Source organism: Scyliorhinus torazame, chromosome 8 (genome assembly GCF_047496885.1).
Source record: "Scyliorhinus torazame isolate Kashiwa2021f chromosome 8, sScyTor2.1, whole genome shotgun sequence".
In the NCBI taxonomy this organism is placed as follows: domain Eukaryota; kingdom Metazoa; phylum Chordata; class Chondrichthyes; order Carcharhiniformes; family Scyliorhinidae; genus Scyliorhinus; species Scyliorhinus torazame.
Genome location: NC_092714.1, coordinates 176,672,759 through 176,744,847, shown reverse-complemented (window position 1 = coordinate 176,744,847; position 72,089 = coordinate 176,672,759).

Below are 72,089 nucleotides of genomic sequence, written 5' to 3'. Positions count from 1 at the left end.
CAGCATTTTTGAGCTTGGCTTCATGCAACATCAGAAGTGACCTCATTCCTTTCTGTAGATGGTACCTTTTGAGTAGTTTTTTCGGTATCTGTCACTATAGATATTGAAAAATTCTCAGAAACTGAATCTGAATTCTTCACTGTCACTCGGCTCTGTTCCAAAGTATAGCTCTTCAGATCTTCTAAAAGTAGAACTTCTTGAGAAGATTCTGCAAACTCACTTCGCGCAGCAAGTAATTGATCAGCATGATGTTGTCAAACACTTTCATCATCCGTCTATATGGTGTATGATATTGGAGCAGTCTTCGCGAGGATCATAGCTGGTACCCATTTCTCATTAGTGGTGTCGCTCTGAGCTAACACCCTCTCCCAGGTTGAACACTTGTCTTTTAGACATTTTCTGCCTGCTAGCAATTTGTGTTTGTTGCTGTCGTTTGACAAAGTCTGAGGTATCAGATGGAGTTAACTGTGTTTGTAGTTTCTTCTTGAACAACAGCATTGTTGGTGAACTTTGCGTGGTAGCAGCTACAGTATTCTGATAAGATTTTAGAAACTTCTTGATAATTTTCCCTGGTCATTTGATGCTTTGATAGAATGCTTTAATGATTGAACAAAATGTTTGGCCAAGGGCAGCACAGTAGCATAGTGGTTAGCACAGCTGCTTCACAGCTCCAGGATCCCAGGTTTGATTCCCAGCTTGGGTCACTTTCTGTGCGGAGTCTGCACATTCTCCCCGTGTGTGCGTGGGTTTCTTCCAGGTGCTCTGGTTTCCTCCCACAGTCCAAAGATGTGCAGGTTAGGTGGATTGGCCATGCTAAGTTGCCCTTAGTGTTCGAAAAGGTTGGGTGGGGTTACTGGGTTACGGGGATAGGGTGGAATTTTGGGCTTGGATAGGGTGCTCTTTCCAAGAGCCAGTGCAGACTCGATGGGCTGAATGGCCTCCTTCTGCACCGTAAATTCTATGATAGATTCTATGAACCTATTTGCTGTGTTCGGATTATTACTATTTATTATGAAAAACTTTGCAAAACTTTAATTTAAACATTTTTTTTTTTGAAAAGATGGTTTATGCAAAGAACCCACTCTGTACTGTACCTGAGCATAATTCATTACTGCATTATTAAGAGTGCTTGAAGCAAATGTTCTCTGTCATTCCTCTCCTGAAGACCCAACGTGTGAGACGACAGCACAAGCTAATTACAACTTCATTTGTGGATTACAGTGAACCAACAACTCTTCTGTAAAACTTCTTTTACTTCCTTGTCTGCATTTTCCATTCTTCTGACCAGTTCCATGCCTGTTTGACACATAGCAACATGTGTAAAGGCTTTAATCGTGTTGCTGAATTCAGCACAAATTTACCATAATAATTGATCAATCCTAAAAACGACCTGAATTTTGTCACATTTTGAGGTGCTTCCAGGATTGCTGACATTTTCTTTGGTTCTTTGCATAAACCATCTTTTTTATTTAAAAATAGTTTTTTATTAAAGTTTTGCAAAGTTTTTCATAATAAATAGTAATAATCCTAACACAGCAAAATAGAGTGAACATTAACATAGAACATAGAACGATACAGCGCAGTACAGGCCCTTCGGCCCACAATATTGCACCGAAACAAAAGCCATCTAACCTACACTATGCCATTATCATCCATATGTTTATCCAGTAAACGTTTAAATGCCCTCAATGTTGGCGAGTTCACTACTGTAGCAGGTAGGGCATTCCACGGCCTCACTACTCTTTGCGTAAAGAACCTACCTCTGACCTCTGTCCTATATCTATTACCCCTCAGTTTAAAGCTATGTCCCCTCGTGCCAGCCATTTCCATCCGCGGGAGAAGGCTCTCACTGTCCACACTATCTAACCCCCTGATCATTTTGTATGCCTCTATTAAGTCTCCTCTTAACCTTCTTCTCGCCAACGAAAACAACCTCAAGTACATCAGCCTTTCCTCATAAGATTTTCCCTCCATACCAGGCAACATCCTGGTAAATCTCCTCTGCACCCGCTCCAAAGCCTCCACGCCCTTCCTATAATGCGGTGACCAGAACTGTACGTAATACTCCAAATGCGGCCGTACCAGAGTTCTGTACAGCTGCAACATGACCTCCTGACTCCGGAACTCAATCCCTCTACCAATAAAGGCCAACACTCCATAGGCCTTCTTCACAACCCTATCAACCTGGGTGGCAACTTTCAGGGATCTATGTACATGGACACCTAGATCCCTCTGCTCATCCACACTTCCAAGAACTTTACCATTAGCCAAATATTCCGCATTCCTGTTATTCCTTCCAAAGTGAATCACCTCACACTTCTCTACATTAAACTCCATTTGCCACCTCTCAGCCCAGCTCTGCAGCTTATCTATATCCCTCTGTAACCTGCTACATCCTTCCACACTATCGACAACACCACCGACTTTAGTATCGTCTGCAAATTTACTCACCCACCCTCCTGCGCCTTCCTCCAGGTCATTGATAAAAATGACAAACAGCAACGGCCCCAGAACAGATCCTTGTGGTACTCCACTTGTAACTGAACTCCATTCTGAACATTTCCCATCAACCACCACCCTCTGTCTTCTTTCAGCTAGCCAATTTCTGATCCACATCTCTAAATCACCCTCAATCCCCAGCCTCCGTATTTTCTGCAATAGCCTACCGTGGGGAACCTTATCAAACGCTTTGCTGAAATCCATATACACCACATCAACTGCTCTACCCTCGTCTACCTGTTCAGTCACCTTCTCAAAGAAGTGCAAAAAGAGAATATACAAAAAGAGAATATACAATAGCAATTGACTAGACGTGACCCCAAGCGCCTGTCTTCCCACACACTCCCAACGGAGCACTCACCCCCACACCCCTATGGCTCACTGCTGCTGCTGACGTTTTAATTTTCCCTGAGAAGCCATCGGACGGTATTATGCCCCCGCTCAACAGCAGCAGCTCTGTACACTTGGCAAAATTATTTACACACATAAGTAGGCATCTGTTCGTGGTGTTGTCGTCCCTTGCTTCTTCCAGACGGAGTTCGCTGCCGTTGTCGTCTCGTTCCACTTCTGCGCGCTTCTGCAGCCCTCCCGTCTTCCCGTTTTCTCTATTCCTGTGGACGTTAAGTTTGTTAACGTTTCCCTGCCTCCCCCTCCCCCTCCCTGGCTCTCCTCTATTGTTCCGTCTCTTCTCTCTACCCCCCCTCTCCCCGCTCCTGCCCCCCCCCCCTTGCCTTTCCTTCCTCTTAGATTTAGCTGCCCCCCTCTCCCGGTCTATCCCTCCCTCTCACGCTTTGGCTACTCTCCCCTGTTTCTTGGCTACCTGGCTATTCTTCTGCTTGTTTGTTGGCCACAAACAGGTCCCGGAACAATTGGGTGAATGGCTCCCACGTTCTGTGGAAGCCGTCGTCTGACCCTCGGATGGCGAATTTGATTTTCTCCATTTGGAGAGATTCCGAGAGGTCGGACAGCCAGTCTGCAGCTTTGGGTGGTGCTGCTGACCACCAGCTGAACAGGATTCTACGCCGGGCGATCAGGGAAGCAAAGGCAAGGGTGTCCGCCCTCCTTCACAGGAATAGATCTGGCTGGTGTGATACCCCGAAGACCGCTGCTTTTGGGCATGGCTCCACCCTCACCCCCACCACCTTGGACATTGCCTCGAAGAAGGCTGTCCAGTACTCCACAAGTCTGGGGCAGGACCAGAACATGTGGGCGTGGTTGGCTGGGCCTCCTTGGCACCGCTCACATCTGTCCTCCACCTCCGGGAAGAACCTACTCATACGGGTTCTTGTTAAGTGGGCTCTATGTACCACTTTTAGTTGCGTCAGGCTGAGCCTTGCGCACGTGGAGGTGGAGTTGACCCAATGCAGTGCTTCGCTCCAGAGTTCCCACCCTATTTCGATCCCCAGGTCCTCCTCCCACTTCATTCTTGTTGCGTCCAGTACGGTGTCGGCCCCTTCTACCAGTCGGTCATACTTGTCACTACAGTTTCCTTTATCTAGTATGCTTGCGTCCAGTAACTCTTCCAGTAGTGTCTGTTGTGGTGGTGGTGGGTATGTCCCGGTCTCCTTTCGTAGGAAGGTTTTGAGTTGCAGGTACCTTAGCTCGTTCCCCCTGGCTAGCTGGAATTTCTCTGTCAGTTCGCCCAGTGTTGCGATCCTGCCGTTCGTATATAGGTCCCTGACTGTCAGTGTCCCTCTGTCCTGTTCCCACCTTTTGAAGGTGGCGTCAGTCAGCGCTGGCGTAAACCTATGGTTGTTGCAGATGGGAGCTTTACCCGACATACTGATCAGGCCAAATTGTTGCCGTAGTTGGATCCAGAACTGGAGGGTGGCTATTACCTCCGGGCTGCTGGAGTGTTTTTTGGGTGGGGATGGGAGTGCCGCCGTGGCGAGGGCCCGGAGGGAGGTCCCCATGCAGGAGGCCTCTTCCGCGCGCACCCACTCGGCTTCTGGCTCCTTGATCCATCCGCTTATTCGCTCGGCCGTCGCCGCCCAGTGGTAAAGTTGTAGGTTTGGGAGGGCAAGCCCCCCCCTGGATTTTGTTTTTTGTAAAACCTTCTTTGGGATCCTAGCATTCCTCCCCCCCCCCCCCCCCCCATACGATCGCCATTATTAGTTTGTCTAGTGCTTTGAAAAAGGCCTTGGGGATGTAGATCGGGGTGGATCTGAATAGGAAGAGGTACCTGGGCAGCACGTTCATTTTGATCGTCTGGACTCTCCCCATGAGGGAGAGTGGGAGTGTGTTCCATCTTTGCAGGTCCTTTTTTACTTCCTCTGTCAGACTGGTGAAGTTCCATTTGTGGATCCCTTTCCATTAATGGGCTATTTGAATCCCCAGGTAGCGGAATTTGTGTTGGGCTTGTTTAAGCGGCAGTCCCATTAGGGCTGCCCCACCTACTTGTGGGTGTACCGGGAAGATCTCGCTTTTGCCCATGTTGAGTTTGTAGCCTGAGAAGGTGCCAAACTCTTTCAGGAGCGCGATGATTCCGTCCATGTTGCTCTGTGGATCCGAAATGTAGAGGAGACGGTCATCTGCATAGAGTGAGACTCTGTGCTCTCTGCCTCCCCTTCGGATCCCCCTCCAGCTTTATGCTGCTCTGAGCGCGATTGCTAGTGGTTCGATCGCTAGAGCGAACAGCAGCGGGGACCGTGGGCATCCTTGTCTGGTGCCCCTGTGCAACTGGGCGTACCGGAAGTTGGTATTGTTGGTCCATACGCTCGCCATGGGAGTGTTGTACAGGAGCTTTACCCAGGAGGTGAACCCTGTTCCAAACCTGAACCGCTGCAGTACCTCTATGGGGTATTTCCATTCGACTCTGTCGAAGGCCTTTTCTGCGACTAGGGAGATGATCACCTCTGGTGTTCTCTCCCCAGATGGGGTCATTATCACGTTCAGCAGCCGCCTGATGTTCGAGGTAAGTTGCCTACCTTTGACAAAGCCCGTCTGGTCCTCTGCGACCACCTCAGGTACACAGTCTTCTAACCTTTTGGCTAGGGGTTTGGCCAGTATTTTGGCGTCTGCATTCAGCAGTGAGATGGGTCTGTATGACCCACATTCCGTTGGGTTTTTGTCTTTCTTAGGTATCAGCGAGATTGAGGCCTGTGCTAGCGTGGGCGGCACTGTGCCCCTCGCGAACATCTCCCGCAGGTGCGGGGCCAGTGCTGTCGCAAATTTTTGTAGAAGTCCGCCGGGAACCCCTCAGGTCCCGGCTCCTTCCCCGCCTGCATGGAGCTAATGCTGTCCATGATCTCTCCCAGTGCTAGTGGTGCTTCCAAGCCCTTTTTTTTGCTCTCCCCCACAACTGGAATGTCCAGTCCATCAAGGAACCGTTTCATCCCAAACTTCCCCATTGGGGGCTCTGAGGTGTACAGCCCTTGGTAGAAGCCCTTGAAGGTTTTGTTGATCTTTTCTGGTTCTGTTTCTAGTGTGCCTCTGGTATCCCTGATTTGTGCAATTTCTCTGGTGGCTGCCTGCTTTCTCAGCTGGTGTGCCAACAGGCGGCTGGCTTTGTCTCCGTGTTCGTATAGGGTCCCACGTGCCTGGCGGAGTTGGTGCACTGCTTTCCTGGTGGAGAGCAGGTCAGAGTTCCTTTGTAGCTCTCTCCTCTCCTCCAGGAGCTCTACGGTCAGGGCCTCGGAGTATTTAAGGTCTACCTCCAGTATGGAGTCGACCAGCTGCTGCCTAGCCACCCTTTCCTCCCTATCTCTTCGCACTTTGAAAGCGATGATTTCCCCTCTTAGTATGGCCTTTAGTGCTTCCCAGAACGTGGAGGGTGAGACCTCCCCGTTCTGGTTGTTCTCTGTGTACTCTGCAATGGCCCGTGATAACCTTTCGTTGAAGGCCTTGTCCGCTAGTAGGGTGACGTCCAACCTCCATGTGGGGCGTTGGGCCCTGCCCGTCTCCAGCCTCAAGTCCATGTAGTGTGGAGCGTGGTCTGATATCACAATTGCGGAGTATTCCACCTTGTCTATCCCCGGAAGCACCGTTTTCCCAACCACAAAGAAGTCAATTCTGGTGTATACGTTGTGTACTGGGGAGAAGAAGGAGAATTCCTTCTCCCCTGGGTGGGCGAACCTCCAGGGGTCCACCGCTCCCATCTGCTCCATAAAGTGACTGAGTTCCCTTGCCATGCTTGAGGTTTTCCCCGTTTTGGGGTTTGGTCTGTCTGTCTTTGGGTCCTGTACACAGTTGAAGACCCCCCCATGATGAGTCGATGCGTCGCTATGTCAGGGATTTCTGCCATGGTCTTCTTGATGAAGCTCGTGTCGTCCCAGTTGGGTGCGTACACGTTAACTAGTACTACCGGTGCCCCATCCAGGGCCCCGCTGACCATGACATACCGTCCCCCTGGGTCCGTAACCGTCTTTGTCGCCGTAAACATCGTCCTCTTGCCGATCAATATCGCCAACGCTCTTGTTCCATAACAGGAATGGTAGGTTTGTCCCACCCGGCCCTTTCTTACCCGCAGTCGGTCCTGGTCTCTCAGGTGTGTCTCTTGGAGGAAGACTATGTCGGCTTTCATATTTCTTAGGTGGCTGAGGACTCTGGATCTCTTCACTGGGCCGTTGAGTCCCCTTACGTTCCAGGTGACTATCCAGGTGGGGGGCTTCTGCCCCCTCACTCCTGTGGGATTAACCATACTTACCTGGTGGACGCGCCCCTGCCCTCCGGGGTTTCCCTTTGTTAGGGGGCCATCCAAGATGGCCACTGTCACTGCTCTCTCCTGCGCTCCAGGGTTTCCCTTTGTCCGGGGGGCACCCGACATGGCCGCCCCACTGTGCGTCCGCCATGCGGGTAGTCCCCTGCACTCTGGGGTCTCCCTTCGCCCAGAGACCGTACTGGGTGGGTGCTTGGAACGATTCCTTATTTTGAGCCTGTGGTTGTGGCACTTTGTAGCCTTATTCCTTTTCTAGCCCTGTTTGTCCTTCCTTCCCTGTGTCCCCCCCTCCCTGGTCTCTCCCTCCCTGTGTCCCCCCCCCCCCCCCCCACCCTCCCAGTCTCTCCCCTTTCCCGCCTCTCCCTTGTACTCCTCCTTTGTCCCTCTTTCCCATGTTCCTGTCCCAGTTTGCTCTCCCGTCTCTGTTGAGTGGTCCCCCTCACCTCCAGCCTGGCGCCTTCCTCCCTGTTGGGGGCGCGTTGCATAAACCATCTTTGTCGATAATGTGAGCAAGATAATTTATGGATGGCTTGAAAGAGTCACACGTTTCCTTTTTAACTCTCAGGTCATGGCTCTGTAACCGCTTCAGGATAACTATCAAATTCTCCAAGTGTTCCTGTTCACTTGAACCGGGAATGTGTATGTCATCTAAATAACATTGCATTTCATTCAACCCACTTAGAATTTGATCCCTGGGTCTTCAAAGAAGAGCAAGTGCAGATGTTATTCCAAAAGGAAGTCTTCTGTTACGAAACAGATCTTTGTGCATGAGGGCAACCACACAAGTGGGAAGCAATCCAGCGCCGATAAGTACGGGCGAGGGGGTGGGCTGTGGCACAGCTCTCGACAGGGAGGGAATGCCTGGCAGAAGGGAGAGGGGAAAGCTAGACAATGTGGGGAAGGTGGAGGGAGGGAGGGTGGGAGGGTGGGCCCACAGGGGCATGGGGGGTGGGGGGTGGGGGGGGGGAAACAAAAGAGATAGACAGACCCAAGAGGGGGAATCGGGGGGCAAGAGGGACGGGAGTGGGTAGACTGCTGGCTACGACAGGTCGCACAAGGAAGCAGCGAGAACAACAATGCCAGGAACGACCACCTTGGCAGAGCGCTCATACAAAGGGAAACCCCAGAGTGCAGGGGCAAATCCACATGGAGTAAATGGTAATGGTGGCCATCTTGGATTCTCCCTGGACAAAAGGAAACCCCAGAACACAGGGACACAACCAAATGGGGAGCACAGTCACCACGACCATCTTGGATGCCTCCAAACAAAGGGAAACTCCAGAGTACCAAATTCATTTTTGTTCCAATTAAGCGGCAATTTAACGTGACCAATCCACCTACTCTGCACACATTTGGGTTGTGGGGGCGAAACCCACGCAAACACGGGGAGAATATGCAAACTCCACACGGACAGTGACCCAGAGGAGGGATCAAGCTTGGGACCTTGGTGCTGTGAGACTGCAGTGTTGACCACTGCACCACCGTGCTGCCTGATGTTCCCATTCTTAACAACAAGACAGCAGGATTCCTCTATCGTATTACCATTATAATCTTGAGCCTACAAGTGGATTGCTTTATTAGTGGTTCCTTATAAACTTGCCTTAAAGATCGTGCCATGATAATATTTGTGTGTGCTCCTGTGTCAATTTTAAATGGTATTAGTTTTCCATTTATTTCTATAGAGACAATCCACTCCAATTATCTTCGAGAGTTCTTGTACTGGTTTTCTCATTTCGATCCAGTAAATTAATCCTAGTGACTGCTTCAATCATGAAAGTATCCAAAAGTGAATATGGTGAGCAATCCTCACTATCCGCTACACTGTTGGATTTTTTTCTTCACTCTTAACACTTTGGATCCGTCTGAAATCATTATTGGACTTTTTAAATTTGGTTACTGGAACAGTTGCTTATAAACAACAATTTGCTGGAAAGTATTTAACATGCAACAATTGGAACATTATTTGCCTATTGCCGGACGATTTTTTTTACTGTGGGCGTGTCCACAGTGTGTGCTCGTCATCACGCTCATGACATCACTCTCAAAATGGCCACTGGCTATTGTACAGTTTTCTTTGCGTGACACAGCATTAATGGCGTCAGCCACGTTTCCCGATTTTGCATTCTTTTCTTTTGCCACAAACTCTGCATATTCACTCGATGCCTGTTCACTGGCCTTGTACCTATTAACCGTATCTTCAAGCGGTAAAATCAGTCGTCTTAACATTTCCTTGTGCAAACGTTCAACATTTATCCGGACACAATTTGATCACACAGCATAGAATCGGAGGCGGAGGAAAAATTACAGGACTGCGCTCGCAACTTTAAAGCTGTTATCAAAGAATCTGCTGACTCCCCTCTTAACTGCAGCCGTTTTCTGAACATGTAGTGCTCATAGGTCTCTTTCACCTGCTTCTTACAGTGTGTATCGAACTTTTGTAGCACCATGTTGTATTTATTTTTATCCTCATCAGCACTGAATTCAAATGAATTAAGCAGTTCTAATACTTGCGGTCCAGCCAAATTTAATAGGAGTGCTACTTTCCTTTGGTCTGAGGCACTTTCAAGCGCAAGGGTAGAAAGGAAAACTTCAAACTGCTGTTTAAAGAAAGCCCAGTTCTGGCATAGTTTACCGTGTGTCCTGAAGTAGTCAAGCTACATGAGACCTTCCATCTTCTGATTAGTCTTCGTTGTAGATTTTCTGAGTTCTGTAGCTTCTGGATTGCTTCTTCAATCTCCTAATGCTATTCTTTCCTAATCTAACCATTGTTTCTTAATAGAAATAGACTCCTGGTACCATGTGGTGTTCTTTGTGTTGCTTATTTCAGGATGGTTGGCGTCGTGTTCACAAAGACTACAAAATAGCTTGAACTTAAACAAAGCTATAAATTTATTTACAGTGCTAACTTGGATTCGACACCTACTCCTAAAGAATACACAGTTGATTAATCACATCTAAACTACACTCATCGTCAGCTAATCTCACTAACTATGATCTGTACTCACTTACACTATCTGTACTTCTGACTCTCTCCAGCTAACTCCTGCACACCCTCTCCCACCAGACTTAGCATCACTGCCTTATATAGTTGTAACTGTAGATCCCGCTAGTGTCTACTCTCAACACTTCACTAACCCTTGCAGTACTGATAGTTATGATAATACTACAGGTAGGGGCATGCTCGATCCACACCTGCACCCGCCTAGCTAAATATAGCAGGAGATAGATAGGTCCTTGATTAATAAGGGGATCAGGGGTTATGGGGAGAAGGCAGGAGAATGGGGATGAGAAAATATCAGCCATGATTGAATGGCGGAGCAGACTCAATGGGCTGAGTGGTCTAATTCTGCTCCTAGGTCTTATGGTCTTATAGTCTTATGGAGTGCACAATGACATCAGGAGGTACACCAGCCCTGCTGGTCAACCTAAATTTCTACTCCAAGCCTGTTTATTAAGCCAATGGTAGCACATTATTTCAAACAAGCTTATCAACTTGTCCTGCACATTATGAAGAGCAAGTAAGTAAATTCCAGTCTGTCTAGACTGTCTCACTCTCAAGCGTGACCTTCTATACCAGTTCTCAGGATGAAATCCTCCCCAGTTGGTAGGATTCTCTGAAAAGGCTCTGACTGAGCTGCACAGTACAAGTGTCAGTGAGTCCTTACCTCTTACCAGATCTGTAAAACATACTCCACAGTGCCAGATGGAATGAATCGTTGCTTGCAATGTCTGCTCTATGGGAGGTGCCGCTGATAGATTTGCAAGGCATCTTATACCACAACAGAACAAATGTTAGATATTACCCAAGGGTTACAGTAGTCAGCACTGGAACATCCACAAACTTTATTAAGTGGAAATGATTTAGATTTTACGCAGTTTGAACTTTGTACATACAAACATTGGTGAGCCCCGCCATACCAGATGGGATTGAGTCTGAAATATTTCCTTTCCACGTAACATACTCAGGACCCCAAGATTACAAGTGTTTTGGCTGCAGATTTTATTCCTCCCTCTAGGTTTGATCCTGTCTTCACACACACTTGCTGTATTTCTCACACCGATGCTGTGAGGTGCTGCTGGATTTGTGCCCTCACCATAATCTCCCTAATTTTATGGCCAGGTTTCTTCAGGAAGCAGTGGCGGGTGAGTGGGGTAATGCGGGGCTATGAGGCGGTGGAGAAGGGGGGGGGGGGGGGTTGGAGAGGAGGAGGCAGCGCTGGAGATCAGCCAAAAATGAAAGGAAGAGTTTCACGCATGTTGGCTTTTTTTTTTTGAAAATTATTTTACGGAAAAATATTTTTATTCAACATTTTCCACATTTTAAACCTTTTCAACATTTTTACATAAACAAAACAAGCTCCCCACCGCCCCCCCCCCCCCCCCACTACACCCCAACCCCTTGGCAGCAACCAGCTCTCCAAAGTGCAAAATGAACAACCCCTATTTCTGGTGGAACCTCTCATCTGCCCCCTCTGGAAAATGAACTTTACCTTTTCCAAAGCAAAAAACTCCAGCAGGTCCCCCAGCCACACCGAGGCACGGGGGCGAGAAACTGACCTCCACCCCAACAGAACCCATCTGTGAGCGATCAAAGAGGAGAAGGCCAAGACATCTGCCCCCGTTCCCATCTGCAACTCCGGCAGGTCCGACACCCCGAATATGGCCTCTAGGGGACCCGTCTCCAATTCCACATGCAGGACCTTGGACGTGGTGCTGAACACTGAGCTCCCAATACCTCCCCAACATCGAGCAGGACCAGAATGTATGGATAAAAGCAAATTACTGCGGATGCTGTAATCTGAAACGAAAGAGAAAATGCTGGAAAATCACAGTAGATCTGGCAACATCTGTAGGGAGAGAAACGTTAGCTCTTTTCTCACCTGAACGTATGGAAATGGTTGGCTGGGCACCTCTCACACTGCTCACACCTACCCTCCACCCCCTCAAATAGCCGGCTCATGCTCGCCCTTGTTAAGTGAGCTCTATACACCACCTTTGCCTGAATCAACCCCAGCCTCGCACATGAGGTCGAGGCATTGACCCTTCACAGCTCCTCGCAACATCACCCTTCCTCCAGCCCCATCCCCAACTCTTCCTCCCACTTAGCCTTAATCCCTTCCGTGGCCTCCTTGTCCTCCTCCATAATCCTACCATAAATCGCTGAGACAACCCCACTCTCCAACTCTTCTCCCCGCACCCCCCCCCCACCCCGCCACTCCCCCCCCCCCCCCCTCCCACCAGCACCTCCTCCAGCAACGAGGAGGGCGGCGCCACCGGGAAACTCAGAAAAGTCTTTCTTGCGATATCCCGCTCTTGTCGAAACCGAAAGCCTTCCTCACGCTGCAGCCCAACTCCTCTCGACTTGCAAATCTCTCCTCCAGAAACAGATCCTTCATCTCTTTCACCCATTTCTCCTCCCATCCCCAGAACTGCACGTCCATCCTGCCCAGCTCAAACTCATGATTTCCTCTTAATGGCATCACCCTCGACCCCGTCCTCAACATGAAGTGCTGTCTGAATTACCCCCAGATCCTCAGCATGGATAGCACAACCAGATTCCCAGAATACTTCCCTGGGGCTAGTGGCAGCAACGCTGTCACCAGTGCCTGCAACCCTGACCCTTTACAGGGCCCCACCTCCCCCTTACAGGGCACCCACAAAGCCTTCGACTCCTTCCTCCAGCTCCGCACTTTTTTCGCAAAAGATAGTAATAACAAAGAACAAAGAAATGTACAGCACAGGAACAGGCCCTTCGGCCCTCCAAGCCCGTGCCGACCATACTGCCCGACTAAACTACAATCTTCTACACTTCCTGGGTCCGTATCCTTCTATTCCCATCCTATTCATATATTTGTCAAGATGCCCCTTAAATGTCCCTATCGTCCCTGCCTCCACTACCTCCTCCGGTAGTGAGTTCCAGGCACCCACTACCCTCTGCGTAAAAAACTTGCCTCGTACATCTACTCTAAACTTTGCCCCTCTCACCTTAAACCTATGCCCCCTAGTAATTGACCCCTCTACCCTGGGGAAAAGCCTCTGACTATCCACTCTGTCTATGCCCCTCATAATTTTGTATACCTCTATCAGGTCGCCCCTCAACCTCCTTCGTTCCAGTGAGAACAAACCGAGTTTATTCAATCGCTCCTCATAGCTTATGCCCTCCATACCAGGCAACATTCTGGTAAATCTCTTCTGCACCCTCTCTAAAGCCTCCACATCCTTCTGGTAGTGTGGCGACCAGAATTGAACACTATACTCCAAGTGTGGCCTAACTAAGGTTCTATACAGCTGCAACATGACTTGCCAATTCTTATACTCAATGCCCCGGCCAATGAAGGCAAGCATGCCGTATGCCTTCTTGACTACCTTCTCCACCTGTGTAGCCCCTTTCAGTGATCTGTGGACCTGTACTCCTAGATCTCTTTGACTTTCAATACTCTTGAGGGTTCTACCATTCACTGTATATTCCCTACCTGCATTAGCCCTTCCAAAATGCATTACCTCACATTTGTCCAGGTTAAACTCCATCTGCCATCTCTCCGCCCAAGTCTCCAGACAATCTAAATCCTGCTGTATCCTCAGACAGTCCTCATCGCTATCCGCAATTCCACCAACCTTTGTGTCGTCTGCAAACTTACTAATCAGACCAGTTACATTTTCCTCCAAATCATTTATATATACTACAAAGAGCAAAGGTCCCAGCACTGATCCCTGTGGAACACCACTGGTCACAGCCCTCCAATTAGAAAAGCATCCCTCCATTGCTACCCTCTGCCTTCTATGGCCTAGCCAGTTCTGTATCCACCTTGCCAGTTCACCCCTGATCCCGTGTGACTTCACCTTTTGTACTAGTCTACCATGAGGGACCTTGTCAAAGGCCTTACTGAAGTCCATATAGACAACATCTACTGCCCTACCTGCATCAATCATCTTAGTGACCTCCTCGAAAAACTCTATCAAGTTAGTGAGACACGACCTCCCCTTCACAAAACCGTGCTGCCTCTCACTAATACGTCCATTTGCTTCCAAATGGGAGTAGATCCTGTCTCGAAGAATTCTCTCCAGTAATTTCCCTACCACTGAAGTAAGGCTCACCGGCCTGTAGTTCCCGGGATTATCCCTGCCACCCTTTTTAAACAGAGGAACAACATTGGCTATTCTCCAGTCCTCCGGGACATCCCCTGAAGACAGCGAGGATCCAAAGATTTCTGTCAAGGCCTCAGCAATTTCCTCTCCAGCCTCCTTCAGTATTCTGGGGTAGATCCCATCCGGCCCTGGGGACTTATCTACCTTAATATTTTTTAAGACACCCAACACCTCGTCTTTTTGGATCATAATGTGACCCAGGCTATCTACACCCCCTTCTCCAGACTCAACATCTACCAATTCCTTCTCTTTGGTGAATACTGATGCAAAGTATTCATTTAGTACCTCGCCCATTTCCTCTGGCTCCACACATAGATTCCCTTGCCTATCCTTCAGTGGGCCAACCTTTCCCTGGCTACCCTCTTGCTTTTTATGTAAGTGTAAAAAGCCTTGGGATTTTCCTTAACCCTATTTGCCAATGACTTTTCATGACCCCTTCTAGCCCTCCTGACTCCCTGCTTAAGTTCCTTCCTACTTTCCTTATATGCCACACAGGCTTCGTCTGTTCCCAGCCTTTTAGCCCTGACAAATGCCTCCTTTTTCTTTTTGACGAGGCCTACAATATCATTCGTCATCCAAGGTTCCCGAAAATTGCCGTATTTATCTTTCTTCCTCACAGGAACATGCCTGTCCTGTATTCCTATCAACTGACACTTGAAAGCCTCCCACATGTCAGATGTTGATTTGCCCTCAAACATCCGCCCCCAATCTATGTTCTTCAGTTCCCGCCTAATATTGTTATAATTAGCCTTCCCCCAATTTAGCACATTCATCCTCGGACCACTCTTATCCTTGTCCACCAGTACTTTAAAACTTACTGAATTGTGGTCACTGTTACCGAAATGCTCCCCTACTGAAACATCTACCACCTGGCCGGGCTCATTCCCCAATACCAGGTCCAGTACCGCCTCTTCCCTAGTTGGACTGTTTACATATTGTTTTAAGAAGCCCTCCTGGATGCTCCTTACAAACTCTGCCCCGTCTAATCCCCTGGCACTAAGTGAGTCCCAGTCAATATTGGGGAAGTTGAAGTCTCCCATCACCACAACCCTGTTGTTTTTACTCTTTTCCAAAATCTGTCTACCTATCTGCTCCTCTATCTCCCGCTGGCTGTTGGGAGGCCTGTGGTATACCCCCAACATTGTGACTGCACCCTTCTTATTCCTGATCTCTACCCATATAGCCTCACTGCCCTCTGAGGTGTCCTCTCGCTGTATAGCTGTGATACTCTCCTGAACAAGTAGCGCAACTCCGCCTCCCCTTTTACATCCCCCTCTATCCCGCCTGAAACATCTAAATCCTGGAACGTTTAGCTGCCAATCCTGCCCTTCCCTCAACCAGGTCTCTGTAATGGCAACAACATCATAGTTCCAAGTAGTAATCCAAGCTCTAAGTTCATCTGCCTTACCCGTAATGCTCCTTGCATTAAAACATATGCACTTCAGGCCACCAGACCCGCTGTGTTCAGCAACTTCTCCCCGTCTGCTCTGCCTCAGAGCCACACTGTCCCTATTCCCTAGTTCTCCCTCAACGCTCTCACCTTCTGACCTATTGCTCCCGTGCCCACCCCCCTGCCATACTAGTTTAAACCCTCCCGTGTGACACTAGCAAATCTCGCGGCCAGGATATTTATGCCTCTCCGGTTTAGATGCAACCCGTCCATCTTATACAGGTCACACCTGCCCCGGAAGAGCTCCCAGTGGTCCAGATAACAGAAACCCTCCCTCCTACACCAGCTGTTTAGCCACGTGTTTGTCTGCTCTATCTTCCTATTTCTAGCCTCACTGGCACGTGGCACAGGGAGTAATCCCGAGATTACAACCCTCGAGGTCCTGTCTTTTAACTTTCTGCCTAGCTCCCTGAACTCCTGCTGCAGGACCTCATGCCCCTTCCTGCCTATGTCGTTAGTACCAATATGTACAACGACCTCTACCTGTTTGCCCTCCCCCTTCAGGATTCCCTCTACCCGTTCGGAGACATCCTGGACCCTGGCACCAGGGAGGCAACATACCATCCTGGAGTCTCTTTCACGTCCACAGAAGCGCCTATCTGTTCCCCTGACTATAGAGTCCCCTATAACTATTACTCTTCTGCGCTTTGACCCTCCCTTCTGAACATCAGAGCCAGCCGTGGTGCCACTGCTCTGGCTGCTGCTGTTTTCCCCTGATAGGCTATCCCCCCCGACAGTATCCAAAGGGGTATATCTGTTCGAGAGGGGGACAACCACAGGGGATTCCTGCACTGACTGCCTGCCCTTTCTGGTGGTCACCCATTTCTCTGCCTGCACCTTGGGTGTGACCACACTTACATAACTGCGATCTATGACGCTTTCCGCCACCTGCATGCTCCTAAGTGCATCCAATTGCTGCTCCAACCGAACCATGCGGTCTGTGAGGAGCTGCAGTTGGGTGCACTTTCTGCAGATGAAGCCATCCGGGACGCTGGAAGCCTCCCGGACCTGCCACATCTCACAGTCAGAGCACAGCACCCCTCTAACTGACATTGCGTCAATTAATTAAAATTAAAATTTGTCTTTTGTTTTTAATAAATACTTTTTTTTTTTAAATTACAAAGTTACTGTCAACTATCTGTTTCCTAGCACTAGATTTCTAATAGAAATGCGATAGCTAACTATAATATCCTCCGATCTCTGGCTTAGATATCCTCTAAATTATAATTAAGTTATTATGTTTAATTAGTTCCCAAATACTCAAAAAAATTTAGGTTAGAATCCCAACCAGCCACTCAGGTCACAGCTTTTCTGTGATGTCACTTCAGTTTCCCCCCGACACACACAATTTGATAAAAAGGTATAAAAGTAAAAATCACTTGCTTACCTTCTGAGATGTTCTCAGGTTCTCTCGCTGACAGAGACTGCTCCTCCACCTCCAATCCTTGGCCTGCACAATGCTAATAATATAATAATATAATATGGCACTTACCTTACACCAATGGGTCTTATTAATAGGTTAGAGGAGGAGGGTGGGTGGGAGACACTACACGTGTAGTGTCTCGGGATTCCTCTCCACCAGAATTTATTGGGGGGGGGGGGGGGGGGGGGGGACTTGCCAGAGGTCGAACTTCCGGTTCCCGCCGAAATCCAAAGGGCTGCTCCTGTAAAGGTAAGAGCTTTTAAACTAACTACTCACCTCCCAGAAGGCCCCTGCGCACCGCTGCCGCCGAAATCCAAAGGGCTGCTCCTGTAAAGGTAAGAGCTTTTAAACTAACTACTCACCTCCCAGAAGGCCCCTGCGCACCGCTGCCGCCGAAATCCAAAGGGCTGCTCCTGTAAAGGTAAGGTTTTTAAACTCACTACTCACCTCCAAGAAGGCCCCTGCGCACCGCTGCCGCCGAAATCCAAAGGGCTGCTCCTGTAAAGGTAAGAGCTTTTAAACTAACTACTCACCTCCCAGAAGGCCCCTGCGCACCGCTGCCGCCGAAATCCAAAGGGCTGCTCCTGTAAAGGTAAGAGCTTTTAAACTAACTACTCACCTCCCAGAAGGCCCCTGCGCACCGCTGCCGCTGAAATCCAAAGGGCTGCTCCTGTAAAGGTAAGAGCTTTTAAACTAACTACTCACCTCCCAGAAGGCCCCTGCGCACCGCTGCCGCCGAAATCCAAAGGGCTGCTCCTGTAAAGGTAAGAGCTTTTAAACTAACTACTCACCTCCCAGAAGGCCCCTGCGCACCGCTGCCGCCGAAATCCAAAGGGCTGCTCCTGTAAAGGTAAGAGCTTTTAAACTAACTACTCACCTCCCAGAAGGCCCCTGCGCACCGCTGCCGCCGAAATCCAAAGGGCTGCTCCTGTAAAGGTAAGAGCTTTTAAACTAACTACTCACCTCCCAGAAGGCCCCTGCGCACCGCTGCCGCCGAAATCCAAAGGGCTGCTCCTGTAAAGGTAAGGTTTTTAAACTCACTACTCACCTCCAAGAAGGCCCCTGCGCACCGCTGCCGCCGAAATCCAAAGGGCTGCTCCTGTAAAGGTAAGAGCTTTTAAACTAACTACTCACCTCCCAGAAGGCCCCTGCGCACCGCTGCCGCCGAAATCCAAAGGGCTGCTCCTGTAAAGGTAAGAGCTTTTAAACTAACTACTCACCTCCCAGAAGGCCCCTGCGCACCGCTGCCGCCGAAATCCAAAGGGCTGCTCCTGTAAAGGTAAGAGCTTTTAAACTAACTACTCACCTCCCAGAAGGCCCCTGCGCACCGCTGCCGCCGAAATCCAAAGGGCTGCTCCTGTAAAGGTAAGAGCTTTTAAACTAACTACTCACCTCCCAGAAGGCCCCTGCGCACCGCTGCCGCCGAAATCCAAAGGGCTGCTCCTGTAAAGGTAAGGTTTTTAAACTCACTACTCACCTCCAAGAAGGCCCCTGCGCACCGCTGCCGCCGAAATCCAAAGGGCTGCTCCTGTAAAGGTAAGAGCTTTTAAACTAACTACTCACCTCCCAGAAGGCCCCTGCGCACCGCTGCCGCCGAAATCCAAAGGGCTGCTCCTGTAAAGGTAAGGTTTTTAAACTCACTACTCACCTCCAAGAAGGCCCCTGCGCACCGCTGCCGCCGAAATCCAAAGGGCTGCTCCTGTAAAGGTAAGAGCTTTTAAACTAACTACTCACCTCCCAGAAGGCCCCTGCGCACCGCTGCCGCCGAAATCCAAAGGGCTGCTCCTGTAAAGGTAAGAGCTTTTAAACTAACTACTCACCTCCCAGAAGGCCCCTGCGCACCGCTGCCGCCGAAATCCAAAGGGCTGCTCCTGTAAAGGTAAGAGCTTTTAAACTAACTACTCACCTCCCAGAAGGCCCCTGCGCACCGCTGCCGCCGAAATCCAAAGGGCTGCTCCTGTAAAGGTAAGGTTTTTAAACTCACTACTCACCTCCAAGAAGGCCCCTGCGCACCGCTGCCGCCGAAATCCAAAGGGCTGCTCCTGTAAAGGTAAGAGCTTTTAAACTAACTACTCACCTCCCAGAAGGCCCCTGCGCACCGCTGCCGCCGAAATCCAAAGGGCTGCTCCTGTAAAGGTAAGAGCTTTTAAACTAACTACTCACCTCCCAGAAGGCCCCTGCGCACCGCTGCCGCCGAAATCCAAAGGGCTGCTCCTGTAAAGGTAAGAGCTTTTAAACTAACTACTCACCTCCCAGAAGGCCCCTGCGCACCGCTGCCGCCGAAATCCAAAGGGCTGCTCCTGTAAAGGTAAGAGCTTTTAAACTAACTACTCACCTCCCAGAAGGCCCCTGCGCACCGCTGCCGCCGAAATCCAAAGGGCTGCTCCTGTAAAGGTAAGAGCTTTTAAACTAACTACTCACCTCCCAGAAGGCCCCTGCGCACCGCTGCCGCCGAAATCCAAAGGGCTGCTCCTGTAAAGGTAAGAGCTTTTAAACTAACTACTCACCTCCCAGAAGGCCCCTGCGCACCGCTGCCGCCGAAATCCAAAGGGCTGCTCCTGTAAAGGTAAGGTTTTTAAACTCACTACTCACCTCCAAGAAGGCCCCTGCGCACCGCTGCCGCCGAAATCCAAAGGGCTGCTCCTGTAAAGGTAAGAGCTTTTAAACTAACTACTCACCTCCCAGAAGGCCCCTGCGCACCGCTGCCGCCGAAATCCAAAGGGCTGCTCCTGTAAAGGTAAGAGCTTTTAAACTAACTACTCACCTCCCAGAAGGCCCCTGCGCACCGCTGCCGCCGAAATCCAAAGGGCTGCTCCTGTAAAGGTAAGAGCTTTTAAACTAACTACTCACCTCCCAGAAGGCCCCTGCGCACCGCTGCCGCCGAAATCCAAAGGGCTGCTCCTGTAAAGGTAAGAGCTTTTAAACTAACTACTCACCTCCCAGAAGGCCCCTGCGCACCGCTGCCGCCGAAATCCAAAGGGCTGCTCCTGTAAAGGTAAGAGCTTTTAAACTAACTACTCACCTCCCAGAAGGCCCCTGCGCACCGCTGCCGCCGAAATCCAAAGGGCTGCTCCTGTAAAGGTAAGAGCTTTTAAACTAACTACTCACCTCCCAGAAGGCCCCTGCGCACCGCTGCCGCCGAAATCCAAAGGGCTGCTCCTGTAAAGGTAAGAGCTTTTAAACTAACTACTCACCTCCCAGAAGGCCCCTGCGCACCGCTGCCGCCGAAATCCAAAGGGCTGCTCCTGTAAAGGTAAGGTTTTTAAACTCACTACTCACCTCCAAGAAGGCCCCTGCGCACCGCTGCCGCCGAAATCCAAAGGGCTGCTCCTGTAAAGGTAAGAGCTTTTAAACTAACTACTCACCTCCCAGAAGGCCCCTGCGCACCGCTGCCGCCGAAATCCAAAGGGCTGCTCCTGTAAAGGTAAGGTTTTTAAACTCACTACTCACCTCCCAGAAGGCCCCTGCGCACCGCTGCCGCCGAAATCCAAAGGGCTGCTCCTGTAAAGGTAAGAGCTTTTAAACTAACTACTCACCTCCCAGAAGGCCCCTGCGCACCGCTGCCGCCGAAATCCAAAGGGCTGCTCCTGTAAAGGTAAGAGCTTTTAAACTAACTACTCACCTCCCAGAAGGCCCCTGCGCACCGCTGCCGCCGAAATCCAAAGGGCTGCTCCTGTAAAGGTAAGAGCTTTTAAACTAACTACTCACCTCCCAGAAGGCCCCTGCGCACCGCTGCCGCCGAAATCCAAAGGGCTGCTCCTGTAAAGGTAAGAGCTTTTAAACTAACTACTCACCTCCCAGAAGGCCCCTGCGCACCGCTGCCGCCGAAATCCAAAGGGCTGCTCCTGTAAAGGTAAGAGCTTTTAAACTTACTACTCACCTCCCAGAAGGCCCCTGCGCACCGCTGCCGCCGAAATCCAAAGGGATAGTACAACAGATTTGGAAGAGCCAAGCCCCCCAACTGCTGTCCCCTTTGAAGCACCACCTTCCTTAGCTTCGCCACCTTCCCTGCCCAGACAAACATCGAGACCAGCCTATTCACCCCTCAAAAAAATGCCTTTGGCAAAAAGGCATGCAGACACTGGAATAGGAACAGAAACTGTGACAAATATTCATCTTGACTGCCTGCACTCGGCCAGCCAGTAACAACAGAGCCACCTTTCCAAATCCTCCTTCACCTTTCCTACCAGGCTCCTGAAATTCAGCTTATAGAGGCGTACCCATTCCCGCGTTACCTGCACCCCCAAGTAACTAAAATGAGTTGTTACCACCCTAGATGGCAACTCCTCCAATAATAATAATAATTATTATCAGTATCACAAGTAGGCTTAAATTACACTGCAATGAGGTTACTGTGAAAATGCCCTACTTTCCACACCAAGGTGCCTGTTTGGGTACACTGAGGGAGAAGTCAGAATATCCAATTCACCTAACAAGCACATCTTTTGGGACTTGTGAGAGGAAACCGGAGCACCCGGAGGAAACCAACGCAGACACGGGGAGAACGTGCATACTCCGCACAGGCAGTGACCCAAGCCGGGAATTCAACCCGGGTCCCTGGCGCTGTGAAGCAACAGTGTTAACCGCTGTGCTACCGTGCCGCCCTCCCATCCCTCTACCCGAAGGAGACACAACACAACACAACACACACTCTTCCCTAGATTCAATTTATACCCTGCAAACGCCTCAATTTTCCCTAGCAGCCCCATTATGTCCCTCACCGAAGAGACTGGGTTCGTGATGTACAGCAATAGATCATTTACCTATAGAGACACCCTGTGCTCCAACCCCCCTCCATAAGCTGGAACCCCTCAGCGCAATCGCCAAGGGCTCAATCATCAATGCAAACAAGAGGGGGGACATGGGGCACCCCTGCCTTCTTCCTCAGAATAGTGGGAAGTACTCCAACTGTGTCTCATTCGTCCGCACACAGGCTGTCGGAGCCTTACATAGAGATTTTATCCAAGCCACAAACTTAGGCCCAATCTCAAATGTCTCCAGTACCGTGAACAGATACCTCCATTCTACTCTGTCAAATGCTTTCTCCGCATCCAACGCCACCACCACCTCTAACTCCCTCCCTCTGCCGGAGAAAGCACCACATTCATCAGGCCCCGCACATTCGACGACAGCTGTCTGCCGTTGATGAATCCCGTCTGATCCTCCCCCACCACCTTCAGAAGACACCCCTCCAGCCTCACCACCAGTACCTAAGCCAACATCTTGGCAATCACATTCAATAGAGAAATGGGCCTACACAACCCAAACTCCACCGAGTCCTTATCTTTTTTCAATAGCAAAGAATGCCTTCTCATAGTCTCCGGTAACACCTCCTCCCCCTTCTCCATCGCACCCTCAAACATTTCCAACATCAGGGGCACCAACTTGTCCTTGAACTTTTTATAGAATTCCACCGGGAACCCATCCGGCCCTGGTACCTGCATCTTCCCTGTCGCTACTTTCACTTCCTCCAGACCTAATGTCTCCTCCAACATGGCCCTTTCTACCTCTCCCCCTTCTGGCCACTACAACCCACCATATAAATACTCAAACACTCTATTCACCTGCTCTGGAGCCACCACTGTTAGACATTTAGCTGCAGTTGTATAAAGAGTCAAATGTTCTGCTCCTTTTCACCCACACCTTTATTTCACTTTTACAGGCTCTGCACAAAACTCCATCATCACATCACCTGGCACAAAGGCCACCTGAAGCCCTTTTACATATCAGTGTCAATTATTGGATACTTAACATAAATGAGACAACTAATTGGAATGTCTCTTAACCCATTACTTAACAGTCTCCCCTTCCTTGGAGAAAAAAAAATAATTAGGTGAAAACAAAATGACAAGAAACTTAAAAATACATATGCAATTTCCCCCCTTCTTTTTATTTTTCGTTTTTTGGAAGAAAAAAAAGAGTCACAGAAACAGGTGCCCTTCATTAACAGTATCCAAAAGTTTCTGTGAACTTGCCCCTATTTTTGTAAAATAGTCTGACAATTGATAGCTACTGTCGACCCATTTAATTTTTGCTATTTTCCCTCTGTCCAATATCTGCTTCAAACTTGCGATGTCTATTCTTAACCTTTTTTCATTGACACTTTTTGTAGAGTGCACATTTTCCCACAAGGATTTATTGTCAATGTGACATTCAACAGGTATATTACCCAAATCCCCGAATCCCAAAATTTGTGTCAATATCTGAGATATATAAAAGGCCATATCCACCGCCTCCACAAGGCTTAACTTCTCAGCAGCCAAAGTGCTTTTGACCACTCCTTATTTTCTTTGTTTCCCACACAAGCGGGCAACATTTACCATTGTTCCCCAAAAGGAAAATTGTAAAACCTCCTGCGCTTGAAACCCCATCACATAAATTTGCATAGGATGTATCACTATAAACTATGAGTTTCAAGTGCCGAAGGTCACCTATAACCAGGAAACTCAAAACACACTCCTCCATTTTTAGTTTGACCAACGCTTTATTTGCTCTAATTATGTCTTCCACTTTAGGGTCATTCATTTTTGTACTCAACTCTAAGACATCAAAACTCACATCCGGTTTAGTCTGTCTACCTAACCAATTCAGTTGCCCAATTAAACCTCGCAGTTGCTCTTTTTCCATCTTTGAAAACATTGCGTCTTTTTGTGAAACCCGGCCACAACTAACTGCTATTGGGCTGATGCTTTCCAAATAAGATTGCTGACGTAAAGTTGCCCCTAACTTAGTCTGTCCAATTTCCAGTCCAATATATTTAAATGCACTGGAAGCCTGACTTCCAACCCTGAATTCTTTCCTCAAACCAGGGATTACAATAGCTTCGACATAACTAGTCCCACCCCACAAAAGATTATCGACATGCATCATAAAAATGCCCGAAAGATTTCCTTTATAGTGGCAGTAAAACGAAGCCGGATCCGCTTTCAACTGGCAACAGCCTAATTTTAACAAAACTGACCTTACCGAAAAATACCAGACTCTAGACGCATCATTTAATCCATATACACATTTGTTCAACTTCCAGAGTACCCCTTCTGTGTTAGCTGCCTCTTTAGGAGGACAGGGGAAAATGTCTCTCTGGAGCTGATGTCCCTGCAAAAAGGCAGCTTTTATATCTTTAGATTTGCATTCCCATGCCTTTGTGGCTAATAGAGCCAAGAAAATCTTTAAAATAACCTTTCCTGCCGAAGGTGAATCTATCCTTAAACCCTGATCTTCTAAGTTTTCTTCAAATCCCCTTGCCACAAGCCTGGCCTTTGCCTTATAAGTTCCAGCTGGAAGAACCGTTTTCGTGCAGATCCATCTGTGAGATAGAGCTCTTTGTCCCCTATCCGGTACTTCCGTGTATACCCAAAATTCACTCCAACTATGCAGTTCTTGCCGTTTGGCATCTTTGATAACTTTTTCATCTAATTTATTGGAAGCCACCAAAATCTCACGTGCATGTGGGCTTCTACTCCTATTAGTATTCGTAGTCTTACTCATGTTCCAAGACCTTGATAAACTACGTCCTCTCTCCCGCCTGGTATCACGTTCTATACTGCTACTGCTTGATCTTTCCCTTCTGCTGTGGGATGTCATTTCAATAGTTCTCGACCTTTTCCTGCGGACCTGTTCACTATCCAATGTACTATCTGAACTGGCACTACATTTCTGTGCCCTCCATTTTTGAACTTCGTATTCCCAATCCATTGTCTTGACTCCCTCCCCTGAATGCTGTACATTCAACCAATGTTTATACTTTCCAGTGGCCTTCCAAGCTCTACTAAGAACAGTCGCATCCTTCCATTGACTAGACCCTTCTGGCAAATATGTCACTTTTATACCAACTTTTGGCAGTTGTCCTTTCGGAAAATTGGCCTGTTCTAATTCATAAGAAGTGTTGTCTATATCAGTTAACTGGGGCGCGATTCTCCGACCCCCCCACCGGGTCGGAGAATCGCCGGGGGCTGGCGTGAATCTCGCCCCCGCCGTGTCCCGAATTCTCCGCCACCAGAGAATCGGCGGGGGTGGGAATCGCGCCACACCGGTCGGCGGGCTTCACCCGGCGATTCTCCGACCCGCGATGGGTCTAAGTCCTGCCGCTATCACCCCTCGCCAGCCGGCGTGGATTGAGCCACCTACCTTTCCGGCGGGGGCAGACAGCGCAGGCGGGCTCCGGGGTCCTGGGGGGGGCGCGGGGCGATCTGGCCCCGGGGGGTGCCTCCACGGTGGCCTGGCCCATGATCGGAGCCCACCGATCGGCGGGCGGGCCTGTGCCGTGGGGGCACTCTTTTTCTTCCGCCTTCGCCATGGTCTCCACTATGGCGGAGGAGAAAGAGACCCCCTCCACTACGCATGCACGGAATTGCCTTGAGTGTCCGCTGACGCTCCCACGAATACGTCGCCCAGTGAAGTCCTTTCGCCGCCGGCTGGCGTGGCGCCAAAGGACTTTCCCGCCAGCCGGCGGGGCGAAAATCACTCCGGCGCGGGCCTAGCCCCTCAAGGTGAGGGCTTGGCCCCTAAAGGTGCGAGGAATTCCGCACCTTTGGGGCGGCGCGATGCCGGAGTGGTTCCCGCCACTCCATTACGCCGGATTCCCCCGCCCCGCCAGGTAGGGGACAATCCCGGCCCTGGTCCTTATAGTTCTGTAACACGTGCGTACCAGATGACCCTGGTTCCTCGTCATGTCTGTCTGCTCTGTTTAAATTTGAAAATTTGTAGTCTGTACCCATTATCCTTGATGAATGGATCCTAACAGTTTGATTGCCATGTTGCAAAATAATTGTTTTGCCATGAACAACCCCTATCTCTTGTGGAACCTCTCATCTGCCCCCTCTGGAAAATGAACTTTACCTTTTCCAAAGCCAAAAACTCCAGCAGGTCCCCCAGCCACACCGAGGCACGGGGGCGAGAAACTGACCTCCACCCCAACAGAACCCATCTGTGAGCGATCAACGAGGCGAAGGCCAAGACATCTGCCCCCGTTCCCATCTGCAACTCCGGCAGGTCCGACACCCTGAATGTGGCCTCTAGGGGACCCGTCTCCAATTCCACATGCAGGACCTCGGACGTGGTGCTAAACACTGAGCTCCCAATACCTCCCCAACATCGAGCAGGACCAGAATGTATGGATAAAAGCAAATTACTGCAGATGCTGTAATCTGAAACGAAAGAAAAAATGCTGGAAAATCACAGTAGATCTGGCAACATCTGTAGGGAAAGAAACGTTAGCTCCTTTCTCACCTGAACGTATGGAAATGGTTGGCTGGGCGCCTCTCACACTGCTCACACCTACCCTCCACCCCCTCAAATAGCCGGCTCATGCTCGCCCTCCATGAGTTTGATTGCCATGTTGCAAAATAATTGTTTTGCCATCTATGCCTATGATCTTCCCTGGGCCTTTCCATTCATTAAATTGTCTCTCTTATAGTATACTATGTCTCCTTGCTGAAAAATGGTATTTGATGGCCATACATTATGCCTTAAAGCTCTGTGCATTCTTTCAGAGACTTCTGCTTCCAAAAAAGCTTTTCTACTGCTATGTAATGCATTTAAATGTTCAGCAAAGGCAGAGCTAATTGTAGTCCCTTCCCAAGCTGGAGGCTGGTCATCATAGAATTTTATCATAGAATTTACAATGCAGAAGGAGGCCATTCAGCCCATCGAGTCTGCACCGGCTCTTGGAAAGAGCACCCTACCCAAGGTCAACATCTCCACCCTATCCCCACAACCCAGCAACCCCACCCAACACTAAGGGCAATTTATCATGGCCAATCCACCTAACCTGCACATCTTTGGACTGCGGGAGGAAACCAGAGCACCCGGAGGAAACCCACGCACACATGGGGAGGATGTGCAGACTCCGCACAGACATTGACCCAAGCCGGAATCAAACCTGGGACCCTGGAGCTGTGAAGCAATTGTGCTATCCACAATGCTACCGTGCTGCCCATCTGAAATGGGTGGAATTTTAGGATTTCTACCAAACACTAATTGATAGGGACTATAGCCCCCAACCATCTGCAATGAATTCTTTGCATGTACTGCCCATGCTAAAGCTGAATTTAGCTTGCAATGCGGTCTATCTGCTAAAATTTTCCGGAGCATGTCATCGATTACAGCATGGTTTCTTTCACAGACACCATTACTAAATGGGCTTTCCACAGCCATATTCATAACTGTGATATTCATGTTTTCACACATATCCCTAAACTCATCATTAGTAAATTCACCCCCATTGTCCGTAAGGAATTTTGCCGTTGGGCCCATTCCTGTCCCTATCCATTTTTCCACGATTTGATCCAGAATTATTCTCTTTGCTTTACTTCGTACAATTGTTGATTGACTAAATCTGGTTGCTTAATCTACAAAATGCATAATAAATATATTACTGGCTTTCTCCCAGATCTTAAGGTCCATGGCCACAATGTTGTTAAAATCCCTGGCCAAAAGTAGGGTTACTATCGGTTGTGCTGGTGTCCTTCTGTACTTCCTACAAACTTCACAGCGATCACTAACCTGTTCTATCAGTTTAGTGTAGTCTTCATCCCTTAACCCTGCATCCTTTAATAACATTTTCAGCCTCCGAGGAGATGGATGCACAAATTGGGCGAAATTCTCCCCCAACGGCGGGATGTCCGCCGACTGGCGCCAAAGACGGCGCCAATCAGACGGGCATCGCGCCGGCCCAAAGGTGCGGAATGCTCCGCATCTTTGGCGGCCTAGCCCCAACATTGAGGGGCTAGGTCGACGCCAGAGGGATTTCCGCCCCGCCAGCTGGCGGAAATGGCGTTTGTTGCCCCGCCAGCTGGCGCGGAAATGCGGCGCATGCGCGGGAGCGTCAGCGGCCGCTGTCAGTTTCCCGGCGCATGCGCGGGAGCGTCAGCGGCCGCTGTCAGTTTCCCGCGCATGCACAGTGGGGAGAGTCTCTTCCGCCTCCGCCATGGTGGAGGCCGTAGCGGAGGCGGAAGGGAAAGAGTGCCCCCACGGCACAGGCCCGCCCGCAGATCGTGGGCCCCGATCGCGGGCCAGGCCACCGTGGGGGCACCCCCGGGGTCAGATCGCCCCGTGCCCCCCCTAGGACCCCGGAGCCCGCCCGCGCCGCCTTGTCCCGCCGGTAAATACCAGGTTTGATTTACGTCGGCGGGACAGGCAATTCCTGGGCGGGACTTTGGCCCATCCGGGCCGGAGAATCCAGCGGGGGGTCCCGCCAACCGGCGCGGCCCGATTCCCGCCCCCGCCCAATCTCCGGTACCGGAGACTTCGGCGGGGCGGGGGCGGGATTCACGGCGGCCAACGGCCATTCTCCGACCCGGCGGGGGGGTCGAAGAATGACGCCCATTGTCTCTGCAGTTTTAATGCAACAAGCTTTTTATCAGCTAAAGTCCCATTTTCAACTGCCGTTAACAACTGTACTTGAAATATTATTTGTCAGTTATGGAATACAATAGTGTCCCGACTGTGTAAATTGTAAGTCCACCGTCTTTCCAAAAACTGTTGCCTTATCCTGTTCCATATCCAGTTTCATGTGTGCTTTCTTCATTGACGGTCTGCTCAGAAGCAAAGGTATCTCACTTGATACAACATCCATGCTAATGAAATGATTCACTCCAGCAATATTGCAAGGGACCACCACCCTTTTCAGCGACTTCAGAGTATTATCCCCAAACCTGAAACTTGTGTAACTTTCAAATTCCTTAACCTTGTTACGATTTTCAGCATTCAAGGACTGCAGGTAACATTTTAGCCAATCAATTCCACACACAGTAGATGTGCAGCCACTGTCCAATACAGCACAATTGAAAGATTCTGCAACCAACACCCTCATTACCGGTGTAAAACTGCTTGTTAATAGGACAATGCCTTCTTTCTGGTCACTATCTTTTTCCTCTTCCGACTCTTCCGTGTCATGTGTCGCTTCAAACACTCTATTATAAAAGGTTGGACATTTGAAAGCATAATGGTATTGAGAGTCACATCGAAAACATCGAATTATCATGCCCCATGCATTTCTGGGGTTCATCTTCCTATTGTAGATTATATCTGGGTTTCTGTCTTCATAATTTCCGGGTCCCGATCTCCTTGTATAGTTTTAGAACCTGTTCGTAGCCGTATGATTTTGCCATCCTGTTAGTAGGGTATCTTCCATATTCTGCTTTATTGCAGGCTGACCTATTTGGGTCATCAGAGCCATCGGAATCGAATGTTTCCCAGAAACTTTTTTAAAGCATCTGTCATCTGATCAAATAAGGTATCCTTATACGCAAACTGAACTCCTGTCAAAACCTGGAGCCTATCCATGTTGCTCACTCTAGCACAGTCAAGTAATTTAAAGGCCAACACAGACTGTGGAAATTCCACGTTGTGTTTCTGCAGCCTTTTATATAGTCTGCCAAATTCCATTATATAGTCTTCAATGGAGAAATCCTCTATTTTCCGGAACCTATCAAAATCCGACCATGCTTCATATGCACTTAACAAGTCATTCTTTTTATAAATCTGATTCATATAATGTAATAAAATCTCCAGACCTTCTTCTGAGTCTAACTCTTCCAATTCCAGCTCAGAAAGCACTTTGTTTCGGATTTTACTGCCATAAGGTAGAGAAAGAGCCAATGCCATACCTTGTTTTCTCTGTCCACATAACTACTGCACTTCTCCATTGGTCGTACGATTCCCATTCAGAAAATAAGGGAGGGTAGTCATTTCCGGCCATCTTTATCCTGGGTTCAGCCATTTATCTTGTTTTTCCTTCTCACTCACTCCTTGGTTTGGTCTGGAAATGTTGTATCTTTCAGCCCTTCACATTTGCACAGCAACCATCCTCTGCTGCCATTTGTTAGACGTTTAGCTGCCATTGTATAAAGAGTCAAAGGTTCTGCTCCTTTTCACCACCAGCTTTATTTCACTTTAACAGACTCTGCACAAAACTCTGTCATCACATCACCTGGCACAAAGGCCACCTGAAGCCCTGATGCACGATCAATGACCACTAAAGCGAGGTTGTAGTCCAACTGAAGCCTTTAATAAGCTGGATGTTTCCCCCAGCAGCTCAGGTACAGAATGAGGGCTGCTGGGGCGGCACGGGTTCTTATACCCCGCCTATCAGGGCGGAGCTATTATACACTCTAGCCAATAGAAAGCATACAGTTTCCACCAATGGTGCTTTAGCCTATCAGGTACCGTAATACCTATAATACCACATTCAGCCCCTGTTAAAAAAGTGTCCGGCGGGGGTGGTGGCCAGAAACTACAAAATATAACAACATGGTATAATTAGTTATGGAGGTAACGTAATACCTCCGTACAGTGTTTAGTAACTATTTACAAGTCTGGTAGCTATTTACATTTGGTGTTTTATATTTACAGAATACAGTTAAAATGAAGCAATCAGTCGATCGGGGGCTCTGGTCGTCCTCTGTGATCGCCGGATCCTCGGTGGTGACTCTGGTGGAGACTCGGGCATCTGTGACTCCGGGCGCGTGGCTTCGATCTCCATGGCAGCTTCGTCACCCCTAGATGGTGCTGGTGGGGAAAACAGCTGACCTGGGAAGGGAGCGCCTGCGGGGGGGGTGTCGGTGGGCGGAGGGGCCTAGACGAGGGCGGCGGAAGGACCGATCCTCCTGTAAGGTGCTGAGGTGGAGGGGAGGGTGGGACTGGTGGCTGGAATGTGCGCGGAGTTCCGGCGGGCGCCAGGTCCCATAGGGAGACCGTATCTTGTCGGCCGTCAGTGTACACCACGTAGGCGTACTGTGGGTTAGCATGGAGCAGAAGGACCCTCTCGACCAACGGGTCCGACTTGTGCGCCCGCACGTGTTTTCGGAGCAGGATGGGTCCGGGTGCTGCCAGCCAGGTCGGGAGCGAGGTCCCAGAGGAGGACTTCCTAGGGAAGACAAGGAGACGTTCGTGAGGTGTCTGATTGGTGGTCGTACAAAGCAGTGCCCGGATGGAGTGGAGGGCATCCGGGAGGACTTCTTGCCAGCGGGAGACTGGGAGGTTCCTGGACCGTAGGGCCAGTAGAACAGTCTTCCAGACCGTTCCGTTCTCCCTCTCTACCTGTCCGTTACCCCGGGGCTTTTACTGGTCGTCCTGCTCGAGGCAATGCCCTTGCTGAGCAGGAATTGACGCAGTTCGTCGCTCATAAAGGAGGATCCCCTATCACTGTGTATGTAAGCGGGGAACCCGAACAGTGCAAAGATGCTATGGAGGGCCTTGATGACGGTGGTGGCGGTCATGTCGGGGCAGGGGATGGCGAATGGGAACCGGGAGTACTCGTCAATCACGTTCAGGAAGTAGGTGTTGTGGTTGGTGGAGGGAAGGGGTCCTTTGAAGTCCATGCTGAGGCGTTCAAAGGGATGTGAAGCCTTTATCAGGTGTGCGCTCTCTGGACAGTAGAAGTGCGGTTTGCACTCCGCGCAGATTTGGCAGTCCCTGGTGGCAGTCCTGACCTCCTCGATGGAGTAGGGCAGGTTACGGGTCTTGACGAAATGGAAAAAGCGAGTGACCCCTGGGTGGCAGAGGTCCTCGTGGAGGGCTCGGAGGCGGTCTACTTGTGCAGTGGCACATGTGCCGCGGGACAGGGCGTCAGGAGACTTGTTTAGCTTCCCGGGATGATACAAGATCTCGTAGTTGTAGGTGGAGAGTTCGATCCTCCACCGCAAGATGTGTTGGGTGTTCTGGATCACATACAGGTCACCAACACTTGAAATAGTGCAACACTATTTTATTGAATCATTAACTGTTTAAACATACTCAGACTGGGTTAATACGATACTAGCCTTGTCCTAACCAGTCGATGCACTCAGCACATGGTGAATGTCTGTGTTGCAGGCTGTGAGCTCTGTCCTCCTAGCTAGCTGCTACTCGAATGAGCGGGAACTCTGATGCCCCCTGTCTTTATAGTGCGTGTGCTCTCACTGGTATGTTGATTGGTCCCAGTGTGTGTCCATCAGTGTGTGTCTGCACCATGATATACTGGTGTATATTATGACACCCCGCTATGCATTATCGAACCTGAAAGCAACCGATCGTTGGTCAGTGAGGAGAGTGAATCTCCTGCCGGCCAGGTAATGCCTCCAATGTCGCACAGCTTCTACTATGGCCTGGGCCTCCTTTTCGACTGAGGAGTGGCGGATTTCGGAAGCATAGAGGGTACGGGAGAAGAAGGCCACGGGTCTGCCCGCTTGGTTGAGGGTGGCCGCCAGAGCTACGTCGGACGCATCGCTCTCGACCTAGAAGGGGAGGGACTCGTCGATGGCGTGCATCGTGGCCTTTGCAATGTCTGCTTTGATGCGGCTCAAGGCCTGGCGGGTCTCTATCGACAGGGGAAAAGCTGTGGATTGGATCAGGATACGGGCCTCATCCGCATAGTTGGGGACCCACTGGGCCTAGTAGCTAAAAAACCCTAGGCAGCGTTTCAGGGGCTTGGAGCAGTGAGGGAGGGGGAACTCCATAAGGGGGCGCATGCGTTTAGGGTCGGGGCCTATAACCCCATTTCGCACTACGTAGCCAAGAATGGCTAGACAGTCGGTGCTAAACACGCATTTATCCTTATTGTATGTTAGGTTAAGGATTTTAGCGGTCTGGAGAAATTTTCGGTGTCGTGGTCCTGCTGGTCGTGGCCGCAGATGGTGACACTATCGAGATACAGGAATGTTGCCCGTAAACCGTACCAGTCAACTATTCGGTCCATCTCGCGCTGGAAGACCGAGACCCTGTTGGTGACACCAAAGGGAACCCTTAGGAAGTGATATTTTTTGATTAACAGGGTGGATGAGGAGGGAACAGCACCTTACCATGTCGGGGTGTATGAAGCTCTCCGTGCTCCCAGAGTCGATTAGGCAGGACGTCTCGTGCCCGTTGATGAAAACGGTTGTCGTAGCAGTTGAGAGTGTTCGAGGCCGAGACTGATCCAGAGTCACCAAGGCCAATCGCAGTAGTTGAGATTTCTGTTCGGGCAGTGTGTGGTCGGTCGAGCTGGGGTCCTGGGGGTTCATCCAAGATGGTGTCTCCCATTGGTCGCACATGGCCGGGGGTGCACAAAATGGCGGCGCCCATCCCTCCAACGTGGCGTCTGCGGAACAGGATGGCGGCGCCCGGGGTCCGCACATGGCCCTGGGATATGGAGGTGGCGGCGACCACTGGCCGCACGGGGCCCGTGGAGACGTTTGTGGTTGCGGTCCACATTCGCCGCTGGAGATCGCGGCCATCGCTCGGGCCTGACATACCCCCATGAAATGGCCCTTTTTGCTGCATCCCTTGCACGTGGATGCGCGGGCCGGGCAGCGCTGTCGGGGGTGCTTGGCCTGCCCGCAAAAGTAGCAGCGGGGCCCCTCGGGGTTGCCAGGCCGCCTTGCATCGCAGGCCTGTGTGGGAACAGGGGTAGTCTCGCGGTCGGCCGCGGCAGGGTTCCACGCTGCCCAGGGGGCTGCTGCGCGGTCGGGAACGTAGACGCGGGCGTTCCTGGAGGCCACGTCCAGGGAGCCTGCAAGGGTCTGTGCCTCCCTGAGACCCAGGGTGTCCTTCTCCAACAGGCGCTGGAGGATTTGTGACGAAAGCATACCTGCTACGAAAGCGTCCCGGACTAAGAGTTCCATGTGTTCGCTCGCCGAACTTGCGGGCAGCCGCAGCTTCTTCCCAGCACCAGGAGTGCGCGGTAGAATTCCTCCAGCGATTCCCTAGGGGTTTGTCACCTTGTTGCAAGCAGGTGCCGGGCTTAGACCTGGTTTTCCGGGCGAATATAGTGTCCTTTTAGCAGCTCAATTGCTGCATCGAAGCCTTCCGCTTCCTCGATGAGGGTGTAAATCACCGGGCTCACCCTTGAGCGCAGGACGTGCAGTTTCTGCTCTCCTGTGGATGCGTTTTCGGCTGTCGCGAGATACCCTTCAAAGCACGCCAGCCAGTGCTTAAAGATTGCTGCTGAGTTCGCCGCGTGGGGCTAAGTTGCAGACACTCGGCTTGATTCGGAGCTCCATCCTTTCTTCTTAAAATTCTAGCTTATTAAATTGATGCATGATCAATGACCACTAAAGCGAGATTGTAGTCCAACTGAAGGCTTTAATAAGCTGGATGTTTCCCCCAGCAGCTCAGGTACAGAATGAGGGCTGCTGGGGCGGCACGGGTTCTTATACCCCGCCTATCAGGGCGGAGCTATTATACACTCTAGCCAATAGAAAGCATACAGTTTCCACCAATGGTGCTTTCGCCTATCAGGTACCGGAATACCTATAATACCACAAGCCCCTTTACATATCAGTATCAATTATTGGATACTTAACATAAATGAGACAACTAATTGGAATGTCTTTTAACCCATTACTTAACAACCACCACCCTTCCTTTTAAAAAAAATAAATTTAGAGTACCCAATTCATTTTTTCCAATTAAGGGGCCAATTTAGTGTGACCAATCCACCTACCCTGCTCATCTTTGGGTTGTGGAGGCGAACCGGCGCAAACACGGGGGAATCGTGCAAACTCCACACGGACAGTGACACAGAGCCGGGATCGAACCTGGGACCTCGGCGCCGTGAGACAGCAGTGCTAACCACTGCGCCACCATGCTGCCCCACCACCACCCCTCCTGTCCCATCCCTAATCCACACAATCTCTGTCGCTGCTGCCTGCCAGCTGAGCTGGCCTGCTAACAATCGATTGGCCTCCTCCCCATACTCATACACAACCCCCCTTGCTATCTCAACTGCCAAACTGCACTGCCTGCAGATAGGAGGTCAATCTTCGCTTGCAACTCCTTCCTCCTACCAACAACCCCGGCTACGGATACCCTGCGTAACTTCCATCCACTTCCAAAATCTCCTCTATCAGCCGCTGCCGCTCCTCCCTATCCACTTTCGCTTTAAATGTGATGACCTCCCCCCTCACTACCACCTTCAGTGCCTCCCACACCAGCCCCCCCCCCATTATCAACTGGTGGGTTTCCAGTCCTGTATGGCCACTAGCATTCTCCTCACAAACCCCACATTGTCCCAATTCGGGACATACACGCAAACCAACACCACCAATCTCCCCTCCAGCACACCGGTCACTATCACGAAACTGCCCCCTGGTCCACCACCTTCTCCATTTGGAACTTCGTCTGTTTATCCACCAGTATAGCCAATCCCTATGCCCTGCTAACGAAGCCAGAATGGCTCATCCAGCCCTTCCTCAGTCTCATCTAGTCCTTTATCCTCAGGTGGGTCTCCCTGACAGCACCACATCTGCCTTCAAGCCCTTTAAATACAAAAACATTTGCGCTCTCTTCATTGGTCCCCCCAACCCTCGTATTTTCCATGTCACCACTCTGACCGGGGTCTCCCACAACTCCCCCCCTCTTCCAACCCGCCATGACCATCCTTCCAGGCCCAGATCCAAAAGCAGGGCCCTTCCCTGGCCATAGCCACTGCTGCCTACCACCCCCCCCCCAGCAACTCCTCCATCACTTCCACTTGAAAATACCTTACCCAGTGTTGTTCCTATCCCCCCACCTTTACACATGTTGGCACAAGCTCGGGACATCCTGAAATCCTTCGCAGTCCACTAAATTTCTTTTAAACTGTACTCACTATTTTAATTAGGAACAACATCAGTTGATTTCTGCATAACAGGATCCCACCAATAATAACGAGATAATGTGTTAAAATCTGCTTCTTTCTCGGGCAGTTTATTGATAAATATAGATTAGTGCCTGAGGATCATTTCCACTCCCCCTGAAAGGCTCTACACTGACCATGGTTTGACATCTTATTTGAAACGTAGCACCTCCAACAAGTGCAACAGTCTCTCAAATGTCAGCGACTCAAGGAATCGAAATGGGGCATAAATCTCATGAGGCCCCATAACTCAGAGGCTTTACTACTTACTGACAGGAAGAATGTGAGGCTTCGCTCAATTATTGAGAAAGGCCTTGTCTGATGGTAAGCGTTACTCAGTTGGATGATTGTTGACTGTAATCCATCAGCCAATTTAAGACTGTTCTTTAGGACCTGCAGAAGACCAGTTGGCAAGTCTGCTGCTAAGTGGTGAAAACTGGGCAGGAGGAGTTCTCCAACACCAGCAACCCCCCCCCACCCCAATGCATCTCAGCATTGGAAGGACAGTCTAGAGTGTAATGGAATACTCTCCACTTGCCTGGATGAGTTCAGCTCCAACAACACTCAAGAAGCTCGACACCATCCAGGACAAAGCAGTCCACTTAATTGCTCCTCCTTCCACAAACATTCACCCCTCCACCACCGACAAACAGTGGCAGCCGTGTGTACCATCTACAAGATGCACTACAGTAACTCACCAAGATTTTTCAGACAGCACCTTCCAAACCCACGACCACTACCACCTAGAAGGACAAGAGCAACAGATACCTGGGAACCCCACAACCTGGAGGTTCCTCTCCAAGTCACTCACCATCCTAATTTGGAAATATATTACCTTTCCTTCACTGTCACTGGGGAAACATCCTGGAATTCCCTCCCTAACAGCACAGTGGGTGTGCCTACACCTCAAGGACTGCAGCGATTCAAGAAGGCAACTCACCCCCACCTTCTGAAGGGCAACTAAGGATGGACAATAAATGCCGGCCTAACCAGCGACGCCCTCAGGTCGTAAACTGAATTTTAAAAAAGTTTCATGAATGTGGAACTTGTGGGTAGGCTGGTTCGTGATGCGGAGGGACGGCGATAGCACAGGTTCAATTCCTGTACCACACAAGGTTATTAATCTCAACCTTGTGCCTCACCTGAGGTGTAGTGACCTTCAGGTTAAATAACCATCAGTCAGCTCTCACTCAAAAGGGAAGAACAACCAATGGTCATCTGGGACCATGGTGACATTTACATTTATTGATAAAGACATTCAATGGTGCATCACCCACTGCCCTCGCTCCTCCGCTCAGGAGATATGATATCAACAGAAGCTTCTTTGGAGTAATAATGACAGCGATTCTGGCAGTGCAGCATTCTCTCAGTACTGTCTGATATGGGAAGGTGCTTGAATGGGGTGCCCAGAAATGAGACTTCTTAAAACTGAATAGCTAGGATAACAGTAGAATAGTTCTACATAAGTTAGTTTATTAAGGGTTGAGATTAATCATAGAAAGTATACCAAGCAATCATTATTAACCATTATACCTGCATTTTAAGACAAAACAGTAATAAGCATTTAAACCTTTGCTACAAGCAGTGGCCAAAATGCATGATGGGATTTAAGCTATCTAACTTACCCATGTTTTTTAAGACAAATGGGATTGTGTGGTCAGCAAATTACATAGTCAACTCAGTAAACAGTTTTTATCAGTGGCCCCAATATCCTGTCTCAAACAATCCATGGAGTAAAGAGGAAACCAGCTTTGGCATCCTGCCCCAGGGTGAACAATGAGGTGGACAGGAACTGACTGCGATACTAGGTTGGGAATGTCCGAAAAACAACTTTAGAATGGACACCAGATCCTGGTAAACAGCAGGTGACAGGATGGGGTTAAATCATGAGCTGATCACAAGTCATTCATTTGCTTAAAGTAAATTTTACTGAATAATATAGAAGTGACAGCTCTAAGGATTGGATCAAGCCCAACTGGGGTGGGGTATTGATTTTTGGGAAACGCTATAATTGATCTGTTTTTATCAGTGTTAGCCAGATTGATCTTGGCATTTATCCAGATCTCTCTCCATGTACACAAAACGAAGCTTGGAATAAAAAAACCATCTTAACCAGGTTGATGTGTCTGCTGAGCTGTGTATTGGGCTGAGTCGTAACTAAAAGCGGAGTACCACACGTGAATGCTGGCTCAATACTCAGGCCTTGGAAACGCTCATACAGCGCTGTATCACATGGATGGACGTGTCAGGTGACAAGTGGGTCAAGTGTGGGATGTACTTAGAGGTGAGAGATCATGTGATAAAGCATCTGGGAATACATCCAATCAGAGTTCATCAACCCACACCCCCCCGCCCACCAACCCCCCACCCCCGCCCCCCAACCCCCCACCCCCCTCTAACCCGACAAATCAAATATTCTCCCGAGGGTCACTTTCTTAAGCTGACTCATGAACAATGTCATTTGGCTGAGATCGGGATCGTGGATATCTGCAAAGGAACCTACAAAGATAGGGAAACAATTTTTTTCTGTAATGCTGTCATTGCCCCTATTCTGAAATGCTCTGATTATATTTTCACCATTATTAAAGAAAACAGTGTAGGGATTTGGTGGCTGAATGCTGATTATGACAGAGAAACATTCAGAGTTCCTGGAAATTATATTACAAGTTTGGATCCTGCAAAATTATATCAAACCCGTAGGCAGCCGAAGAGAAATGAGAACAGCAAAGGAAGAAACAAAACACATTATTTTGTCTCATTTGTGGAGAAAGACATTTTAAGCTGGCAAGTCATCAGTGTAATGATTTAGCAATCACCTCAGCAGACATCAAAGAAACCTCTACTTTGTAAGAAATATGCACTAATCAGATAAAGAACGCAGCCGATTAAGGATTACATTTCTATGCAAGGATCGGGCAAGACATGAAAGAAGTGCCCCAGAAACACTCAGTGGATCACCCAGTACCTGTGGTTAACATTTCAGTTATGGGCCTTTTGTTAGAACTACCATTGTCAAGTGCAATTTAAAACGCCTTCCTCATCTGAAGGGGAAGAAAAAGGTGGAGTTACATTTACAGAGTGCCTTTCACTGCTCCAAGTCGTCCCAAAGGGCTTTGCAATCAAAAGATTCCTTTCAAAATATGGGAATTGCTGTAATGTAGGAAACACAACTGTCAAATACCACACAGCAAGCTCCCACAAACAGGAATGTCATAAATAAAAGAAAGGACTTGTGTTTCCATCAGTCCTTTCACACTCCCAGGCCTGTAATAGTCAATGAAACACTTCTGAAATGTAATTCATTGTTGTAATGTTGAGAAACCGCAGTATTTAAAATACTGTGAGATCCTAATTGAATATTTCTCATCGGCATTTACTGTTGAGAAAGGCATGGATGCCAGAGGGCTGGGGAAATAAGTAGTGATGTCTTGAGGAGTGTACATATTATAGAGAAGGAGGTGCTGGAAGCCTTAAAGCGCATCAAGGTAGATAAATCTCCGGGACCTGATGAAATGTATCCCAAGAACATTGTGGGAGGCTAGGAGGAAAATGTGGGTCCCCTAGCAGAGATATTTGAATCATCAACAGCCACAGGTGAGGCGCCTGAAGATTGGGAGGTAGCCTTTGTTTAAGAAGGGCCGCAGGGAAAAGACCAGGAACTACAGATCGGTGAGCCTAATGTCTGTGCTGGGTAAGTTGTTAGAAGGTATTCTGAGATACATGGGCCGGGATTATCCAATCCCACGGCCAGGTTCTGACGGCGGCATGAAAAGCAATATGAACCGCTCCGGCGTCAACGGTCCTCAATTGTCCGGTATGCTCCCCTTCCTTGGGGGTTACGTCGGCGCCAGAGTGGTCCCCACAGCTCCAGCCAGCATTGAACGGCCGGCGCGAGTTCACGCAAGCGCGCTACGGCCGGCGCGAGTTTACGCATGTGCGACACGGCCGGCGTGATTTCACGCATGCACATGGGTTCCGTCTCCACGCCGGCCCCCGGGCAATATGGCAGAGCCCTACAGGGGCCCGGCGCGGAGGAACATGGGCCCCACGGAACCAGCTCACCGATCGGTGTGCCCCGATCACGGGCCAGGCCACCGTGGAGGCCCCCCCCTGGGGTTGGCTTCCCCCACCTCCCCCTCCAGGATGGCCCCCGCAGACATACCTTCCAGGTCCCGCCGTGTGGGACCTGAGTAACCCACGCCGGCGGGACTCGGCCGAACATGGCCCGTCGAGGCCCGGAGAATTGCCGGGGGGGGAGCCGCTTTCAACGGCAGCTCCGTTGAAGCTGCGTCCGAAAATCAGCTCCGGAGAATCGGCAAGCCGGCATCGGGACGGCGTGACGCGATTCTTCCCCCCCCCCCCCCCCACCCCGGGGATCCTCCGACCCGGCACGGGGTCGGAGAATCCCGGCCATGATCTACAAGCATTTAGACAGGCAAGGACTAATTAGGGACAGTCAGCATGGCTTTGTGAGTGGAAAATCATGTTTCACAAATTTGATTGAGTTTTTTGAAGGGGGTGACCAAGAAGATAGATGAGGGCAGTGCAGTCGAGGTTGTCTACATGGCCTTTAACAAGGCCTTTGACAAGGTACCACATGGTAGGTTGTTGCATAAGGTTAAATCTCATGGGATCCATGGTGAGGTAGCCAATTGGATACAAAATTGGCTTGAAGACAGAAAACAAAGGGTGGTTTTAGAGGATTGCTTTTCAAACTGGAGGCCTGTGACCAGTGGTGTGCCTCAGGGATCAGTGCTGGGTCCACTGTTGTTTGTTATTTGTTTAATGATTTGGATGAGAATTTAGGAGGCATGGTTAGTAAGTTTGCAGATGCACCAAGATTGGTGGCATAGTGGACAGTGAAGAAGGTTATCTAGGATTGCAACAGGATCTTGGTCAAATGGGCCAGTGAGCTGATGAATGGCAGATGGAGTTTAATTTAGATAAATGTGAGGTGATGCACTTTGGTAGATTGAATCGGGGCAGGACCGACTCAGTTAATGGTAGAGAGTTGGGGAGAGTTATAGAACAAAGAGATCTAGGAGTACAGGTTCATAGCCTCTTGAAAGTGGAGTCACAGGTGGACAGGGTCATGAAGAAGGCATTCAACATGCTTGGTTTCATTGGTCAGAACAATGAATACAGGAGTTAGGACATCTTATGAAGTTGTACAAGACATTAGTAAGGCCACACTTGGAAAACAATGTACAGTTCTGGTCACCCTATTATAGAAAGGTATTATTAAACTAGAAAGAGTCAGAAAAGATTTACTAGAATGCTACCGAGATTTGATGGTTTGAGTTATAAGGAGAGGCTGGATAGACTGGAACTTTTTTCCCTGGAGCGTAGGAGGCTTAGGGGTGATCTTATAGAGGTCTATGAAATAATGAGGGGCATAGATCGTCAACATCTTTTCCCAAAGGTAGGGGAGTCTAAAATTAGAGGGCATAGGTTTAAGGTGAGAGGGGAGAGACACAAAATGGTCCAGAGGGGCAACTTCTTCACACAGAGGGTAGTGAGTGTCTGGAACGAGCTGCCAGAGGCAGTAGTAGAGGCAGGTACAATTTTCAAAAGCATGAGTAAGGTGGGTATAGAGGGATATGGGCCAAATGCAGGCAATTGGGGATATCTTAGTGGTAAAAACTGGGCGGCCTGGACAAGTTGGGCTGGAGGGCCTGTTTCTATGCTGTAAACATCTATGACTCTATGGCTCTATGACATCTCAAGTCAATCTCGCATATTTCCTTTAACCAAAATCACACAAAAGCACTTAATGGTAAATTAAAGTTTATTGGGCTCATCCTTTCATAGACAACTCAGAAACTTACTCCATTCCTCAGATGAAGGGCTTTTATACCATAAAGAAAGATTAGGCAGGTTGTGCCTAGGCCCATTGGCATTTAGAAGAGTGAGACGTGATCTTACTGAAACATATACCTGAGGAGACTTTATAGGTTAGATACAGGGAGGATATTTCCACTTGAGGGGGAGGCTAGCACCAGAGGTTACAGTTTAAGAATAAGAGGTCTCCTTTTTAAGATGGCGATTAGCAGATTTGCTGTTCTCTCAAGAGGTCTTTAGTGTGTGGAATTCTCTTCCCCAGCGAACAGTAGAGACTCTGTAGAAGTGCTGGGTTCCAATGATTGGCAACCAAGGACTTATAATAACGACCACAGTTTATTCAGCACCCTGAGCAGTTCTTACATGCTTCCAGTCTGGCCATGGTCCAGTGAGAACTTGTGCGCTCCAGCGAGAACTCCCATGCTTCCGACACGTGGCCCTTTAAATAGCCGATTACCATATCATCACTTGACCACTCAGTCCACAGCTCTGAAGTCCATTTGTTCTCCAACATGGATGCTACCCATTTAGTTCTACATGAAAACCTTCTGAATTCCAAATGAGTATCAAGCAATATTCCAGGATATTCATCCATCGTACGACTCAACTTAGAACTGTTACTTTCCACAGACATAATTCCACCCTCCCCAATGGAGTAATGAACAGCTTATGTCTATCCCGATGACAATCGTTCCCATTCACAGCGGCACTTGATCAAGTTTCTATTTCGATTGGACAGATGTCCGATAGTTTTTTTCTCACTTCAACTGCCCTTTAAGGAGGCAAACCTGAGGATCTTACTCAGTTCAACTGAGATGTGACTCCAGTTCCACTGTAGTATGGGTGACCCATCCCTGCCCTCTGAGATAGTCATTCAGTCACAATAACTGCCGGCCTTGTCAGGGATGTCCACATCCTGAAAACGATCACTACATAAATGACAATGAATAGATAAAAGAAAGAGACTGCATTTATATAGAATGACCTCAGGACATCCCAAAGTGCTTTCCAGTCAATGAAGTACTTTTGAAATGAAGTCACTGTTGTAATGTCGGAGATATGGCCTTAAGATTCTAGAAAAATACCCATTTAATCTGTTTTTGTTGATGTGGGTTGAGGGATAATTATTGGTCAGGTCACCAGGAAGAATTAATCTTCAAACTGGTTCAGTTAGATCTTTTGATTCTAACTGAGAAGATATGATAAGGTACATGAAGAAGCACAGGTACATTCAGAAGAAGGAGTTGAAAACAGATGAAGGCATCAACGGCCAAGGGTATTACCTGCAAAAGATCACCCTGGGATCCTAAGCTCCACACTCCTGATCAGATTGTATGGTTGCTGAGCTTATCTAGCATATTCTGTTTTTATTTATTGTTATATATGATTGTTTTCTCTCGTACGCTGCCAATGATGACATTTTTAACTAAAATGTATTTTAGAGGAATGATCACTTTATCTGTGACTGATCACCACAGGATCAGAAATCAGAAACACTTTTCCATGTCGATCTCTGGAATACATATTTGATGTATGTGAGAAAGCAAGAATTAAATCCCACCAACAGCGTGCTCTCAAAATAGTTATGGAGGAGGAAGGCCATTCAGCCCATCCTACCTTAGGGAACTGTTGTAACCCTCACGAGAGTCACGGGGTACAGACTGTCAGGTTCCCCGTGACCTCGGATGAATACGAGCTTCCCCGTTAAAAGGGTGGGGTTTTTCCTTAACATTGGAAGCCAACTGGACATAAAAACCCCGAAGTGGATGTGGGCCGTTGCGGGATACTATCCGGGGAGTGGAGTTGTATATCGTAGTTTACGTTGTAGTTAAAACTTTTGTCGCTTTCATCATCGCTTTCTTGTGGTCACTCTGTCTGGGTCCAACATTGGCGACGAGGATAAAGTGGAGCTGCTGACGGCGCCATCTTCTCAGAACCCGGCCCACTTTTCCGAGGCCTTACTGACGGCAGACATGTCACACATAGGAAAGTTGGAGGTTTTCGATGCAGGTACGGATAACAATATGTGGAGAATACAATATTTTTTCACACCAATGCCATCATTGGGAATGAGCGCCAGACAGTCATCCTCCTCATGGCTTGCGGGGCTGCCACATACAGCATGATCAAAATCCTGACATACCCCAATGCACCGGACTCACGGTCATTCACGGACTTGCTCGCATTGGTGGGTGAACATTTCAACCCCAGGTCGCCCATTATCCTTCAGCGGTTCCGTTTCCATACCGCCGCCCAGGCTCAGGGGGGGGTCCTGAAGTTTTGGCTCATGGCTGGACCTGAAGTGAGCAATCAAAATAGCTCTACCTTGCAAGAGAGTGAAGCCAGGCATGCAGGAAAAGCAGGCCATGGAGGTCCTCAGACTAGGGCACTCAACCGTCCACAGAGAAACAGCTACCCGGTCAGATGAGTCCAAGCCCTGACACTGGGGGTGCAACCGCCGAGAACCGGAGCGACGTCAGAGGGGCCAGGATGCCAGATGGGGATTTTACCCTAACCGGAAGACTCAAATCACCAAGACAGGGACACATATGGCCGCTGGGACCATGGTGAGAGGCACCCGAGAGATGGCCCGCCCTCCCGCCGCCCCACCAGGAATGGTCACCGTCAATGGGCTCAGACATTTTTTGTGGACGAGACTGCTGACAACTGCCAACAGCTGAATTGCATCGCTGCACCGAGGGTAGCACCAATACGAGTCACTCTCCGCATAAATGGCCACCCGATCTTGATGGAGTTAGATGCAGGAGCTGCCGTCTCTGTCGTCAGCTGCCGCACTTTCGATTGGATCCGATTGGAAATCCATGCCTTATCTTTGCAGGACACGGACGCTCGATTAGCCACCGATACAGAAGAGCCGTTGGTGATTGCCGGAACCTCGGTTATTCCTGCCGAGTTTGCCGACGTGGTTCGAGGTGGTGGACCCAGCTTATTGGACCGAGATTGGATGAAACACCTCCATCTCGACTTGCAGTGGGTTTGCCAAATGTGCCCAAATGGGACAGATGCCAAACAGGCAAAATTCCCCGAGGTGTTCCAGAAGGGGTTTGGTAATCCAGGAGGCCATGGTAAAATTCAGCGTAGACCCACCAGCACAGCACGTTATTTCCAGGCCCTCCCAATACCATATGCACCAAGGCTGAAGGTGAACGCTGAGCTTGACTGCCTGGAGAGTTTGGGCAATGTCCGCTCCATACAGTTCACTCATTGGGCAGTGCCAGTCATATCCATGCTAAAACCCAATGGCATCCTACGACTTGACGGGGAATGAAAATTGATCGGCAACTGAGTTTCCCGGTTGGACGGTTACTCAGTACCATGGATAGAGGAACTTTACCTGAAACCCAGCGGAGGTCATTCCTTTCCGAAGGTTGACACGAAATGAAAATCGCTTATTGTCACAAGTAGACTTCAAATGAAGTTACTGTGAAAAGCCCCTAGTCGCCACATTCCGGCGCCTGTTCGGGGAGGCTGTTACGGGAATTGAACCGTGCTGCTGGCCTGCCTTGGTCTGCTTTCAAAGCCAGCGATTTAGCCCTGTGCTAAACAGCCCCCACGAGCTACGCTTATCTTCAGTTGATTTTGGACCTGGGGTCCAGGAGATATGTGACCGTGAATACACAGCGGGGTCTGTATGAATATACCAGATTGCCTTTCGGGGTATCATCGGCCTGCACAATAATTCAGCGGTTGATGGAAAACAAACTGCGGAGTTTATTGCTGTCACTGTCCACCTTGACGACATGCTGATAACAGGGACGTCAGACCCAGAACACCTCGATGAGGTGATTTGCCTTTTCTCAGCCGCTGGGGTTAGACTCCCTAGGGAGAAGTGTGTGTTCCACGCTCAGGAGGTTACATACCTCGGTTACCGCGTGGATCGAAGGGGCCTTCACTCGGTCGAAGACAAGGTGCGGGCAATTTAACAGGCCCCCTTCTGGGCAGCCCCATGGAAACCCGCTCATTCCTCGGACTCATCAGCTATTCAGGGAAGTTCATCCGGAACCTTGCAGCCCTGTTGGCCTCCCTGCACCTTTTGCGGAAGAAGGGCCAGACATGGACATGGGGTCTGCCGCAGCAGCCGACCTTTACCGAGGTAAAGAAACAGTTCTCGTCTTCACAACTGCTTATGCTCTTCGACCCCGCCAAACCGCTGATAGCCACCTGTGCCATCTCTACATAAGGCGTCGGAGCAGTTTTGGCTCACCGAATGACAACGGCACTGAACGGCCCATCGCATCCGCCTCTTGGACTCCAAAATTACGCCCAAATCGAGAAGGAGGGTGTGCCATTAAAAAGTTCCATCAAACTGTACAGGCATGCTTTCACAGTACTGACAGGGACTGGTCAAAGCACATAGGGCAGTCCATCCCATTGCAGCCGCACAAATCCAGTAATGGGCTTTACTGTTTGCAGCTGATGAGTATGTGTTGGAACACCGCCCGGGATGAAGATCCCTCATGCAGACGCTCTGAGTCAGCTCCCCTACCGATCAGGCCGCCAATGCCCACTTGCGCAGACAAGGTCATTTTGGCTTTACATTTTATGGTCAGTTGCCCGTCACAGCATCCCAAATCTGTGTTTATCCCGGATGGACCCCCAGCTAGCCCGTGTCCAGCACATCATTTTGTAGCGAGCCCAACACCGTGCATTGCCCAAAAGCCCAAAAACCTTCACGACCAAGATCGCAGAACTCAGCGTAGAAGACAGAATCCTTCTATGGGGAATGCGTGTCGTGGTCCTAACAAAGGGTCATGGCCCCATTTTGCGGGATCTCGATAATGGTCACCCCGGGGTGTCTAAAATGAAAATACTGGCCCGCAGCTACGTATGGTGTCCAGGCAACGACACCGATATCGAGAAGCTCACCCAGCAGTGCAGGCCATGCCAGGAACAGCAGAAGCTTAAAACCTTTGTTACTTTCGTCTTCGCTTTCTTCTGGTCGCTCTGTCTGGATCAAACAGGAACCTACATTCTCCCCATCACAGTAACCATTTGTTTCAAATTCTTTTACCCAAGTCCATTCAGGTGCCAGTTTGACAAGATTAAATTCTCTTCCAAGTCTGAAAGATCCATGGACAGGATCAGTCCGGGAGGCCGACAGGGCCTGAAAGCACCAGCATCAGCTCCATTCCTGGTGTCAGCCATTTTGGTTGAAGCGGGAAGACAAAGAAGCTGAAGAGCCTTGCTAAAGGAAAGTAATTCAAGCCGACTGGGATTTTCCAGTCTGATATGCCATCAATGAACACACGACGATGAAATTCAACGTGGGCAAGTGCGAGGTCTTGCACTTTGGAAAAAAGAATAGAGGCGTGGACTATTTTCTAAACGGTGACAAAATTCATAATGCTGAAGTGCAAAGGGACTTGGAAGTCCTAGTCCAGGATTCTCTAAAGGTAAACTTGCAGGTTGAGTCCGTAATTAAGAAAGCAAATGCAATGTTGTCATTCATCTCAAGAGGCTTGGAATATAAAAGCAGGGATGTACTTCTGAAGCTTTATAAAGCATTAGTTAGGCCCCATTTAGAATACGGTGAGCAATTTTGGGCGTCACACCTCAGGAAGGACATACTGGCACTGGAACGGGTCCAGCGGAGATTCACGCGGATGATCCCAGGAATGGTAGGCCTAACATATGATGAACGTCTGAGGATCCTGGGATTATATTCATTGGAGTTTGGGAGGTTGAGGGGAGATCTAATAGAAACTTACAAGATAATGAATGGCTTAGATAGGGTGGATGTAGGGAAGTTGTTTCCATTAACAGGGGGGACTAGGACCTGGGGGCACAGCCTTAGAATAAAAGGGAGTCACTTTAGAACAGAGATGAGGAGAAATTCCTTCAGCCAGAGAGTGTTGGGTCTGTGGAATTCATTGCCACAGAGGGCGGTGGAGGCCGGGACGTTGAGTGTCTTTAAGACAGAAGTTGATAAATTCTTGATTTCTCGAGGAATTAAGGGCTATGGAGAGAGAGCGGGTAAATGGAGTTGAAATCAGCCATGATTGAATGGTGGAGTGGACTCGATGGGCCGAATGGCCTTACTTCCACTCCTATGTCTTATGGTCTTATGGTCTTATGGACGAGTGGTGAGCGTAACTGAGGCTTTAATACACTAAACAGAAGGCCTCCTGGCCTCTGAACCCGAACTGGATCAGAGGCAGAGACCAGCCACCTTTATACATGAGCCCGAGGGGAGGAGCCACAGGCGGAGCCAGCAGGGACAAGCCCAGGCATGCACAATACAATATAATACAATACAGTGGTTTACCACATTCATCCCCTGTTAAAAAAAGAGTCCAGCGGGGGTGAAGTGGGCTTAAAGATCAAGTCTGTCGGGGCCTTGACCTTCCGCCATGATCGCCTCAGTCCCGGCTGTGGTGTGGGCACCGGCATCGAGACCTGCACGTCCGGGAGCGTGTTGTCCTCTTCTTCACCCAGTTGTTGAGTCGGTGGAGGGGGGGGCAGTGTATGGCGGGGATGGTGGTGATGGTCACCGGTGGGCCTGCGGGTGCCAGTTCTTGAGGTAGGTGGGTAGAGGTGGGGGAAGACGGTGTAGGGTCGGGGGTGGTGGTGGTGGTCGCTGGGGAACCTGCAGGTGCCAAATCCCGAAGGGAGACTGTGTCCTGTTGCCCGTCATGATGTGCCACGTAGGCATATTGTGGATTGGCATGGAGGAGCAGGACCTTCTCGACGAGGGGGTCTGATTTATGGCTCCTCGCATGCTTCCAGAGGAGGACGGGCCCTGGGACTGTCAACCAGGACAGGAGCGAGACCCCGGAGGTGGACTTCCTGGGGAAGACAAACTTACGCTCGTGAGGAGTCTCGGTGGCAGTACACAGGAGCGACCAGATAGAGTGGAGCGCATCGGAGAGGACCTCCTGCCACCGGGAGACTGGGAGACTTCTAGACCGTAGGGCCAGGAGGACGGCCTTCCAGACCGCCGCGTTCTCCCTCTCCACTGTCCGTTGCCCCGGGGGTTGTAGCTGGTCGCCCTGCTGGAGGCGATGCCCTTGCTGAGCAGGAACTGATGCAACTCATCGCTCATGAAGGAGGAACCCCGATCGCTGTGAATGTAGATGGGGAACCCGAACAGGGTGAAGAGACTGTGCAGAGCCTTGATGACGGTGGCAGAGGTCATGTCAGAGCACGGGATGGCAAAGGGGAATCATGAGTACTCGTCAACAATGTTGAGGAAGTACACGTTACGGTCAGTGAGGGGAGGGGCCCTTTGAAATCGATGCTGAAGCGCTCAAAGGGGTGAGAGGCCTTTACCTCTGTCTGGCCGATAGAAGTGCGGTTTGCACTCCGCGCAGACCTAGTAGTCCCTGGTCACGGACCTGACCTCCTTGATGGAGTAAGGCGGGTTGCGAGCCTTGATAAAGTGAAAAAAACAGGTGACCCCGGGTGACAGAGGTCATTGTGGAGGGCCCGGAGTCGGTCAACTTGTGCGCTGGCACATGTACCGCGGGACAGGGCATCTGGGGCTCATTGAGCTTCCCAGGTCGACACAAAATATCATAGTTGTGGTTGGGGAGTTCAATCCTCCACCTCAGAATCTTGTCATTCTTGTTCTTGCCCCGCTGTGTGTTATCGAAAATGAAGGCAACCGACCGTTGGTCTGTGAGGAGAGTGAATCGCTTGCCGGCCAGGTAATGCCTCCAATGTCGCACAGCTTCTACAATGGCTTGGGCTTCCTTTTCGACGGAGGAGTGTCGAATTTCGGAGGCATGGAGGGTACGGGAGAAGAAAGCCACGGGCCTGCCTACTTGGTTGAGGGTAGCGGCCAGCGCAAAGTCCGACGCATCGCTCTCCACCTGGAACGGAATGGACTCGTCCACAGCGTGCATCGTGGCCTTGGCAATATCTGCCATGATGCGGTTGAAGGCCAGGCGGGCCTCAGCCAACAGGGGAAAAATGGTGGATTTAAGAAGTAGACGGGCCTTGTCCGCATAGTTGGGGACCCACTGGGCATAGTAGGAGAAGAACTCCAGGCACCTCATCAGGGCCTTGGAGCAGTGGGGGAGGGGGAGTTCCAGGAAGGGGCACATGCGGTCGGGGTCGAGCCCTAGGACTCCGTTTTCCACAACGTAGCCGAGGATGGCTGGGCGGGTTGTGCGGAAAACGCATTTTTCCTTATTGTAAGTGAGGTTCAGGAGTTTAGCGGTGTGGAGGAAGTGCCGGAGGTTTTCGTCATGGTCCTGCTGGTTATGGCCCCAGATGGTGACATTATCTAAGTATGGGAACGTGGCCCACAGCCCGTACTGGTCAACCATTTGGTCCATTACTCGTTGGAAGACCGAGATCCCATTGGTAACGCCGAAGGGAACCCTGAGGAAGTGGTAGAGGTGGCCATCTGCCTCGAAGGCAGTGTATTGGCGGTCCTCCGGCCGGATAGGGAGCTGGTGGTACGCGGACTTCAAATCAACTGTGGAGAAGACTTGATACTGCGCAATCTGATTGACCATATCAGATATGCGGGGGAGGGGGTACGCATCGAGCTGCGTATACCGGTTGATGGTCTGACTGTAGTCGATGACCATCCGGTGCTTCTCCCCAGTCTTGACGACCGCCACTTGGGCTCTCCAGGGCCTGTTACTATCCTCAATGATCCCCTCTCTTAGGAGTCGCTGGACCTCCGACCTGATAAAGGTCCTATCCTGGGTACTCTATCGCCTGTTCCTAGTAGCGACGGGCTTACAGTCCGGGGTGAGGTTAGCGAAGAGTGAGGGTGGGGCGACCTTAAGGGTTGCGAGGCTACAGACGGTGAGGGGGGGCAGGGGTCCACCGAACTTTAAAGTAAGGCTCTGGAGGTGGCACTGGAAGTCGAGCCCCAGTAATAGGGCGGCGCAGAGATGGGGAAGGACGTAGAGTTTGAAGTTAGTGTACTCTATGCCTTGTACAGTAAGGGTCGCAACACAGTACCCCCGGATTTCTACTGCATGTGATCCGGAAGCCAGGGAGATTTTCTGGGTCGCGGGTAAGATTGGGAGGGAGCAGCGCCTTACCATATCTGGGTGTATGAAGCTGCCTGTGCTACCAGAGTCGAAAAGGCAGGCCGTCTCGTGCCCATTGATCCGGACAGTAATCATCGATTTTGTGAGGTGATGAGGCCGGGACTGGTCGAGCGTGATGGAGGCGAGCTTCAGAAGGTGATGGGTAGGCCGGTCGGAGGTAGCGGCGGCCAGCGTACGATAGGGTGAGCAGGTCTCCCATGGTGCGCTTGGCGGGTAAAGTACAAAATGGCGTTAAAGATGGTGGCCCCCATGGGCCGCACGTGGCAGCCAAAATCGAAGATGGCGGCGCCCAAGGGTCGCAAATGGAGGGTGGCGCGGCAGCTGGGGGCGGCCCGACAGGCAGCAGGCAGCGCTGCTGGGCCTAGAAGCTTTAGGGAGAGATCGGGCCTGGCAGGCTTTCGCAAAGTGGCCCTTCCTCCCACACCCATTGCAAATCACGTTCCGTGCAAGGCAGCGTTGTCTGGGATGATTACCCTGGCCGCAAAAGTAGCACTTCGGGCCTCCGGCGTTGGCGGGCTGCTGCGCGGCACAGGCTTGCGCCGTACCCAGGTCGGATGATGGTGGTGCCCACGAGGTCCACGAAGGTGCCGCATGGTTGGAGGTGTAGGCATCCATGTTCTGGTAGGCCACCTTCAGCGAGTTTGAGAGCTGCACTGTCTCTGGGAGGCCAAGTGTACCCCCTTCTAGCAATCGCTGGCGGATGTAGTTTGATTTCATGCCTGCGACATAAGCGTCCCTGGCCAACAGCTCCGCGTGTTGGGCAGCCGATACCGCCTGGCAGTCATAGTTCCGGCAGAGTATACGCAAGGCACGCAGGAATTCTGCTAGTGATTCCCCAGGGCGTTGTCGTCTCGTAGCAAGAAGGTGTCTAGCATACACCTCGTTCACAGACTTAACATATTGTCCCTTCAGCAGCATTATCGCCGCCGTATACGAGGGGGCGTCCCTGATGAGAAGAAAGACTTGCGGGCTCACCCATGCATGGAGGATCTGCTTCTTTTGGAGGTCGGTGAAGTCTTCGGTGAAGGATCCGAGGTACGCTTCGAAGCAGCTTAGCCAGTGCTCGAATGTTGCAGCGGCGTCGGCTGCCTGTGGGTCCAGCTCCAGGAGATCAGGCTTGAGTGATGAATTCATATTAGATGTTTTGTGTATTAAATTGATATGCCTTCAATGAACATACAATGAGTGGTGAACGTAACTGAGGCTTTAATACACTAAACTGAAAGCCTCCTGGCCTCTGATCCTGAACTGGATCAGAGGCGGAGACCAGCCACCTTTGTACATGAGCCCAAGGGGAGGAGCCACAGGTGGAGCCAGCAGGGACAAGCCCCAGCATGTAACAATACAATACAATACAGTGGTTCACCACAGAGTCTGTCTCCAGTTTCCTGATGTGATAGGAGGGCTGTTCGATTGTCTGGAGGTGGACACCCAGCAGCAGGCCAGGTGCTAGAGCTTCAATTCGGGCCTGCAGGCCCTCCCTGCCTGCCTTGGTAGCGATGTGACCAAAGGCAGCCTGTAACGAGCTCCCTCCCCCTCCCCCTCACCAACTGTGGTGGGCTGGCTGCTCTCTGCATTTTTAAATTGCTGAAAGGGCACCCTCTTATGGAAGCACTTTCTCAGTTATTCATTGCAGCTGACAGGCCTTTGACTGACCCTCTAGCTTCAAGAGCCTACCCAGCCCCCTTACCTAGGCAGGAAGCCCATCTCCATGCTCCATTAAAGGCCCACCCCAGTCAAACTTCCAAAGTGTGACTGTTTCCTGCCTGGAAGTGGGTTCAGGACCTGGAAACAGATCCACCTCCAGTAAATGAAAATTCAGCCCGAGATTTCTCCAGTTCTACCCCCGATTGCCTTTGTGTCCGACATTGATGTGAACAGAAGTCACAGGAAGGAGGATAGAGACGATTATTTCGCTGCATTTACTCTGAAATCAGCTGCTTATCACACAAGCATGTCATTGTGCAGCTATCTCACCCTTTGTGTCTGTAATTTATTTTTCTGGGTATACGTGTACCTGTATGGGTGTCCGATGCATGCGGTGAAAACAATCCAGCCAACAACAGTGTCTTTTTTAGTCAAAGCCATGGCAACACTGCTGATTAGAATGCCAGATTTCATCAGTTTTGTCTGAGGTTTTCTTCGTACCTGGGACCTATCAATATTGAGCCTAAGAGGAGAATGAATAATCTGACTCCTTTTTTATTTGCTGCATATTTCTGTAATGATATTTAATATTCCAAAAATGTTCTGACAAAACAACCGCCTTCAATTGCAGAGCCTCTAGTCGGAATCTCAGTCGAAACTTGGGGTCCCCTCAATGGTCAGCTCCTGTCTTAACCCTTTTTCTTAATGGCAGCTTTCTTTATGGTATATATATATAATGCAAGAGACAAAATTGTTACAATGCTTTGTAATACATTAGGCGATCAATAAACATTTGTAAAAATGGCAACATTTCAAAAGGCGGGGTGCAATGGTATTGTCAGTGGACTAGTAATCCAGAGACCAGAGTAATGCTCCGGGGACCTGGGTTTGAATCCTACCATGGTTTACTTTCGTGATGGAAAGGGATAGGTATTTCCCGCAGGGCAGGAGTTATATCTGGGGGAAAGGCAATTATGATGCGATGAGGCAAGACTTAGGATGCATTAAATGGAGAGGAAAACTGCAGGGGATGGGCACAATGGAAATGTGGAGCTTGTTCAAGGAACAGCTACTGCGTGTCCTTGATAAGTATGTGCCTGTCAGGCAGGGAGGAAGTGGTCGAGCAAGGGAACTGTGGTTTACAAAGGCAGTCGAAACACTTGTCAAGAGGAAGAAGGAGGCTTATGTAAAGATGAGACATGAAGGTTCAGTAAGGGTGCTCGAGAGTTACAAGTTAGCTAGGAAGGACCTAAAGAGAGAGCTAAGAAGAGCCAGGAGGGGACATGAGAAGTCTCTGGCAGGTAGGATCAAGGATAACCCTAAAGCTTTCTATAGATATGTCAGGAATAAATGAATGACTAGGGTAGGAGTAGGGCCAGTCAAGGACAGTAGTGGGAAGTTGTGCTTGGAGTCTGAAGAGATAGGAGAGGTGCTAAATGAATATTTTTCGTCAGTATTCACACAGGAAAAAGACAATATTGTCGAGGAGAATACTGAGATTCAGGCTATTAGACTAGAAGGGCTTGAGGTTCATAAGGAGGAGGTGTTAACAATTCTGGAAAGGGTGAAAATAGATAGGTCCCCTGGGCCGGATGGGATTTATCCTAGGATTCTCTGGGAAGCTAGGGAGGAGATTGCTGAGCCTTTGGCTTTGATCTTTAAGTCATCGTTGTCAACAGGAATAGTGCCAGACAACTGGAGGATAGCAAATGTTGTCCCCTTGTTCAAGAAGGGGAGTAGAGACAACCCCGGTAACTATAGACCAGTGAGCCTTACTTCTGTTGTGGGCAAAATCTTGGAAAGGTTAATAAGAGATAGGGTGTATAATCATCTGGAAAGGAATAATTTGATTAGACATAGTCAACACGGTTTCGTGAAGGGTAGGTCATGCCTCACAAACCTTATTGAGTTCTTTTAGAAGGTGACCAAACAGGTGGATGAGGGTAAAGCAGTTGATGTGGTGTATATGGATTTCAGTAAAGCGTTTGATAAGGTTCCCCACGGTAGGCTACTGCAGAAAATACGGAAGCATGGGAAGGGAGATTTAGCAGTTTGGATCAGAAATTGGCTAGCTGGAAGAAGACAAATGGTGGTGGTTGATGGGAAGTGTTCAGGCTGGAGTCCAGTTACTAGTGGTGTACCACAAGGATCTGTTTTGGGGCCACTGCTGTTTGTCATTTTTATAAATGACCTGGAGGAGGGCGTAGAAGGATGGGTGAGTAAATTTGCAGATGACACTAAAGTCGGTGTAGTTGTGGACAGTGCGGAAGGATATTACAAGTTACAGAGGGACATAGATAAGCTGCAGTGCTGGGCTGAGAGGTGGCAAATGGAGTTTAATGCAGAAAAGTGTGAGGTGATTCATTTTGGAAGGAATAACAGGAAGACAGAGTACTGGGCTAATGGTAAGATTCTTGGCACTGTGGATGAGCAGAGAGATCTCGGTGTCCATGTGATCCCTGAAAGTTGCCACTCAGGTTGAGAGGGTTGTTAAGAAGGCGTACGGTGTGTTAGCTGTTATTGGTAGAGGGATTGAGTTTCAGAGCCATGAGGTCATGTTGCAGCTGTACAAAACTCTGGTGCGGCCGCATTTGGAGTATTGCGTGCAATTCTGGTCGCCGCATTATAGGAAGGATGTGGAAGCAGTGAAAGGGTGCAGAGGAGATTTACCCGAATGTTGCCTGGTATGGAGGGAAGATCTTATGAGGAAAGGCTGAGGGACTTGAGGCTGTTTTCATTAGAGGGAAGAAGGTTAAGAGGTGACTTAATTGAGGCATACAAGATGATCAGAGGATTGGATAGGGTGGACAGTGAGAGCCTTTTTCCTCGGATGGTGATGTCTAGCACGAGGGGACATAGCTTTAAATTGAGGGGAGATAGATATAGGACAGATGTCAGAGGTAGGTTCTTTACTCAGAGAGTAGTAAGGGCATGGAATGCCCTGCCTGTAACAGTAGTGGACTCGCCAACACTAAGGGCATTCAAATGTTCATTGAATAGACATATGGACGATAAGGGAATAGTGTAGATGGGCTTTAGAGTGGTTTCACAGGTCGGCGCAACATCGAGGGCCGAAGGGCCTGTACTGCGCTGTAATGTTCTATCTTCTATGGCAGATGGTGGAATTTGAATTCAATAAAAACCTGGAATTAAAAGTCTAATGACGACTATGAATCAATTGTCATAAAAACCCAACTGATTCACTATCATCCTTTAGGGAAGGAAATCTGCTGCCCTTCGCCTGGTCAGGCCTACAAGTGACTCCAGATCCACAGCAATGTGGTTGACTTTTAACTGGCCTCTGAAATAGTCTAGCAAGCCACTCAGTTCAAGGACAATTAGGGATGGGCAACAAATGCTGGCCCAGGAACACCCCCATCCCATGAAAGAATTTCTAAAAATCATTTCTCCACCGGGTTTCCCAATTATAATTCTATTGATTGGGCGGAATAAATGTCTCTCAAAGATTTGAGCTGAAGTCTTTTTCAAATGGAATAATAATCATGGGCTTCACCCGAGCCATTTAATTATATGTGATGCTATAGAATACATTGGGTATCAGAACAGTTTATCTGAAATGTTAATTCTGTCCCTCTCTCCACAGGTGCTGTCCAGGGTTTTCTGTCTGTTTTTCAGTTTTCCAACATTTGCAGTATATTGCTTGCTGACTTTCAGATGTTTCTTCACAGATTGCTCCCAGCAACAACGATCTTCGTGGTGTTCTCATACTCCTCCATACGCACTTCCCTCCTGAGTGAGGCAGCCAAGGTCACTCTGCACGGCGCATGTGACAGCCAAACTCCACTCGCAAGTTCTTAAAGAATATCTACAGTGCAGAAGGAGGCCATTCGGCCCATCGAGTGCTGGAGCGGCTCTCCAAAAGAGCACCCTACCCAGGACCACTCCCCCACTCGATCCCCATAACCCAACCTAACTTTCATTTCTTTGGACACTAAGGGGCAATTTAGTATGGCCAATCCACCTAACGTGCACATCTTTCGACTGTGGGAGGAAACTGGAGCACCAGAAGGAAAACCACACAGACACGGGGAGAACTTGCAAACATGACACAGGCAGTCACCCAAGGCCGGAATCGAACCTGGGTCCCTGACCCTGTGAGGCAGCTGTGCTAACCTCTGGGCCACCATGCCACCCAGTTCACCTCTGGCTGCCCATGCTTCTCACCTGTAAGGCCAGTTCCGCGTGGTGAGCACCTTGCTGAGCTGCTGAAAGCTGTCTAAGGGACCCTGCATATCCATGTGCCCCAAATTGAGAACTACTTAGAGGGAAGTTCACCAGTCCACATCCTGTTTTTTATCATTGCTGTGTAGTAACTGGGATGTGATGCGACCATCAATTCACTCAAGGACTCGTGTCGGAGTAAAACAGTGGTTTTAATAAACTATCAACTTTGCCTGCCTGCGACTGGTACATACTGAGGACAGTCCCACAGGCCAGCTACTCTTATACTCCTTCAAAGGGGCGGAGCCATGACGGAGCCCGTACATGCTCCAACATCCTCCAACATCTCCCCCTGTGGGTGAAGCCATACAATGGCCCACAGATAAAACCCACAGGGTTAATAACATAGAACATAACTGGTGAATTAACAGTATTTATAAACATAGAACATAACTGGTGAATTAACAGTATTTACAAACATAGAACATAACTGGTGAATTAACTGTATTTACATTCACCACATTCACCCCCTGTAAAAAAATAAAATCCGGCGGGGATGATGGGTCACAAGTTCAGCCGGTCCGGCGCCCGGGTCGTACGCTGCGACCGCCGAAGCACTGGTGTTGCAGCCGCTTTAGGTGGCTGGGGAAGTGGTTCCGGTGTAGCCCCAGTGGTGGACTCCGGGAGCGGCTCTTCCTAAACTCCATTCCTGCGGACTGGTGTGCCGGGTGGAAGGGAGCGTGGGAGCCAAATGGGCGCGGGGGTGCTGGGCATGGGAGAAAGAGCGGGGTACAGCACGGGGGGTACTGTGGACGTAGTGGTGGCGGAGCCTGCGGGCGCAAGGTCTCGGAGGGAGACGGTATCCTGTCGACCATCGGGGTGCTCAACATATGCGTTGTGCGGTTTTGAGTGCAGGAGCTGGACCCGCTCTACCAGGGGATCGGTCTTATGGGTCCTAACGTGTTTCCGGAGGAGAACCGGACCCGGTGTCATCAGCCAGGGTGGGAGCGAGGCCCCTGAGGTAGTCCCCCTCGGGAAAATAAACAAGCGGTCATTAGGAGTCTGGTTTATGGCCGAGCAAAGGAGGGACCTAATAGCATGGAGCGCATCAGGGAGGGCTTCCTGCCAGTGGGAAACCGGGAGATTCCTGGACCATAGGGTCAGTAGGACGGTCTTCCAGACCGTCGCGTTCTCCATCTCCACCTGTCCATTTCCCCGGGGGTTGTAACTGGTCGTCCTGCTCGAGGCGATGCCTTTACTGAGCAGGTACTGACGCAGTTCGTCGCTCATGAACGACAAGCCCCTGTCGCTGTGGACATAGTTGGGGAAACCAAACAGGGTGAAGACACTGTGCCGGGCTCTGATAACAGTGGGGGTGGTCATATCGGGGCAGGGGATGGCAAACGGGAGAACTCATCAATAATATTGAGAAAGAAGATATTGCGATTATTCGAGAGGAGGGGCCCTTCGAAATCGATACTGAGGCGTTCAAAGGGCCGGGACGCCTTCACCAGGTGGGCCTTATCTGGTCGATAGAAATGCGGTTTACACTCCGCACAGATTTGGCAGTCCCTGGTTACAGCTTTGACCTCCTCGGTGGAGTAGGGCAGGTTGCGGGCCTTAATATAATGGGCGAGCCGGGTGACCCCCAGCTGGCAGAGGTCGTCGTCGATAGCCTGTAGTCAGTCCTCTTGCGCACTGACGCATGTGCCATGGGACAGGGCATCTGGGGACATGTTGAGCTTCCCAGGACGATATGCTATATCGTAATTATAGGTGGAGACTTCGATTCTCCACCTCAAGATCTTATCGTTCTTGATTTTGCCCCGCTGCGTACTGTCGAAAATGAAGGCTACCGATCGTTGGTCGGTGACGAGGGTAAACCTCCTACCAGAGAGGTAGTACCTTCAGTGCCGCACAGCTTCCACGATAGCTTGAGCCTCTTTTTCGACTGAGGAGTGTCGAAGTTCAGAGGCGGTGAGGATGCGTGAAAAATACACAACCGGTCTGCCTGCTTGATTGAGAATGGCGGCGAGAGTGACCTCTGATGCGTCGCTCTCCACCTGAAAGGGGACGGACTCGTCCACCGCACGCATCGCAGCTTTGGCGATGTCCACCTTGATGCAGTTGAAGGCCTGGCGGGCCTCGGCTGCCAGAGGGAAAAGGGTGGCCTTAAATAGTGGGCAGGCTTTGTCCGCATACTGGGGGGCCTGCTGGGCGTGGTAGGAAAAATATCCAAGGCACCTCTTGAGGGCCTTGGGACAGCGAGGGAGAGGGAGTTGCAGGTGTCATGATATCCACATCAGCATATCATGGTGCAATCACACACACTGATGGACAGGTAGTTGGACCAATCAGCACACACATAACATCGCAGCCAATCACCAGTGAGAGCACACGCACTATAAAACAGGGAACACCACAGTTCCCGCTCATTCTACCCGGAGATAGCTCAGAGCACAGAGCTCACAGCGTGCCACTCAGATATACACCATGTGCTGAGGGCCTCACTAAGATAGTGATAGGGCTGGGTCCACAGGTTAGCTGGTGAAGCACGTACCCAAGCCAGCAGTTAGTAGTTGTCGTTGTTAAGACAATAAAACAGTGTTGTACCATCTACAGCCGTGTTGGATCATTTGTGCATCGGAACACCCAACTCGACATGGTACCAGTAGTGGACGCTAACCAGCGACTGTGAGACCTACCTGCACCCTATCAGAAATCCGCCATCCTGCTCCATGGAAAACATCAGCCCGCCGCAGCCGCTCCGAATCGCTGGAAATCTCGGCGTAAACTGGAAGCTGTTTAAACAGCGCTTCCAGCTCTTCCTAGAAGCCACAGACCGGGAGAATGCATCGGACACCAGGAAGATCGCCCTCCTCCTCTCCACAGCGGGGCAACACGCCATCCACATCTATAACACCCTGGCATTCGCGGAAGGCGAGGACAAGACAAAATATAAGACGGTGCTTCTGAAGTTCGAGGAACACTTCAGCGTGGAAGTCAATGAGAGCTTCGAGAGGTACCTATTCCAGCAACGCCTGCAGGGTAAGGATGAGCCCTTCCAATCTTACTTGACACACCTCCGTATCCTCGCGCAGTCCTGCGGCTATGAGGCCACCTCCAAGTCCATGATACGGGATCAGATAGTTTTTGGGGTCATCTCGGACACTCTACGCCAGCAGCTCCTTAAAATAAAGCGCCTCCTCCTAGCCACCGCCATCGAAACCTGCGTCCTCCATGAGAACGCGACCAGCCAGTACTCCCAAATCCAGGCGGCCGAAACGGCACGGCACGGGTCCTACGAGGTGGAGCTGGTCCAGTCGATCGAGTTCCTCCCGGCCCGCGGCCCGGACGAGGGCAGCCACTTTGCGCGCTTTCCGAGGCCTCCCGCGTTTGTACGCACCAAAAGAGGGGACGTTGACGCAGAGGGACGTGATGCGCAGGCGCGCTCTATGCAGGACCGCACCGCGCATGCGCAGTGGCGCAACGAATACAACGAACGCCATGACATCACAACGTGCGGCAACTGTGGCTCCGCCCACTGTAAGCGGCAATGTCCGGCCAAAGCGCGACAATGCCTCCGCTGTGGCAGGATGGGCCACTATGCTGCCTGCTGTCGAGCAGCTCAACCTGCCAACTCCCAACAATTTTGCCAGCCTCGCAGGGACGTGCGGGCAATTCAGCCCCCCTACACGGAGTCATATCCTGATAGTATGCAGACCAGCGATACCGAAGACAGGGAGCCCTTCCGTGTTGCGGTAATCCACAAGAACCGGATGTCCCCAAGTCGGAACCACCAGCCGCTGCCAGTGCACAGCATTGATCCGGGCGATGAGTGGTGTGCCACCCTAACGGTCAACCCAAATTCGTCGCCCACCTGAGAGGCTTGACTTATGAGCCTGTTAGCACATTGGACTCACTGAATTGTTTTACAGTACTGTTAACGAGTTTCTTTTCTTGTCGTTCATTGTTCCAGAAGTTTTCTCACGTCATTTGCTGATTGCATTTGTTCTGTTATTGGTACAACCTCGTTGCTCTGTTGCACCTGACACCTTCCTCTGTATATAGTTTAGCCTCATGTACATGTTGTAAATACTGCACACACATACTCAGATGCACTCAGTACACATTTCTATTTATTAGCATGTAGGCACATATCCTTTGTGAAAGGGGGGGATGTCATGATATCCACATCAGCATATCATGGTGCAATCACACACACACTGATGGACAGGCAGTTGGACCAACCAGCACACACATAACATCGCAGCCAATCACCAGTGAGAGCACACACACTATAAAACAGGGAACACCACAGTTCCCGCTCATTCTACCAGGAGATAGCTCAGAGCACAGAGCTCACAGCGCGCCACTCAGACATAGACCATGTGCTGAGTGCCTCACTAAGATAGTGATAGGGCTGGGTCCACAGGTTAGCTGGTAAAGCACGTACCCAAGCCAGCAGTTAGTAGTTGTCGTTGTTAAGACAATAAAACAGAGTTGTACCATCTACAGCCGTGTTGGATCATTTGTGCATCGGAACACCCAACACGACAGCAGGAGGGGGCACAGACGGTCAGGGTCGGGCGCCAGGACCCCGTTTTCCACGACGTAGCCGAGGATGGCTAGCCTCGTGGTGCGGAAAATGCATTTCTCCTTATTACCGGTGAGATTAAGTTTTTGGGCGGTTTGGAGAAATCGGTGGAGGTTGGCGTCCTGGTCCTGCTGATCATGGCCGCAGATGGTGACGTTGTCCAAGTACGGAAACGTGGCCCGCAGCCCGTACTGGTCCACCATTCGGTCCATTGCTCGTTGGAACATCAAAACCCCGTTCGTGACGCCAAAAGGGACCCCGAGGAAATGAAAAAGGCGGCCGTCTGCCTCAAATGCCGTGTCGTGGCAATCCTCCGGACGGATTGGGAGCTGGTGGTATGCAGACTTCAGATCCACCGTGGAGAACACGCGGTAGTGATGACCACCACCTGAGCTCTCCAGGGGCTATTGCTGGCCTCTATGACTCCTTCCCGCAAGAGACGCAGGACTTCAGACCTAATAAATATTCTGTCCTGCATGCTATATCGTCTGCTGCGAGTGGCTACTGGCTTGCAATCAGCGGTGAGATTAGCGAAGAGGGAAGGAGGGTCGACTTTCAGAGTGGCGAGGCTGCTCACAGTGAATGGGGGCAGGGGTCCGCCAAAGCTAAGCGTCAGGCTCTTAAGATTACATTGAAAATCGAGCCCTAAAAGGAGGGGGGTGCAAAGGTCTGGGAGCACGTACAGCTGGAAATTAGCGTACTCAGCGCCCTGTACCGTTAAGGTTACCATAGTCATTTGTACCGAGTGCGACCCGGAGGCGAGGGAAATTGTTTGTTGCGCCGGGAATATCGGGAGCAAGCAGCGGCTTACCAGATCCGGGTGGATGAAACTCTTGGTGTTCCCGGAGTCGAACAGGCAAGTTGTCTCGTACCCGTTAACCCGGACGGCCATCATTGAGCTCTTGAGGTGCTTGGGTCGCGACTGGTCCAAGGTGACTGCGCTGAGTTGAGGGTAACCGGCGGCGTGGTCGGCTGTGCTGGGGAGGCCCCCCGGTGACTGTCCAAGCAGGTCGTACGCGTCGAGCAGCGTAGCAGATGGCGTCCAGGATGGTGGCCCCCGTTGATCAAGCGTGGCAGGCGCGAGGAAGATGGCGTCCAAGATGGCGGCCCCCATGGAACGCACGTGGCCGGCCGCGTGGGGGAGGATGGCCAAAATGGCGGCCCCCGTGAGTCGCACGTGCTATGCGGAGTCAGAGTCGGCAGGCACGCTGCCACATTGCGAGGTCTGTGGGCCTGAGAGTCAGTAGTCCGGGTCTGAGAGTTCGTGTGCTTAGGCTTGGCGAGGCAGACCTTGGCGAAGTGCCCTTTTTGGCCGCAACTGTTGCAGTGCGCGTTGCGGGCCGGGCAGTGCTGTCGAGGGTGTTGAGGCTGGCGCAAAAATAACAAGGCAACCCCCCATGATGAGCGGGTGGGCGCGCAGCACCAGCCTGGGGTAGTCTCTGGTCGGGAGCCCACGAGGGGGTCAAGTATTCGGCCGGAAATGCAGTGAGGCTCTGGAAAGCGACCTCAATGAAGTCGCCAGTTTCATCGCTTCGCCCAGGTCCTGGGCCCCTTTTTCGAGCAGTCGCTGCCGCACGTAATTTGATCTGACCCCGCAATGTAGACATCTCGGATGGCGAGCTCCATGCGCTGAGTGGCCGTAACGGCCTGATAGTTGCATTTGCGCGCGAGGGCTTTGAGGTCGCGCAGATAGTCGTCGAGTGACTCCCCGGGGCCCTGCCGTCGAGTAGTGAGAATATGTCGCGCATAGACCTCGTTCACAGGCCGCACGTAGATGCGCTCGAGGATTGCGAGAGCGGCGGTATATGAAGTGGCCTCTTCGAGTTGCACAGAAATGCGGTGACTCACCCGTGCTTGGAGGAGACTCAATTTCTGTTCGTCCTTGACGGATGGCGTCGACGACGCAGCAATGTAGGCCTTGAAACACCGCGGCCAGTGTGAAAAAAATTTCCTTTGCCTCCGCGGCCTGTGGATCAAGCTCCAGTCTGTCAGGTTTGAGGGCTGACTCCTTAATCGTTTTTGTTCAGATAGTTAATTAAATTGATGCGACCATCAATTCACTCAAGGACTCTTGTCGGAGTAAAACAGTGGTTTTAATTAACTATCAACTTTGCCTGCCTGAGGACTGTCCCACAGGCCAGCTACTCTTATTCTCCTTCAAAGGGGCGGAGCCATGGGCGGAGCCCGTACATGCTCCAACATCCTCCAACATCTCCCCCTGTGGGTGAAGCCATACAATGGCCCACAGATAAAACGCACAGGGTTAATAACATAGAACATAACTGGTGAATTAACTGTATTTACAAACATAGAACATAACTGGTGAATTAACTGTATTTACAAATATAGAACATAACTGGTGAATTAACTGTATTTACATTCACCACAGCATGTTCCAGCATCCCTACACCATTACAGTTTTCCTCCACCCATTTAGATACCATTTTAAAAGAAAAATATATATCACTTTTTTTGTTCTTTTGCATGCAACTCTTTTCTTTGTACTCATTCTTGCTGAATTTTATCTGCCAATCAGCCACCCACCTAAAGATGATACTCATCTCATTTTGTGGATCATTGTTCGTCTCTTCAGACCTGTCTGCTCCATCCTATCTTGTTAACCATTCAGTACGTGATTGGAATAGCATGCAAAAACATGCAGCTGCTCTTTCAACTTGTTCGGGCAAATTGCTCCTGACTAGGCTGCTGATTACTTTATATTTTGTTGACTGATGTCAGAACATTCCTGTGCTGATTGAATAGGGAGTAGGTCAACCCCTGCCTTGTTTAGTCATTGACGCATGAACAATCATCGTGCCCTAAATAGTGCCACTATTCACCAAATAAAATTGTTTTTATCACTTTTCTATAACAGTATATATTTCTATACATTCAGAGACTTCTACTCCTGATTTTTCTTTATGTTAAAAAAACCTCTGGAGCCAGGTAGCTAGAAGATGGCACACTCTGTATATTATAATGACTGCCAGCATCTCCAGGACTTCGGAGTTAGAGACCGACAGTGACAGCCCTGACCTCTGGGAGCTGACTGTTTGGATGGGCATTGGAAGAGGTGAGGAGAAACCTCACCTCTTCTCAGCTGGCTGAGAAAGGGTTCCAAGGAAAACAGAGGCCAAAGAATCGTGCGCCTTCCCAAGCCCCTCCTTTCCACTGCAGCAAATGCAGCAGCGACTCCAGGTCAGAGTGTGACTCCTGAACCACTCGAAAGCATAGTTCAACAAAGTTAGCCACCAAGGCACAAACCATTGTCTCACACGGAAGGAAGCTCCCAAAGAACATGCAGCTGCATCGGTAACATCTACAAGATACATTCCATTTCCCATTACCTTTCTGCACCTAGTGGTACACTGCGGCACACTTTTGTCAGATTCCATAGCTAGTTATTCCTAGAAGAGTTCGCTAGTCTGTCACCAAGAACTTACAGCTTGAGGCCGCCACTCCATACCAATCATGGCTGACCAGGGGTCTCTCCCACTCTTGCCGCCAGCCACTGGCATATTTGGAAGGATTTTGCAGGTTGATACTCAACCATTTTGGCCACATTATCAATACACCTTTGTAGGCCATTAAGTCCTGGCGTGGGATTTGAAACCAGAGCTTCTGGTTCAGAGACAGGGACACTACCCACTGCACCACAAGGCCTCCTTAGAGGATGTATTGGTTCCGATTATATCCACAACATAGAACATTCCCTTTGATGTATTTATGTTTGGCTGCTCTCTGTAAACGAACAAGATTTGATTATTTTACATGCGACTAGATGATCTCCTACATGGTAAGTCAATCTCAAATGTAGTCTCCAGGTGAAGCAAGGTTAGAAGGCAGGATTAAAGGTTCTGAGTGCATTTCTGGTTCATTTCTTTTGTGAGGGCCACGAAGAATCCACCACGAGTTTTAAGGATACAAAGTAATAACATTTATTTACAATAACATATATATATAACAGCAGCAGCAACTTCCCTTGCTGCACACTCCTTCCTGCTGGTTCCTAAACTGGCCAGCTTTATTTATACTAGGAGTTTACTAATGGTTTCTCCGCCCCCCTCATTGGGGAAGCTCATACTCCCACAGGATTGTGGGATTGTCATTAGTCCCCAGCCAATGGTAAGTAGGCAGGTTATAACAATTTCCCATTTTAAAACCATTGTCAAGTCATTGCTTTTGCATAAAGCTCATATTAGCAACATTTGCAGCAATTTGTGAAACCAGACAGGGGCTTGGATAGAGAGTGGCACTGTAGACAATTCCAATTGCAGTGCAATTACAGTGTGACAGGTTTTACACAGGCCATTTCCATTGTAAATGTTGACACAGAAATTTATAATGGGAAAATGACCATAAGGTTTGAGAGAACTTGACAGCAAGGTGTCACACAGAGAAAGCATGCAGGTTTCGACTTTTAAATTTTTATTGAATCATAGAATTCCTACAGTGCAGACGGAGGCTATTCGGCCCATCGAATCTGCACCGACACTTCGAAAGACCATCCTACCTAGGCCCAATCACCCACCCTATCCCTGAAACCCCACCCAACCTTAAGGGCAATGTAGCATGGCCAATCCACTTAGCCTGCACATCTTTGGACTGTGGGAGGAAACCGGAGCACCCGGAGGAAACCCACAGAGACACAGGGAGAATGTGCAAACTCTACACAGTCAGTACCCAAGGTCAGAATTGAACCAGGGTCCGTGGTACTGTGAGGCAGCAGTGCTAATCACTGTGACACAGTGCCACCCTAAGATATACTGTTCAATATTGTTTATAATAATTTTTTCATTCAATATTATATTCACAGGATAGGCCCTTCAACAATGTGTCTGCATAATGTAATATTCAATGCTATTGTACTGGATGTGATATTCAATGCTATTGTACTGGATGTGATATTCAATGCTATTGTACTGGATGTGATATTCAATGCTATTGTACTGGATGTGATATTCAATGATATACAAATACACAGGTGATAGCCAATGTTAAATAAATAAGCAATGATATTCGTGCTGTCTATGCAGTGCATATGTCTATGAATATTCAACATTTAAAATATATGGTGTGAAATTCAGTATTATATATAAGGTGTGATAGTTAATGTTTTACACATGATATAGGACATTCTATGTTAATTGGAAGTGGAGATTATTAAATTTATTGATTAAATATGCTTCTATATTATGATCAAATAAATTCAAGATTAGGTTTGAACACAGTTATTAAGATTATCGATTTTGGTAGCTCAGAACTCGAATATTGCTAAAAGGAGACAGGTTGTTGAAGCTTTTCATCTTGAATCCACCAGGTCAATTGCAAGAACATCAATGTCAGGGGAAACAACAACTATATACTATATGAGAAGAGATTGCTGATCGGATGGCAAATGGACTCTGATTGGTGGAGGTGCTGCCATGGTGACTGACAGCAATATTCTAGATTTTGGTAAAGTCGATTGAAACATGGACTGACAACAGCAAATTGTTCAAAACTGTCATCTGGATCAACTAAGAATTCAGCAGACTGGTATATAATCCCAAAATGGGTATAGGGGTGGGGCGGTGGGGGCTGCAATTAAAGCAGCCGTGGGTCAGAAAAAGATTTGAGGGATGCATTAAGGGGGAAAAAATGTGTCAATCCAGAGGACTGGGAATAATATTAGGAACAGCAAAGAAAGACCAGGAAAAACAAGAGCTGCAAGGAAGGAATATGAAAATATACTTTTGATGGAAATCAAGACTAACATAAAACATTTTTTGCAATTATATTAAAGGAATATAATATTATATCAAGGATTAAGTGGCCCCTTTAAAAAAAATGAGGATCATTTTCCAAATAAAAATAAGGAAATAGCAAACTTGTGGAATAAATACTTTGTGTCAGTCTCACAGTAGAGGAAGAGCAGAATATACCTGACAAATCCAGGGAAACACAAAATGAACCAGGAACTGGAACTCTCTAAAGCTAATGTTAAAAAGAAACAGAATTAGACAAATGATGAGACTACAGGCTGACAAATCCCCAGCACCTGATGGCTTCCACCCCACAGGATTTAAAGGAATTAAGTGAGGAAATCACAGATTCTTCAGCCATAAACATCCACAGTTCCCTCAATGCAGGCATTTGTCCTTTTATATTTTTTAACTTGAAAATGTAATTCCAATATTTCTGAAAAGTGAGAGAGGGAAATCAAGAAATTATGGAGCTGCTGGTTCAACATATGGTGTGAGGAAGTTGTTGGAATCTATAATTAAGGACAGAATGACTGAGAACTTTGAGAAGTTTGAGCTGGTCAGAGGGAGACAACATAGATTTGTAGGAGCTGGATCATTTCCAGTGAACATAATTGAATTTTTTGAGGAATTAACTAAAGTAGTAAATAGAACAATGCCAGTTTTTGTTGTTTATGTGGACTTCAAGGACAAATTATTCACCTGATTAAGAGGTTGGTTAGGTCGTAGAAAACATAATTTTGGTTAATGAGCATGTACTAAAATTGGAAGAGTTGTGTCCCACAAAGAGCTGTGACCTCAATGATTCACAATAATTATTAATGGCTTAGATAGCACAATAGAAAGTCATCTATCTAAGATTACCATTGACACAAAGATTGGTATTGTACGTGATGTAGATGGGAGCGTAAAATAACAAAGTGACATTGATGAGTTTAAGGGAATAGCAGATAGGTTACAATGAAAGTAAGTGTAAACATCCATATTTGTTTTTACACAGAGGGTAGTGGGTGCCTGGAACTCGCTGCCGGAGGAGGTGGTGGAAGCAGGGACGATAGTGACGTTTAAGGGGCATCTTGACAAATACATGACTAGGATGAGAATAGAGGGATACGGACCCCGGAAGTGTAGTAGATTTTAGTTTCAAAGGGCAGAATGGTCGGCTTGGAGGGCCGAAGGGCCTGTTCCTGTGCTGTACTTTTCTTTGTTCTTTGTTCTATCTAAAACTGAAAAATCTGAGTATTTTAAATGCTGACCACCAAGGAACAGTGGATGCTAGAGAGATTTAAGGACCCATTTTTATGGGTCACTAAAATGTAGTGGTCATATACAAATATAAATTTGGGATGTTCGCTTTTGAAGGGGAGGAAATTTTACTTCAGCTTCACAAATTCCTAATTAGGTGACACCTGGAGTACTTTGTGCACCTTCACAGGTTGGATGGACTTTGGAATGAATGCAGATCGGATTCACCAGAATTTTTCCACAGGGGCAGAACAAAAGGAAATCAACTATAAATCACCCAATCAGAAGAGAACTTAAGGAATACTCAATTCTGCAAAAGATGGGAAAAGTGTGGAATGTGTCTCTCCCACAACAACGTGTACATGTTAACTAAATTAATAATTTAAAATTAATAGAATTTTTCTTGACAAGGTTAACATAAGGAATATGAAGCCATTAAGGCGGATGGGTGAAATCAATATACAGTGACTTCATTGAACAGTGGAACAGGTTCAAGGGGCTGAATGGCCTACTCCTATTCCTATGTTATACATAGAAACTGTGTTATACATATGTGTACATATAGTGGATCTGATAATTAGTGTTTCTTATTGACCTGGTTGTGGTCATGTGTATTGTCACGACACAATGTGCAAGTGCACGGTCAATTTCAGCCCCGCTTGTCCCGGAGTCACAACGCAAGTGAATTAATATTATAATATTATTTAAAAATCCCAATATCTTTGACCCTTGGTTGCCCGGTAATTACAGTCAACAGGTTTGTAAGTTAAAACACAATTTCTCTTTATTCATAACAGGAATAAAGATGAAATATGCAGTAATTGCAGCTGAATAACAAGGAGGCTAACCTATTACCTCCTTTAACTGTTTCACCCTCTTCCCAATAAGGATTAAAGTCAAAAGATATGAGTCCTTGCTTCAGGTGATGGGTTCTTTGCAGCAGGCTTTCCTCCCAGCATGCTGGTTGATCAAAGCCTCTGGTTTACAGCTGGTGATGGTCTTTTTGGCAGAGTAATTCATTCAGTATGGCAGCAGGCTTTCTTTTGGAGAAACACTTTAGTGTTCATTAAACTGGGGCTTCAATCGTAACATTCACATTCAGGCCTATTTCTTTCCTGAGATACTTTATCTCACATCAAACCTTACTTCCAGCTCATGGTTTGATTTCAAGCCTTTGAAGTCTCGAAAGAATGACACCCTTTCTGGAGAGAATATCAGCTCTCAGTGGCCTTATATTTTAGCTGGATCTTTTGGGAGAGAATTAGTTGGAATTCTCCACCCAGACTGCAGAACCAAAAGTGAAACTAAAATGGAAACCCATGCTCTGAGAAACATTCTAGAAGGATAATATCCAATCACCACCTTTTACCAGGCAGATCACAGCCTTCTGGGCCAATTCATTGGCCACCAGACACATCAATGAAATCAAGTCATCACTGATCTCTCCTGCTGCAATCCTCTGCTTGAATTAAAGGCACAGACCACTTACAAGCTGCTTTGCCTTAAAGTCACAGTTCCATTAATCATCCATTGATAAAAACTATAACAGCAAAATAAAAGAAAGGAGAATGTAGCCACTTAAAATGGCCAACACCCGATTCAAAATGGCGAACGGCAAAGGCCGATGGGACAGTCAGCCAACAAGACAAAAACCAGCAGCTGCAGGTTGGCTGTGTATTTACCTCTGGAAAGGCCAGACAATATCGATACCAGCAACCATCAGCATAACAAAACAACAGCCATCTGCATACTAATGAGCAATCCCTGGGAACAATTTAGACACACAAAGCAAAACCAGACTCTTCGGCGCCAGCAAGAGCCTACACAAAAGGAGGTGAACGAGCACCTCAAGACCGCCCATCAATCAGGGAACCGCTCCAGCATTGGAGAAATTCAAACCAAGCGATTGGGACAAAGTTCAATCACTTGGGACCAGGTACAGGGTCCGCCCCGAAAGGCGGGAAGCCCCTGGGGACTATAAGAATTGAGCCCCAAGTTCAAATCGCTCTCTTCTTCACCTCTTCACTCTCTTCACGCTCTTCTTCCTGCCCGGTCACCCAGCAACAACGAACCAACATTGACCATGACCGGTGCAGTGACTCCAGTGATCATCAAACTCGTAGGTCTTAATTGAACGCTCGCTACGAGATAGGCGCTCCTAGCTACCAATCCGTACCAACTTTGAATCCCGCAGACTCAGAACCCGAACGAAAGGCCATTTGTTCCCCTGACCTGGTGGGCCAGTTCAAAGTTAAGTATAGGCCTGTTAGTTGTAGAAATAGCTTAGACGTAGAATTTGTGCATGAGTAGCGATTACTGTGTATAATAAATGTGCTTTGATTTAAATCTTACTAATCGGTGTATTGGATTATTGATCATTACTTGAACTTGAACCTCGTGGCGGTATCATAAAGATACCTGGCGACTCGAGAGCAAAGGTAATAAAACAGAGCAATTGAACCAAGGAGAAAATCAGCAACAGGAATTAAGGGAATAAACAGAGAACAAACAGACACAAGGACCTTCACAGTATCCTCTTCATCAAGTAAGACAAAGTGTGCCTTGACACACAGAGGAATGAATATGTACAATGTTTCTAGATATATCTAAGAAGGAAAAAGCTCTGCAGTAAGTTGGGGTAAGATGATGGTCATTGACTCATAAAGTTTTGCAGCCCATAAAATGGCCCTTCAGCCCATCGTATCTGCACCAACCAATCAACACTTGTCTAGCCTAATCCAATTTTCCAGCAGTTTGTCTGTAGCCTTGTTTGCTATGGCTCACCTAAGTGTTTCTTAACTCTTGTGAGGTGTATGGTAATTATCCATTGTACTTGAGGGACCAGAGGCATCTCTCTCTGTTACAGAGAGACAATTGGTTAAGTAGCTTGCGGGGCAACACTTTGCATCCAGCGTGGGACAAGGGGAGGAGGCAGGCCTCTATAAACTACCCTGGGGGTTGTTGATAACTGGATTAATGTGCAGTGTCTGGAGCTGGATGGTCTGGATGTCCCCGGAGCCAAGTTAGAGCCCACTTGGCTCCGCAGCCATGTCTGGTGGGAGTGAGCGTCTCCCATGATTTGATTTTGACAATATAGTCATCCCACTCCCATATTATTCTGGTGTCTTCGGGATTTGAAGTTTATCCTCCCAGACCCTGAAAGATCAATCATAGGAAATTTAAACTTTCCCTCTTTCCAGCCAAATTAAAGCCCGTCCATGATATTATCAAGCACCACCCTTTCAGAATAGATGGTCTTTGCGTTGTTGAGACAGAAAATGACCATTCGCATCACCTGATTACACGTCCAGGAATGTGCCCAACTATAGTTTACAACCCTAACTGAGAAAACACAAACTAACTTACAGCATGAGCCGGATTTTAACTGAACATTAATATTTCACACAACTGTCCTGATTCAGCTCAGAAAGAATATTATTTTTGAAAATGTGTTCTTTCAGGGGATGTGGGTGTCTCTGGGCTGGGCCAGGATTTATTGCCCATCACTAATTACCCTTGAGAAGTTGATGGTGAGCCAACTTCTCCAACTGCTGCAGTCCACGTGGTGTAGGTACACCCACAGTGCTGTTGGGGAGGGAATTCCAGGAATTTGACGCAGCGACAGTAAAGGAACAACGATATATTTCCAAGTCAGAATTGTGTGGCATGGAGGGGTACTTCCAAGTGGTGGTATTCCCACCGCTGTCCCTGTCCTTCTATGTGGTCGGGTTTGAAATGGACTGCTGAAGAGTCATGGTGAATTGCTGCAGTGCATCTTGTAGATGTGCACATTGCTGCATGAGGAGTGGAGGGAGTGAAACTTTAAGGTGGTGGAAGAGGTGCCAATCAATCAAGCTGGGCTACTTTGTCCTGAATGGTGTTGAGCTTCTTGAATCTTGTTGGAGCTGAACTCATCCAGGTAAGTGGAGTGTATTCCATCAGGGGAAGCGTAATGGTAATGTCATTGGACGAGTAATCCACAGGACCAGGCTAATGCTCTGGGGACATGGGTTCAAATTCCACTGTTAGTGCCTCTGCTGGCCTCAACTGAC